Source organism: Dendropsophus ebraccatus, chromosome 1 (assembly GCF_027789765.1).
Source record: "Dendropsophus ebraccatus isolate aDenEbr1 chromosome 1, aDenEbr1.pat, whole genome shotgun sequence".
Lineage (NCBI taxonomy): Eukaryota > Metazoa > Chordata > Amphibia > Anura > Hylidae > Dendropsophus > Dendropsophus ebraccatus.
In genome coordinates this window covers 116,200,642-116,272,730 of record NC_091454.1, presented here as the reverse complement: position 1 = coordinate 116,272,730, position 72,089 = coordinate 116,200,642, and the positions used below count along the sequence as shown (strand labels likewise).

General features: G+C 42.9%; 2 protein-coding genes across 6 annotated transcripts; one reads left to right on the top strand and one right to left on the bottom strand.

The window, feature by feature from the left end:
• Nucleotides 1–36,511: 36,511 nt before the first annotated feature.
• ALG10 (ALG10 alpha-1,2-glucosyltransferase) lies at nucleotides 36,512–71,650 on the bottom strand. Of its 5 annotated transcripts, none has more exons than XM_069977125.1 (5): nucleotides 56,634–56,735; nucleotides 55,498–55,583; nucleotides 45,864–46,052; nucleotides 43,272–43,463; nucleotides 36,512–40,741 (listed from the first exon to the last, which is right to left on the bottom strand). In XM_069977125.1, the coding sequence occupies exons 3-5, from the start codon at nucleotides 46,026–46,028 to the stop codon at nucleotides 39,695–39,697; spliced, it is 1,404 nt and encodes a 467-aa protein (XP_069833226.1). In that variant the 5' UTR covers nucleotides 46,029–46,052; nucleotides 55,498–55,583; nucleotides 56,634–56,735; the 3' UTR covers nucleotides 36,512–39,694. The 5 variants fall into 5 exon arrangements, with proteins under 5 accessions (XP_069833226.1, XP_069833215.1, XP_069833244.1 ...); XM_069977114.1 differs by lacking the exons at nucleotides 55,498–55,583; nucleotides 56,634–56,735 and adding exons at nucleotides 46,248–46,333; nucleotides 51,947–51,980; XM_069977143.1 differs by lacking the exons at nucleotides 55,498–55,583; nucleotides 56,634–56,735 and adding an exon at nucleotides 71,632–71,650.
• TPRKB (TP53RK binding protein) lies at nucleotides 55,206–67,226 on the top strand. Its single transcript, XM_069977155.1, has 4 exons — nucleotides 55,206–55,360; nucleotides 60,035–60,157; nucleotides 63,544–63,720; nucleotides 66,797–67,226. Exons 1-4 carry the CDS (start codon nucleotides 55,220–55,222, stop codon nucleotides 66,881–66,883), a joined length of 528 nt encoding a protein of 175 aa, XP_069833256.1. The 5' UTR covers nucleotides 55,206–55,219; the 3' UTR covers nucleotides 66,884–67,226.
• Nucleotides 71,651–72,089: the final 439 nt, after the last annotated feature.

Here is a 72,089-nt window from a genome sequence, read left to right as displayed (position 1 = left end):
ATAGAGTTGGTGGAGGTCCTGTATACCTGTAGTGTATAGTTTTGGGTTCCTGTAAACCTGTAGTGTATAGTTTGGGGTCCTGTATACCTGTAGTATATAGTTGGTGGAGATCCTGTATACCTGTAGTGTATAGTTTTGGGGTCCTGTATAGCTGTAGTGTATAGTTTGGGGTCCTATATACCTGTAGTATATAGTTGGTGGAGTTTCTGTATACCTGTAGTGTATAGTTTTGGGGTCCTGTATACCTGTAGTGTATAGTTTGGGGTCCTGTATACCTGTAGTAAATAGTTGGTGGAGGTCATGTATACCTTTAATGTATAGTTTTGGGGTCCTGTATACCTGTAGTGTAAAGTTTGGGGTCCTGTATACCTGTAGTATATAGTTGGTGGAGGTCCCGTGCACCTGTAGTATATAGTTGGTGGAGGTCCCGTGCACCTGTAGTATATAGTTGGGGTCCTGTATACCTGTAGTGTCCTGTATACCTGCAGGGTTGTATTTACCATTAGGCACCCATGGTCTGGTGCCTAGGGTAGCACCTTGCAGAGGGGCAGTACCCTCCCGTTCAGACTTGCCAGAAAATCTGGTGTCTTTTTGAGGGGGGGTATGGCGGTATTGGTCAGGTTTGGTATAGCAGTGTTATTCAGTCACAGTGTGTCAGCATTGGTCAGGTCTGGTATGGCGGTGTTATCCAGTCACAGTGTGGCGGTATTGTTCAGGTCTGGTATAGTGGTGTTATCCAGTCACAGTATGGGCGGGAAGGGGTGATCCCAGCCCAATCAGGAGTTAAGTTAAAAGTTAAGTTTTAGTCCGCAGGGAATTTATAGGCATAAGGGTTTTTTTCCCAACACAATCCAGTCACAGTATGGCGGTATTGGTCAGGTCTGGTATGGCAGTGTTACCCAGTCACAGTATGGCGGTATTTGTCAGGTCTGGTATGGCAGTGTTATCCAGTCACAGTATGGCGGTATTGAACAGGTCTGGTATGGTAGTGTTATCCAGTCACAGTATGGCGGTATTGGTCAGGTCTAGTATGGCAGTGTTATCCAGTCACAGTATGGCGGTATTGGTCAGTTCTGGTATGACAGTGTTATCCAGTCACAGTATGGCGGTATTGGTCAGGTCTGGTGGTGTTATCCAGTCACAGTGTGGCCCTATTGGTCAGGTCTGGTGTGGCGGGTTATCCAGTCACAGTATGGCGGCATTGTTCAGGTCTGGTATGGCGGTGTTATCCAGTCACAGTATGGTGGTATTGGTCAGGTGTGGTATGGCAGTGTTATCCAGTCACAGTATGGTGATATTGGTCAGGTCTGGTATGGCGGTGTTATCCAATCAGAGTGTGGCCGTATTGGCCAGGTCTGGTGTGGCAGTGTTAAATGTGACGTCTGCAGCTATTATCTACCAATCTACCTATCCTGATGCTAATTTGTGAGTGAGGATGGGGCATCTTCAGGTTTAGTGCTTATGGCAGCAGCAGCTGGTAATATTGCCCTGTATTATAGATGTACCGTATAGATGGAGTAGGGGGTCCTGTATACATGTACTGTATAGATGGAGTAGGGGGTCCTGTATACATGTACTGTATAGATGGAGTAGGGGGTCCTGTATACATGTACTGTATAGATGGAGTAGGGGGCCCTGTATACATGTACTGTTTAGATGGGGTAGGGGGTCCTGTATAGATGGAGTAGGGGGTCTACCTGTTATTTCTGTGGATTTGTTGTGAGGCAGCTGCCCTAGCAACCATTCAGATTCCTGCTCCCTATGAAAATGAAAGTAGTAATCCTATTGGTTGCTAAGGCTTCCAACTGCCGTTTACTGCTGGCAAGCTGCAGCTAATTATATCACCTTTGTGTGCAGTGTGGAGATTTTCCCATTCATCTCTATGGGGCGTGGCTCTTCCCCCTCCCCCTCCCCTTTTGTACATCTGGCGGGGACGGGACCTTGGCTATAACCTTCCCGGGTACCCAATGCATCTGTGTGCCAAATTTGGGTTCAAACGGTTCAGGCGTTTGGAAGTCTATATGGGACAGACAGACAGACTTTCATTTTTATGATACATGTATGGGTTCTTGGACAGTACCACAGGCAGGAGGGACACCTCGTCATTAATAAAGGCAACCACTGGGGTCGACAGGGTCATCCAGACTCACACAAGGCTTTCTGATCTGATATGGATAAGTTACAGATTCATAAAATCAGTAAACTTACCGTTTTCAGTGGAGGTGATCAGGCTCCGAGTTTCAGACAGTCTAGGATTATCCCGGACACCAGGGCGTCGGCCACCAGAAGTTAGAGTCTCTCCCATCAAAGTACCAATACCGTGTTCGGGCGCCATTGTCAAGGTGATGAGTCTATTTTTAGTCACCTTGCATCAATTAACTGTCTCTGTCCTAATTAGCTAACAGGTGGTACAGCAGATAGCCCGCATCAGAAGCTTAGACGCAGAACAACCAGATACCACGGATGTGTGCACAAACCAACTTCCTCTTTTTTAAAAATGTTTCATTTTATAATCGCGGAATACAGGAGTGGTTACATAGTCACATGTATATATTTGGTATAGCATGATTGGATAACTTGATTTTCAGATATAAATAGTATATAAAAGTGCGCAACAGATGGTTATATTATTGCATTGATATGGTATATAGCAATTGGCAAGCTGTCAAGATTCTTTTTGTCATCCAGAAAGAGGAAGTTCTGGAGGTCTGGTCTTGCGGTTTTAGCATGAGCTGTCTCGAGCTGTCTGGAGTTGAAGCATATCTGAATTAACTATTAAGACAAAACAAATTAAAATGTTTCTCTATAATCATAATCTATAATCAATAATCAATATCAACCCTGACATAGATATAGCAGTAAGAAATATCAGAAATCCACACATGGAAGATGGCACCCCAGGTATAGCATATCAGGGTAACCTCATGATAAAATATGATATGATAATATATGCACATACACTGTAAAACACAAATAATTAAATCTAACAGTACTTTGATGGTATAGGTAACATATTATATGGCTATCTGCTAAATTACAACCTAATAGCCCATCATTAGTAAAGTGACTAGTGCAGCTGTAAACAAGGAAGCAAGGTGAATAACATACCCATGGACAGTACACTGTTTCCCCAGGATGCCGCCATCTCGGGAAAGCAATGTACTGTCCATGGGTATGGGTCCAAGGAGAGATGCACAAAAAAGGCAGGTGCAGAACAACTATCACTATCTTTACAGGTAGCTGCTTACAGTCTGGCACCCAAGGGGTTAAGTTATGCATCCCCACAATGCATTGCATGAATCAGTATGTGCAAACTAATTATTGGATATATAAGTCCCTTAGGGGGACTTATAAAGTATAATAAGAAAAATAAATATTAAAAAAAACATCCCGCAATAACATTTTAAATCACCCCCTCTTTTCTATCATACAAATAAAAATATGTAAGAAAATACACATATTGTCCATCATAGTGTGCGGAATTGTCTGATGTAATAAAATATAACAAAATTGTTCCCACATGGTGAACAGCGTAAATAAGAAAAAAAGGGGAAAAAAACACCAGGATTGCTGATTTTTTAAAATTATATATCAGAAAAAATTAATAATATGATATCATGAAAAACTAAAGATCGCGGCGCAAGAAATGATGCCTCAACCAGTCCTGTAAGTGGAAAAATAAAAGTGTTATGGCTCTTAGAAGGCGAGGAGGAACATTGCTTTAATGTTATCTTTTTTTTTTTTACTTTCACTCCACTAATATTTTTTTGTTTTTTAGTACATCTTGGTAAAATGAACAATATCATTACAAAATACAAGTGGTCATGCAATAAACAAGCCCTCATATGGCTCTGTAGCTGGAAACAGAAAAGTGAACAGAAAAGTACTCTACATAAAGGCCCCTTTCACACACCTGAATGCAGCCTGTGTGTCGGCTATATAGTGTATGATGGACTGAACACTTATGGGACGCTTATGGATATCACAATTTATTATAGCCAGAGCAGTACACTACTGATCTGACTTAGCTGTGTCAGTTCGGTAATATAGTGCTCTGGCTGAACAAAGCACACTGCATCAAATGAATTATATATTACTTGGTGCCCAAAGGCAAAATAACTATTCTTGCCCCAAGGTAAAACTTAACTTTTATTTATTTTCAACATGTAAAAAATCCTGTGATAGAGTGTATATACAGTGTTAGATAAAACAGGTGCACATCGAGTCCTGCGTTTTGGATGCGTTATTTTTGGCTGTGACTGAAAGACACCTAGCAGATCTCACAGGGTTACGGGAGGTCCTCAGGGGTTCTCAGGGGGTCAAATGAATTATATATCATGACTACACATAGATGGATGAATTGAGCCAAAAAGTTACATCAAAGTTTGAGCTTACATTTATAAAGTTTGTGACATGAGCAGAAGGCATATAACCATATTAGAAGGTCCAGCACTAAAAACGTCTATGACAAGTGTTTACATGAGCAGAATGTGATGATCTGGGACACAATTTTGTAGACTTTTTAAAAATATATAATTTTTGTCTGTGAATACCAACAAACGTCCACTTCTATTTTTAAGGACAAACAAAGAAAGATACGGATTAGCCATTCAAATAGCATAAAATCATTCATTTACAAGCAGTATAAATGGATAGCTTGCTGTGACATAAGGACTCAATTTCTTAGTCATATATTCTGCTATAATAAAAGTCTTTTGGCAAATAGATATTACAGGGTATTTTTGACAAGTTGTTAATGAAGAAAGCAAGATCAAGCTGGCAGTAATTAATTAGACTTTACAACAGATTGTTTTACATATTTCATACAACATAGCCTTAGGATGAATAGACACTTCATATTAACGAAAAAAAAGAACACACAAAATTTGTTCAACCACATCCTGGGTAGTCAGCCTTTTTTTGTTTCGATCTGCAAAGGACATCTATAAGGCTAGGAGCACAGTTGCATTTTTTATGTGTATTGAGGCAAAAGTGCTTCTAGGACAGAAGGGGTAAGAACCTGGAAAAAATGATATTTTACTATGCTGCCACTGTGCGGGGGACATGTCAGTCCCACACATCAGTGACTGTGGCGGGGCCATGCACTTATCGGCTGATTGGACCTACGAGGACGAGCCTCAGATGCAGTCGGAGCGCGGACTAGGTAAAGTATGCTCTGGGTGGCAGGGAGTTAAGGGACCCGGCATTTCCATACTCGCAGCGGGATGACAAATGAGTATTTCTTCTCACTGAAAATGACAGGGAAGGTATCCGCAGCGGATTTCGTTGCAAACTCGCTGCGTGAAATCCGCTGCAGGTATGGTACGTGTGAACGCACCCTAACACAACTTTTAAATGATTTTGTTTAAATTTGTCTCCAAGAAGCTACATTAATATATAGTAATCCATTGACTAAAGGGTCTACTCAAGTCTGGGATACCATGCACAAACCACAGTTTCAGAGGCACACAGATTCTAATCTGCTAGATCAGTGCTCGTTTACTGAGCCTTTTACACGGCTCGATAATCGTGCAGAAAGGCCTGCAGAGACATTATTAGCGATGTTACTGCAGTCCTTGCTGTATATAGTAAATAATAAAGTATATACGTTACCCCCTCTTGCTCCCCGGTGTTGTTCTCGGTTCTCCCTGCAGCAATTTCAGAGCTGGTCTTTGAAGTGAAATGCCTCACAGACAATCACTGGCTGAGACGGGGCAGCAATGCAGAGATGAGCGGCCTGTCACTTCAAAGATTGATGTAGAAGTTTCAGCGGCGGCAAACAGGCAGAAGCAAGAAGAACACCGGGGGGTGTGGAGAGGTATGTACAAATTTTATTATATTTTTTTACACAGTCATCAGCTGACGGACCCTTATCTGCTGAATCAGCCTGATTTAGCAGATTATCACTCCATGTAAGGCTCCATTCACAGAGAGCAAAACAGGCGGAATTTCATGTGAACCGAGCCTAATAGACACCTAAGTGTAGGGAAAAAAAGTTTATTAGTTCCTCAGTCTTTTGAAGCAAGACCTGCAATGGTATAATATCGGTGCAATCGCCCTAAAAAGCATGGCCTCTATATGACAGGAGACTAATCCCTTTCTATGTAGCCCTAGAGATATTGGTCAGTAAAGGCTGTCTCCAACATGAATTCATTTCACCATATGGTTTATTATGGAGACTGTTGCAATCATCAGCAGTACAAAATGGCAGGACCAAAGCTGGAGGAGACATCCCTCCAACATTACCATAAGGTGCTGGAGAAGGGACCAGGTATGATCAGCTGCTGTAAACCACGATGAAAGAAGAAAGTAGTGTCCCGATCAATCCACTGTTGTCTGAGTGAAGATGGACTTTTAAGGTGCGTTTACATGTAACGATTATCGTGCAAATTTGCGCGATAACGATTTCTAACGATAATCGAACGCAGCGAACGATCAAACGACGAACGAGAAATCGTTCTTTTAGATCTTTCAACATGTTATCAAATCGTCGTTCTCAAAAAATTCGCCGATCGTTCCGTGTCAACAGTCGTCGCGTGAAAGTCCGGCCACCCGCAGCCCCGCTCGCTTTTTCCTTACGATACATTGTACCGTCTAAATGCTGATCGTTATGGAAAAAAAATTGTTACTCCGACATCGTTAATCGTACGATCGGGCCAATTATCGTTTCGCGTAAACGCACCATTAGCAGGTACCTAAACAGCCAGGTGTCCACACAACTGGACAGAGCCTCTACTGTCATGCCCCAACCGGGACAGGAAATCAATGTATGGAGAGATTTTTAACCTCTCCGTTCTTTCTGCCACTTTTAGGGCATAGGCGTCAATCTTCAAGAAAAAATTTATACAGCTTTAAAAGGACCTTTTTGCCTTTGTGTGAGCTTTTCTATTTATCTTTTCACTATCCTATAAACCTTTACTGCTGTCAGCAGCTTTAGAGTACAACATTATAGAGGCAGACATTGGTTGACTACAGTACTATTATATTGTAAAGATTTGACCAATTTGTTGCACACATTCAGTGCTAATTCCACGTAAAAAAAAAAAAAAAACACAATAAATTACGGATTTTACATTACAGGTTTTAACCTCTTACGCACACACAGTGGAAAATATCTGGGGGAAAATTAACACGTTTCAGTAAATGTTCCAAAGATTTATTATGAATGTTAATCAGTTTTAAAAATCCATGCAGCTTGACCAGTACTATTAGACAGGGCCGGACAAAGGGTAGGCCAGGGTAGGCGATGGCCTAGGGTGCCATCTAGTGGTGAGTTACAAGGGGCGCAATTTCAAAGGAAAAAAAAAATTACTATAGGCTACTGTACTCCTGGTGGCCTCGGAGCACTGCCCCTCCCTGCTCACATACCACTAGCACCCTCATGTCCTCCCACTCTCTCCCCCTCCCTGCTCACATACCACCAGCACCCTCATGTCCTCCCACTCTCTCCCCCTCCCTGCTCACATACCACCAGCACCCTCATGTCCTCCCACTCTCTCCCCCTCCCTGCTCACATACCACCAGCACCCTCATGTCCTCCCACTTTCTTCCCCTCCCTGCTCACATACCACCAGTACCCTCATGTCCTCCCACTTTCTCACCCTCCCTGCTCACATACCACCAGTACCCTCATGTCCTCCCACTCTCTCCCCCTCCCTGCTCACATACCACCAGCACCCTCATGTTAACATGACCCAAATATAATATATTTAAGATGTCAAAAAATAAAGAAGTCAAATCCCTAGGCACCGCGTACAAAAAAACCAGTGTTGCCTAGAGAAACAGTGTTAAACAAAATAAAGCCTTAATCAAGTCAGAAAATATAATCAAAAACCATAATGATGGAAACATGAATCCAAATATCGGCAAAACAAAAGACCAAGGTACTGTACTACAAAGATATCAAAATGTATGTCTAAAGAGATATCACCCAGAGCAACACAGGATAGATGTCGGTGCCTAAATGGATCAAGGGTCATGGAGCTACTACCCCCGGAAAAGAACCCCACGCGTATCGTCACCCTCCGGTCTATCTATCCTGTGTTGCTCTGGGTGATATCTCTTTAGACATACATTTTGATATCTTTGTAGTACAGTACCTTGGTCTTTTGTTTTGCCGATATTTGGATTCATGTTTCCATCATTATGGTTTTTGATTATATTTTCTGACTTGATTAAGGCTTTATTTTGTTTAACACTGTTTCTCTAGGCAACACTGGTTTTTTTGTACGCGGTGCCTAGGGATTTGACTTCTTTATTTTTTGACATCTTAAATATATTATATTTGGGTCATGTTAACAATATTATTTGTTTGCTACCCCCCGTAGGTCTGATACCCAATACTGATTGTGTGGGTAGACCGTAGACTCGTATGTTCCTGACTGGAACTTTTTTAAGTGTTTTTAATTGTATTGTGTAGTGTTCTATGTGAGTATATTCAATAAAATTTATTTTTTCTATTTTTTCATAAATTATATGGTGGAGTGCACTCTTTGACTTATGTCTAGCTCTTTGTTTCTTTATAGCGGTATTATGTAATGGTATCATTGGTGATAACTTTCTGTTTTGTTCAGAGCAGTATTCATGTAATATGTAATCACTGCATGGTGATAGGAGGGTTATAAGAGAACTACTGTATGTATTGGGGATCTTAATACAGTATGGGGGCACATTCAGTACATTATACTGTGTGGGGAGCTCCGATTCTGATGGGGGGGGGGCGTCATTTGCTCTGCCTAGGGCACCAAAACTCCATGTCCCGGCCCTGCTATTAGACCTAGCCCTAAACCCTGTAAACCCATAAGTAAATCTCTGCTTCATACTGTCCTACTCTCATACTGAGGGCAGTTCTTCACATTTTATCATCCAATATTATATCTGCATAAAAAGAAATTGACTTCCATCCCACCTACTGGGAGAGCTATTCTATTGAGTTTTATGAATTGATTTGTATGTTAATATCTTTATGTACTCTTCTAATTACAATACGCTTCGTAATGATTATCATATTAGCTTTAAAGCCTTTCATTCAGAATTATAGGATTAAACTTCATATCCGTTGTTCTATGATTAGATTTGTACTAGCAATGTTTGCAGTACAAGCCATTAAAGGCTAGAATTATGGAAAAATGACAAGAATTAAAGTTTCTCTCTAATTCCAAAGCCACTTTTCTGTAACCTAAAGGTAAATTCACACACAGTAAATCTGTTGTGGTAAGGCTGTGTTCATACATTCAGGTTTTTAATTGAAATAAATACAAAGCCGGAAATAGGTCATAAATGGAGGATACATGTAAAGAAATGGCTAAGACTTCTCTTTTCAAATTCTTGGCTTTGTAATAACTGAAATTCAAAAACTGTGAACATAACCTACACATACACTACCGTTCAAAAGTTTGGGGTCACTCAAACAATTTTGTGTTTTCCATGAAAAGTCACACTTCTTCACCACCATACGTTGTGAAATGAATAGAAAATAGAGTCAAGACATTGACAAGGTTAGAAATAATGATTTGTATTTGAAATAACACTGTTTTTACATCAAACTTTGCTTTCGTCAAAGAATCCACCTTTTGCAGCAATTACAGCATTGCACACCTTTGGCATTCTAGCTATTAATCTGTTGAGGTAAGGTGGAGAAATTGCACCCCACGCTTCTAGAAGCAGCTCCCACAAGTTGGATTGGTTGGATGGGCACTTCCAGCATCTTTTCATTTGTTCTGCGTCTCCCAAACGTTCTTCTTTGTGATCCAAACACCTCAAACTTGGATTCATCCGTCCACAACACTTTTTTCCACTCTTCCTCTGTCCAATGTCTGTGCTCTTTTGCCCATCTTAATCTTTTTCTTTTATTGGGCAGTCTCAGATATGGCTTTTTCTTTGCCACTCTGCCCTGAAGCTCAAAATCCCGCAGCCGCCTCTTCACTGTAGATGTTGACACTGGTGTTTTGCGGGTACTATTTAATGAAGATGCCAGTTGGGGACCTGTGAGGCATCTGTTTCTCAAACTAGAGACTCTAATGTGCTTATCTTCTTGCTTAGTTGTGCAACGTGGCCTCCCACTTCTTTTTCTACTCTGGTTAGAGCCTGTTTGTGCTGTCCTCTGAAGGGAGTAGTACACACCGTTGTAGGAAATTTCTTAGCAATTTCTCGCATGGAATAGCCTTCATTTCGAAGAACAAGAATAGACTGTCGAGTTTCAGATGAAAGTTCTCTTTTTCTGGCCATTTTGAGCGTTTAATTGACCCCACAAATGTGATGCTCCAGAAACACAATCTGCACAAAGGAAGGTCAGTTTTGTAGCTTCTGTAACGAGCTAGACTGTTTTCAGATGTGTGAACATGATTGCACAAGGGTTTTCTAATCATCAATTAGCCTTCTGAGCCAATGTGCAAACACATTGTACCATTAGAACACTGGAGGGATAGTTGCTGGAAATGGGCTTCTATACACCTATGTAGATATTGAACCAAAAACCAGACATTTGCAGCTAGAATAGTCATTTACCACATTAGCAATGTATAGAGTGTATTTGTCTAAAGTTAGGACTAGTTTAACCACTTAACGACAAAGGGCGTATATTTACGCCCTATTGCCGGTAAGGGAGTTCAGAGCGGCGCCGCGTGGCGACCCCGCTCTGAACCGTGGCGGTCCCGGGTGCCGCTTGTAGCCCGGGACCGCAGGTATTAGCGGGCACGGTCCGATCGCCGTGCCCGCTAATACAGTAATCAGATGCAGCTGTCAAACATGACAGCTGCATCCGATTACCGGATTCAGCTTATCCCTGGTGTCTAGTGGAGGAGATCGCTCCTCCAGGATGTTATCCCGGAGGAACGATCTCCGTTTCAGAAGCCGGCCGGAGACCGCTCCAAGATGGCGCCGTCCGCGGCTCGGCACTCGTTTACTTCTGGCTGCAGCAGCGGGAAGTAAACGAGTGACTATCTCATGGATCTCTGCAGCATATCTATGCTGCAGAGATCTCTATGAGAGATCAGTGCACTTATACTAGAAGTCCCCCAGGGGGGCTTCTAGTATAAGTGTAAAAGTTAAAAAAAAAGTGTTATTATTAATAAAAATCCCCCTCCCTTAATAAAAGTCAGAATCACCCCCCTTTTCCCAGGTTATAAATAAAAGTAAATAAATAAATAAATAAACATGTTTGCTATCGCCACGTGCGTAAACGCTCAAACTATTAATTTATCACATTCCTGATCTCGCACGGTAAACTGCATCAGCGCAAAAAAATCCTAAAGTGCAAAATTACGCATTTTTGGTCGCATCAAATCCAGAAAAATTGTAATAAAAAGCGATCAAAAAGTCGTATATGCGCAATCAAGGTAACGATAGAAAGAACACATCATGGCGCAAAAAATGACACCTGACACAGCCCCATAGACCAAAGGATAAAAGCGCTATAAGCCTGGGAATGGAGCAATTTTAAGTGACATATATTTGTTGACAGTGGTTTGAATTTTTTACCAGCCATCAGATACAAGAAAAGTTATACATGTTACATATCGTTGTAATAGTAATGACTTGAGGAACATATATAACAAGTCAGTTTTACCCCAGGGCGAATGGCGTAAAAACACATTTCCCCCAAATAAACAAAATGCGTTTTTTTTTCAATTTCACCACACTTTGAATTTTTTTCTGGTTTCGCAGTGTACTTTATGCAAAAATTCAGCCTGTCATTGCAAAGTACAATTAGTGACGCAAAAAATAAGGGCTCATGTGGGTTTCTAGGTGGAAAAATGCAAGTGCTATGGCCTTTTAAGCACAAGGAGGAAAAAACGAAAACGCAAAAATCGAAATTGGCTCTGTCTTTAAGGGGTTAAAGTTATTTTCATTGAAAAGTACAGTGCTTTTGCTTCAAAAATAAGGACATTTCATTTTGACCCCAAACTTTTGAACGGTAGTGTACATATACACAGAATTGTTTTGTCACTGGTAGTTATTCTGTGTAGCAAAGAACACATGCAATAAAGATGGAAAATTGTTACATAATACATGGTAAACAACGTGCAGGAGATCAAGCCAAGATCCCTTGTGTTGTACTTCAAATGTCGCTTCCTCAGCCACATGAAAGCCACATTTGTGGCAGAATGCATGAGTTCAGCAATTGCCAGTAACAGAATCTAGTCTCCTCCCAATAAATGAACCCTGTGCATGCCACAACCAATAATGATCGTAGCATACACAGAGAGTCCTGACAGGTATTGGACCTGTTAGGGCTCTGATTGGCACCCCCCTGGCAAAGACCAAGAGTGCCAATCAGTTGCTAGGGTTGTCAAAGGGTTATACTAACCTTCTGTGGTAGTCCTGGCAGACTATGGTGCGTTTACACAGACAGATTTATCTGACAGATTTTGGAAGCCAAAGCCAGGAATGGATTTGAAAAAAGGAGAAATCTCAGTTTTTCCTTTATGACCCGTTCCCTGTTTATGGTCTGTTCCTGTCTTTGGCTTCAAAAATCTGTCAGATAAATCTGCCTGTGTAAACGCACCATACGGGTCCTTTTACATGGAAAGATTATCTGACAGATTATCTGCCAAAGATTTGAAGCCAAAGCCATTATCTTTCCATGTAAAAGGGCCCTTAATCATCAGAGCACCAATTTGACTAATCAATGCTATGCAGAGCATAGCATTGATTAGTATTTGCAATCTAATGATGGATATTATAGTTACCTTAAAAATTTGAAAAGTATTTTTAAAAAAAGTTTTTTAAAAACACAGAAAACTACCATATTAAAAGTTTAAATCACCCCTTTTTTCCCCATTTTTATCCCTTTGATGACAAAGCCAATTTTTGTTATGCTTTCGCTTTTTCCTCCTGTTTAAAAGACCATAGCGCTTGGATGAAAACCCACATGAGCCCTTATTTTTTTGCAACTACAGTTGTACTTTGTAATGAAAGACCTAATTTTTCCATAAAATATGCTGCAAAGCCAGAAAAAAATTATTTGTGCACTAAAACTGAAAAAAAAGCTATTTTTCCATTTCGGAGTGTTTCTTGTTTACACCGTTAACCCTACCATCAAACTGGAATGTTTTCTATGTTCATCAAGTCAGTACGATTACGAGAGGCAACTTACAACTTTTATTTTGTTTGACTTTTTAAAAAATTAAAACCTTAAAAAACCTTAAAATTGTGTTTAAAATTGCTCTATTGCCATCCTTATATCGCTTCTATTTTTTGGTCTATGGGGCTATTTTAGATGTAATTTTTTGTGCCTGTGTGCCTATGATCTGTATTTTCTGTTGGTAGCTTGCTTGCATATATGCAACCTTTTGTGACTAAAAATTAGCCATTATATTTATAAAATGGTTAAAGGGGGATGATTTAAACTTTTAATATAGGAAGAGGGCTTTTATTTTTATTATTTAAAAATTCCTTTTTTTTTTTTTTAAACCACATTAACTATTAGTCTTACTAGCGCATAGGGATCAATGTAGTTTGTATACGCTATATTGATCCATGAATCAGCTGCTTGATTAATAAGGACTGCTGAAGCCCATAGTAATTGAGCATTAACATAAAAACCATAAAAAAACATTGTCTTCTTTATTAAAACAAATCATTATTGTTCCCGATCAGTGTTTATGAAAAAAAAACATCAAACTCCAAAATTGCTGATTTTTGGTGATCATCTATTAGGCAAAATTAAATAAAAGCTAAAAAAAAAAAAAAAAAGTCTGATCCACCCAAGTCTGGTACCTATAAAAAGTACAGATTATAGCACAAAAATATGCCATCATATGTCTCCGTAGACAAAAGAAATTAGGAGGTTATAGAAGTCAGAATATAGCCATTCAAAACCATTTTTATTTTTTTAAAAAAGTTTTAATTTTTTTAAAGTTAGTAAAAAAGCACAAAAAGTATGTAAACTGCCCATTCATGTAATCGCACTGACCTACAGAATAAGGCTAACATACCTTAATATGTAAAGGACTGCAGTTTTGTTTAGTTTTTTAGAATGTTTGCTCACAAATATTTTTTTCTTGCTGTTTTGCAGTATATGATATGTCTATTTGTCCCAGAAAAATAAGCCCTCATATGGTTCATTATATGAAGAAATATGAGTTATGACTCTTTGAATGTGAGGAGTTACACATTTGCCAAAAATCTTGTACTGGGATGGGGTTAAGCAATATTATGTACTACAGTTTCTTCAAAAGTAAAAAAGAGATCACAATTGCACCAATGTCTCGGTAAAACAGCATTTCTCCTTTGTATGCCATGATAAGCTTGGGCTCCATTAGTGAGATTATTATTCAGTGCTCCTCTGCCTTAGCTGTTTACTCATTTGCTGTTGAAAAATGTACAATGTAGCTGAAATGGATCTCTAAAAGGGTTCATTGATGTTTGCTAGGGCTGTTTACATAGGCACTAAGGGCAACACTAGATGAGTGCCCAGCAAAGCTTGCAGTATTTGTTCACTCATCACAGTTGTCAATAATTCCTTTTTAGAGTACCCTATGATCTTTTTTATGCTCGGTACAAAGACACCTGAGTCACAGGACAATACACTGTGAGTGATGGTCTGAAGGCACCTTATTATTATAATTTTGCTGCAGACAATGCCTAGTGTGTCACTTCCCTAGTATTCTGATAATAAACAGATGTTTTGTATGAACTAGTGCTTCTTTCCTTTAATATTAGTTCCGACATTTTTCTCTCTCTTCCAGATGTTCACAAATCTTTGATGCTGTGTTCTGCTAACAAATCTTGAAAAAAAGAAACAAAAATATATTGCAACATTTACCCCACTATTTCTGTATACAGTAAGGCTGTGTTTTTGCAGTCCGTTCCCCTCCATCCATTTAATGGGGGAAAAAACTGATGAAAAACTGATGCATTAGTGTGCATATGTTTGATCCTTTTTCCCATTGGCTTCAATTATGAAAAAAAGGGATCAAAACTCATCTGTTTTTTTTAGCATACACAAAAACGTGGTCGACCATATTTTTGTGTACGCTAAAAAAAACTGCTGCAACTTTGATCTTTTTTTTTAAAAAATGGAAGTCAATGGAAAAAAAAAAGTTTTTTACACTCCATGGGTCAGATGCAGAGCACCTGGTCCACAGAGTGTAAAGAGTTAAGTGGTGATGCAATAACATTACCACTCGCCTCCTCTGGACTAGCAGTAAGTGGTGGTGCATTGTGCACCACTACTTACTGTAAAGGAGCGGCGATTCCCATCATACGTGTTGTTAGGGGAATTCTTTCTGTATTAACAGCTATATCTGGGCAGAAAAATGGAAGTGGGGGGATGGGGCTGACCATGTGCTATGTGCAGGAGAGAGTAAATCAAGGCTTGCTTCTTATCTCTGAAAACCCTTATAACTCTGGGCTTCTACAATTACAAATATATAGGTTTATTCATTCCTTAGAATTCATAACACAAAAGCTCCAGGTAATCAGGTAATTATAAAAAATATAATAAATATCTACTCTTCTTTTACCTCACATACAGTTAGAATTTGATATTGTAATAAAAGACATAGGGGGAGATTTATCAAACTGGTGTTAAGTAGAATTGTCTTAGTTGCCTCTAGCAACCAATCAGATTCCACTTTTCTTTCCTCATAGATTCATTGAAAAAATGAAAGGTGGAATCTGGTTGGTTGCTAGGGGCAACTAAGACAATTCTACTTCACACCAGTTTGATAAATGTCCCCCTATGTGTGTAACTGGGTTTTTACTATTTTATAGTAATGAAGGAGAATGTTTTTCAGACTGACCGCAAGTTCATGAATTCTGTTTATTTAGAAGCAAATTTATTCCTCAAGATATTTACTGCATATTGTGCTAATAGGCAAGTGCTTGTTCCCGCTGTGATCAGTGAGAACTTGCCGGCTGATCAAATATTTCCTATTAGCCCTCAATTTGTTCTAATGATTCATTGCTCACAAACAGACTCTAGCTGTTCCAGACGTATTATATTCAAGTGATTTTTGCTATTGTAGAAGTGATATTAAAAGTAATAACAGCCTAAATAACTTTTGATGTATAAAAACATGAATGCTTGTATATTTATTGTATGTCACTGGGATCACGCAGAGACTCTTATCAGATTTCTTATCATCCCAAACAACCTGCTGGTTTGAAAATGAATTCAGAAAGCTTCTGAGTCACAGCAGATTATCATTGGTGAGAACCGATACTACACATAGCACCTAACAGTGACTGACTTTCCAGGATCTGTATTGATTTGCTCTAAGGGTTATTGATCTGGAATTAACCTTTAGGATTTTTATCATGAACATTACAAAACAGCAGTAAAGTATCACTCTGAGCACTCTGAGTAAACTCTGCCCTACATCATATTTTTGTATTTTTTTTTTACGCAGACCGCCAACAATAATGTAGATATAATAAACATCTCACTCGTCGAAAGGAATTCAGAACAGGTAAGAATACACTCAATAACAACTCCACCCCTTCCGACTCCCCCAGTTGATTCCAACCCTAGCCCCCCAGCGCTCCCCAGGCTCCCAGATACGGGGCTCCTCTACAGGTTTCAGGACAAACAAACAATTGGCCCTCAGGTGCGGTCATCAGGAACACGTAACTGACCTAGCGTACCAGCTGCATCCTCTCTCAAGTACCAGGCCGTGTTCTTGAAAGGCCGGACTATCTCATAGATTTCTGTAGGCTCTAGAAAAGTATTAAGGAACCGTTTCCACTTTTTGAAGATTGAGTTGGCCGGCTTCTCCCTGGTAGGTTCTGCCTTAAGTCAAAGGTCTATATGTAGTTATCTCTCAACCCGTTGAAGGACCTGCTCCACCGTGGGCATTTCTGGGACTAGCCAACGATTCGCCAATGTGCATTAGGTGATTAAGTTGGACTTCATCAGGGGGTATATGCAATACCATTAAAGGGGAACTCCAAGTAGAGGTTAAAAAAAATGAAACTCCTGCAGAAGCATATAGCATTATTTACCTATCTATTCCATTTTTTTGAAACTACCAAAAATCCATGTGTTTGGGGGGTTTTGTTCTGTTTTGTGTTTCTGCACTTCCTGGTTTATCAGTTGTACACAGTACTACAGGTTCCAGAATGCAATGCTTTCCCTCAGCTGTTCATCACAGTCCTCCACCCCGCCCATTCCCCGCCCAAATCTGTTGCAGAACATCTAGGCTGTGTTCACACATTGCAGTTTCATTGTGTTACTGAATTATTTGCAGTAATTTATGATTTCATTGTGGTCCCACACAGCACGCTGTATTCTCTCTCTGTAACACCACACAGCACACTGTATTCTCTACCTGTAACACCACACAGCACGCTGTATTCTCTACCTGTAACACCACACAGCACGCTGTATTCTCTACCTGTAACACCACACAGCACACTGTATTTTCTACCTGTAACACCACACAGCACACTGTATTCTCTACCTGTAACACCACACAGCACACTGTTTTCTCTACCTGTAACACCACACAGCACTCTGTATTCTCTACCTGTAACACCACACAGCACGCTGTATTCTCTACCTGTAACACCACACAGCACACTGTATTCTCTACCTGTAACACCACACAGCACACGGTATTCTCTACCTGTAACTAGAGATGAGCGAAGTTTTCAAAAGTTCGGTCCGACCGGACTTCCGGATTTTTTCGGAAAATTCAGTCCGACCGAATTTCGTATTTCTTCGGATTTCATAGTTTAAAGCATCTATATGATACAGGGGTAGTGTATTTGGTTGAATTTAGGGCTCTACATGTCAGTAACATCATTATCTTTTCGATATCTCAAAGTCAATTTTTTTTTTTACTTCAATATTAACTATTACAGGGTCTATGCAGGAAACTCACCATTGCAGGGTTTATGCAGAAAATTCACCATTACAGGGTCTATGCAGGAAAAAGGTCACAAATGCAGTGAAGGAGCAGCAGTAGTCATTGGAGGCCAGTGGAGGTCCAGCAATAGTCATTTGAGGCCAGTACAGGAGCAGCAGTAGTCAACATTGAGGCCAGGCAGGAGCAGCAGTAGCCAACATGGAGGACAGGCAGGAGCAGCAGTAGCCAACATGGAGGCCAGGCAAGAGCAGCAGTAGCCAACATGGAGGCCAGGCAGGAGCAGCAGTAGCCAACATGGAGGGCAGGCAGGATCAGCAGTAGCCAACATGGAGGACGGGCAGGAGCAACAGTAGCCAACATAGAGGCCACGCAGGAGCAGCAGTAGCCAGCAAGGAGGCAAGGGCAGGCACACCAGTAGTCAACCTAGATGCCAGTTAAGGCCCAGCAGTAGCCAACATTGAGGCAAGGGCAGGCACAGCAGTAGTCAACATGGAGTCAAGGGCAGGAGCAACAGTAGCCAACATGGAGGCCAGGCAGGAGCAGCAGTAGCCACAAGGAGGCCAGTACAGGAGCAGCAGTAGCCAACATGGAGTCCAGGCAGGAGCAACAGTAGCCAACAGGGAGGCCAGGGCAGGAGCAGCAGTAGCCAACATGGAGGCCAGGCAGGAGCAACAGTAGCCAACAGGGAGGCCAGGGCAGGAGCGTCAGTAGCCAACATAGAGGCCAGGGCAGGAGCGGCAGTAGTCAACATTGAGGCCAGTGGAGGTCCAGCAGTAGCCTATATGGAGGCCAGGGCAGGAGCAGCAGTAGCCAACATGGAGGCCATTCAGGAGCAACAATAGCCAACATGGAGGGCAGGCAGGAGCAACAGTAGCCAACAGGGAGGCCAGGGCAGGAGCGGCAGTAGCCAACATGTAGGCCAGGGCAGGAGCAGAAGTAGTCAACATGGAGGCCAGTGAAGGCCCAGCAGTAGCCTATATGGAGGCCAGGGCAGGAGCGGCAGTAGCCAACATGGAGGCCAGGGCAGGAGTAGCAGTTGTAATGGGGTGACATGAGCAGTGGAAGCAGACTAATGAGGTCCATGGACAGGCGAGAGGCAGCAGGGCGGCAGCAGCAGCAATAGTGGAATGGCCAGTACGGTCTAGTTCACATATAGGCCATAATAGAAGCAGAAAAGGTCCTACATCTTGGTGACAACACGACCAAATCCTACTCTGTGGTATCAGGAGCAGGTGTCACATCTATCCATGTGGCGTTCATTTTGATGAAAGTCAGACGCTCCACACTATCACAGGACAATCTGGTTCTCCTGGGACTAACAATATGACCTGCTGCGCTGAAAACTCGCTCGGATGACACACTGCTGGCCGGACAGGAGAGTATGTCCAAAGCAAATTCAGCAAATTGTGGCCAGACATCTAATTTTCCCACCCAGAAGTCCAGGGGTTCGCAGACATTCGGTGGCAACATAGAGTCCAAAAACACCTGGACTTGCTGTTTGAGGTGTGCCGCCATGTCCTGCTGCTGTGCGGGTGCCCGTTACCCCGGCCTGTGGCTGCATGAAAGCGTGCATCATGGACATCAGGCTCAGACTGGTGCCACTGCTCATGCCACCCAAGCTGCTAGAGGAGGATGTGGAAGAGGCAGCGCTGCTTGTGTGGCTCTGGTGGGAATGGCGTGAATGAGAGCGTCGTGTTCCAAAGGCTGCCACTAACTGTGCACCCTCTCTATAATAACTCCTTTTTTTCTCCCGTTGGGAAGGGTGAATGAATTCACGCAGCTTCTTGCGATACCGTGGGTCCAGTAGTGTGGCCAGCCAGAACTCGTCCCGTTGACGAATCCTTTGCAAGCGTGGGTCGGCCCGAAAGCATATCAACATGCGCTTAGCCATTTCCACCAGGGAGTGGGAAGGAGTCCCCGCCTCGGTCTCCACAGCATACTGCCAATGGGTGCTGCCTCCATCCTCCTCATAGCCCAGCATATCCTCCTCTGGCCCCCCTGTTGTCTGGCAGGTCATCTCCTTCTCCTCCACCCTCCACCGAGTTCCTGTGCGTTCAGGTCCTCCTCCTCAACTTCCTCTCCCTCCTCTTCCGCCAAGCCTTCCTCCAGCGACCCAGGCTGTGACAGTGGCAAGACCTCTTCCCCCTCGTCACTGAGTCGCATCAGCATTAGCTCCAGTACATGAAGCATGGGTATGATAGTGCTCAGTCCTGTGTCTTGCCCACTGACCAGAAAGGTGGCCTCCTCAAAGGGTCGTAGCAAGTGGCAGGAGTCACACATGAGCTGCCACTAGCTGAGCTCCAGGTTACACACGGGAGTCACCGTGTCCGCCTGCATCAAGAGGAAATCAGTCAAGGCCTTCCTCTGCTCATAGAGCCGGTCCAGCATGTGGAGGGTGGAGTACCGCGTAGCTACATCGCAAATGAGACGATGGTTGGGAAGACCATTCCTCCACTGCTGGTCGAGGAGGATGTGGTTAAAGCGACTTGAATGGCTGAAATGGTTACACAGATTTCGAGCCAATGACAGCACAGCCTGTAAATGGGATGAAGACTTTAGAAAGTGTGTAACTATTAGGTTTAAAACATGTGCCATACACGGGGCGTGCCTTATACCTCACACCAGACGCAGCGCGGAGAGAATGTTGCTCCCATTGTCACTCACCACCGTCCCAACTTTAAGATGGCGTGGAGTCAGCCACGAGAGGATTTCCGTCTCGAGCAGGTGGTGCAGCTCTTCCCCTGTGTGTCTCCTTTCACCCAGGCAGGCTAGATGCAGCACAGCGTGACACCTCCGTGCTACACCCAAGTGGTACAAGGGAGGAACACTGGCAGTTCAGGAGGTTTTGGACCTACTGGAGGAGGTGGAGGAGAACTGCGACACAGGAACCCTGCTGTGACAACGGGGTGGTGTCATCGCCCTTTCCTGGCCAAGTTGCTGGGGGTCCGCCGGCCATATTACATTTACCCACTGAGCAGTAATGGACATATACTGCCCTTGCCCTTAATTACAGCTCAAGATGTCTGTGGTTAAATGTACATGTCTGCTCACTGAATAGCTCAGCGAGTCAGTCACCTTTTCGCGAACATAGCTATACATGGCCGGGACAGCTGTGTTGGAAAAGTAGTCTCGACTTAGCACCTTCTACCGTGGCTCCGCACATGACATCCGTTCACAGAAAGGTGCCGAGTCGACAACTTTAACTGGCAGAGCCTGGAGCATCAGCAACTTGGCCAGGTGGGCGTTCAGCTTGAATGCTGCAGGATTGCTGGGTGCATATGTCTGCCTCCGGTATAGGGACTCCATGATGACAGGCTGCCTACTGCTAGCAACACAGGGGCCACCAGCCGAAGAAGGGAGTGAAGACACACTCCCTTACACAGAGGAGGTCTGACTCTGTGAAAGGCCCCCCTGACTACTGCTGCTTCCTGCTGCTGTTGACCGCGGCTCTGCCTGGGCCTGCTGTGACCCACTATGACCCCGTTTCTCCCAGGCGGAAAGGTGGTGGCGCTTCATATGGGCAGCCATGGCGCTGGTGCCAGAATGGCAACTCTTGCCTCTTTTAATGCGCCTGTCGCACAGGCGACAGATGACACAGGCGAGGTGTAGAGTCTAGTACTGACAGGCTGCGAGGATGGGCGGCCCCTGCCGATACTAGGACCTGCAGTGGAGGAGGTTTTCCCAGTGGTCGTCTGTTTGTCCCGGCTACGCTTCCGACTTCTTAGTTGACTACTGCTGCCTGTCTGCTTTTCAGTTGTGGCGGGCCTGCTGGCGGACGGATTCCCGGTTGACGAATCCGTCGAATAAGCCAAATCCTGCCGTAGATCCCATGTAACATCCGATGTAGCATCATCCTGTTCCAGAATGATGCTATCATCCTCATCAGGCTCCTGCCCAGCCCTCTCTCGTCTACTGCCTACTGCTCTCCTGCCAGGCCTAACATGGGCCTGCTCTGATATCGCCTCCGACACAGCTATGCCCTGCACTTGATTGTCCCCTGTCTCTTCCCCCACATGCTCATCGTCATCAAAGAGCAGTTCGTTGGTCATAGACGCCAACAGTTCCCTTGCAGGCGGCGGGTCAAAAGTTATCGGGATGTTGCTGAGGATGTTAGATGGAGGACGTGGGGGAATTGCTGCATGCCCTTGCCAAGTCAGGGTTGTGTCCGAGGTACCCACAGATACCTGGCTGGCTGTCTCACTACTCATCCTTGTGGACGTCGAAGTGTGAGCCAGCCACTCCAGGACTGTGGAATTAGACGTGTGGACATGACCCTGGTGTGACAACGGAAGCTCAAGTCTGCCACTGGACCCTCTTCCTGCGCTACTTCCTCTTATGCCCCTTGAGCCAGACTCTCTGCCCTCTGCCTGAAACGCTTTGTAAGGGTTTCCTGCTGCCGCTGTGCCATGACTTTATATTCAAATTATGATTTCTACACTTGGTAGATGAGAACAGTATTTTCTGTAATATATAGGACTTGTGTATATATATATATATATATATATATATATATATAGCCCTTTTTTAAGATACAATGCTATACACCTGAACCAGGTATTTTAGTCTCTCAGGATAAGACAGATGTGATATACACACTATCAGAAGTATAGGACTTATATCTGTACTGCACGTTTTGGTTCTGTGCACCCTTTTCTGTCCAATGCCTAATCTATCTTTCGCCCTCTCTATATTTCTCTCTCAATCACTAGATGTTTCTCCTCTCCGCTTTCCTAATCTTTCCTTTCCTTTCCCACAATATCTTCTCAGTAGTTTGTATTACACAACAGCAGCTTGCTTCCTCTCTCTCTCTCTCTCCCTCTACACACTGCGTGATGCGGTCATGTGACCGCTCCTTTTAAAGCAATACCAACGTCACACAGGGGGTGGGCTAGTACAAGATCCCTGCTGATTGGATGTGTTCCAGGCATCATGGGAAAGCGCTTTTCCCGCCCGGAACACTTCCTGCTTTCTAGAATGGAAAGCAAAAAAAAAAAAATCGGAGCGGATTTTCAAAAATCCGAATCCAATCGGACTCGGATTTTTGGGAAAATCCAAACCGGATCCTATAACGGGCGAACCGGTTCGCTCATCTCTACCTGTAACACCACACAGCACTCTGTATTCTCTACCTGTAACGCTGATATTGGAATAAAGTAAAAGACTTTTTGAATTTTTCTTTTCATTTCCACGCATATATTATGATCAAGCATCTGTTATCTTTGAAGTTGAGCCCCACAATAAGGCTCTGATCCTCTCTGCTGTTTAGCATCATTTACTTGTGTTACTGCATCATCTTTGTGAATACACTGCAGTACTGCAATGACACTCCAAGATGTGTGAACACAGCCCTGATTTCCCTGCACACTTCTGCACAATTAGAGAAATCATTGCAGCAGCTGCTTCTGGCCGGTCAAACATGGTGAATTACTCAGGGGATTGGGGGATCCAGCAAAGCCTCCTGTGACATCACGCCCTGCCCCCTGTCTGCATCATAAGCCCACACTCAGCAAACACAATGTGAGACAGAGACATGGAAGATTTGTTTCCTAAGGGGGGATAGCAGTGGGAGCAGGAGACAATGTGGATTTGCACAGAGGCCATTTTTTTCACTTCCTGGATTTCTATCAGCTACCAGTGTGGGAGAACCGTACAGATACAGTAATACATTGTATAGACACATATATTTAACTTTTAATGTACTTTTAATAGAAAATAGAAAAGTTTTTCTTATCCGGAGTTCCCCTTTAAATGGGGATCTACCGGGATGGTTACATGCTAAATCCTTATCTTATCAGGTTAACATCCTCTTTTTACAAAGGCAAGAATATATTCTTAAAGATGGTGCCTTTACGGCTGCAATTAGGAGTCTATAAAGCATACACTTAAATGGCCTGTGTCGTGTAGAGAGGTGTTATAAGTATACAGATCGAGAAGGGAGATCTGTCAAGCTTTCTTTGCACATTTTTCCTGACATATATAGTTCTCAAATGCTGTTCCAAAATCTGAAACGATTTTACAACTTGAAGACAGAGCTTCATCACACTCAATTCTTCCTTGCCATGTCAATGCTTTACATTTTACACTTTACCAACAATGAGCTATTAGTCGTCCTGTCCCTTCTTGTAAGACATGTGCAGTCAGCATATCTTTTAAGTAACATGAAATAAATTCTAGACAGAATTGCCAAGAAAACGAGAAGTCGCTAGACATTATTCTTGATGGTGCTATATTTCTGTTTTCAACATGATCTGAAGGTAACCATGGCAATAAGAATGAAAACAATTATTGGCTGGTAGTTACCGCAGGTCCTTTATAGCTGAATGCTAGATAAATAACAGACACAAGCTTTTGAAACAATATGTGGATCCTACAAGAATAAAGGATATGTCCATGTAAATCAGCACACTGTCACTGATAGGCTCTTACTATACTGCTCTGTTTAGGAGAAGCATTGTAGACGGTAGACATGCTTTACTATTAGCCCAAATGGCTCAAATATATATTGTTTGCTGTATTCCTTAAAGGTTTATTGCAAAATCACGTGCAGAGAGTAGAGTGGAGTAGCAGGCACATACAAGTGGTACCTTGGTTTAAGAGTAACTTGGATTGAGAATGTTTTGCAAGAAGAGCTCAGTTTTTCAAAATTGTGACTTGGTTTAAGAGCATTGCTTTGGTTTAAGAGCTTCCTGTGCTGGGTGGGACGGGAGGGCGGCATGGTCTACATAGCAGGGTCTACAGCACTGTACTCTGACCCAGGAAGTCTCCCTCACCTTCCAGATCATAGCAAAGACACTTTCGGCTGGGGCTGCATCAGGGGACAGGACTGTGGGGGTAATTTCTCCATAGCTGTAACCCCTCTCTCCCTGGCAAGAGAGTGCTGCTATACTGTGCCCACATCTGCCCTGCTCATTCCTTCATGCTCCCTGCAGTCTCTGTCAGCCCTTGTGTTTCCTTCGCTCTCCAATCCTGCTATAATGTGCCTGCACTCACACTCACCTATACACACTGTTGCTATAATGTGCCTGCCATTCACACTGCTGTATAGAGAAGTTTCTGTTACTGTCTCCCTGCACAGCTCTGTGATTCTCACTTCCTGATTGGTCCATGCTGAACACAACCCCTTTTCCATTGCTGTCATGTAAAAAACAAAGGTTCCATCCTAGGCTTCTTAAAATATATAACTTTTATTGGGACATCACAAAAAAAAAGAAAAAAGAAAAGAAAGCTAAAAACACGCCAGGTGGGCTTATCGGGTTGCGGTCCGCGATATTATCCCTACGAGCTTCATATTCAAGAGGTCCATACACACCTTAAAGGAGATTACAGCTGATTTTGGGTGAGCTGACATTATCTGCCATTGCTGTCATGTGACCACACAGACCTCTGACAGCAGCATTGCTTCTCTATTCTAGCCTGTTGTACTACACTACTGCATTATGGGGATCTGCAGTTCCATCCTGTATCTACAAACTGCTGCTGTATTTTCAAGTTTTATGCACTTACTATACATCACACACTACATGCTGATTGCTATACTGTACAGTAACTTATAATATGACATATTCAGCTGTTTCTAAATGTTTGTTTTATCTGTTCTACATGTTATTCAGATTAAAAAATCATTATTTTGGGGGGTGGAACCATTTGTCTGCATTTCATTGATTTCTTATAGGAAAATTAGCTTTGGTTTAAGAGTGATTTGGATTACAAGCACAGTCCCGGAACAAATTATGCTCGTAATCCAAGGCACCATTGTACTTGTTTCGTGCACAAGGCACCAGTGATGTAGCATGGGTTGGCAGCACCCAGGGAAGGCAAAGTATTGCACTCACCAAAGCCACATGCAGTATTTTCTAAATGTTTCGTAGTTCAAAAAATAAAATAACACTTCTATACCAGAACAACATATTACTACTGCAGTGACTGGATAATACCACCATTACCATTACTAATACCACCACTACACACAGACCAATATCCCACACATAGTACCCATGTAGAGGCGTTGCCAGCTCTACACAGGTTCTGCAGACAGTATAAGGCTTCACACGTTCAGATGTATTTCAGAATCATACACCACGTCTGCAAAAAAAAAAAATGATCTGTAGTGCATCTGTAATCCGGAATCTGTAAAAAAGGAAGGTGATAGCTAAATTAAGGTGATCTGTATTTTTTGTAGACAATACAGACATTTCTTCTTCCTTTTTTTTAACTGTTTATTTAGAGAAACAACAGGGAAAAACAATGAGACTCCACTGCACCAGTACAGAATACACAACAAATTGCGCAACCAAAGAAAAACATAAATAATATAGTACATAATCCAGTCAAAAAGCACAATCCGTAGAAGAGAGCATGGATAATAAATTGTAGACAGGACACACTAGGTATCATCGGATTCCCCATGTCCCTCAGTATTTTTATCGTTAAAAGAAAAGAGACCAGTAGGGCCAGACCCCTCGAAGCTTGTGGAGCCCGGCAACCTACAGGTGGAGGGAGAGGAAAAAGAAAGAAAAAGAAGAGAGAAAAAGAGATGGGGAAAAAAAAGGGGGGGGGGGGAGTGGAGGGGGTGTGAAAAGGAGGGGGGATGGGGAGGAATCTCCATGCAGCAGGTAAAGCCCCTCCTGGGACCACTGCCCCACCAACGCCAGTCAGAGAGAGTCAGCGCCAAAAGAGAACCCACTACAGGCAGTCTCGACGTGGCTTTCTAGCCCGGGTTCCCTAGGAGGCCAGCATATTCAGACGTGCCCTGAAATTCCATCCATGCCGCCCATGTTTGGGTGAATTTCTTGTTGGAATCCAACAGAGAGGATGTGAGGTCCTTCATCAACATTAAATTGTTTACCTTAGATATCCAGAGTGAAAGCTAGTGGGGGTGTGATTTTCTTCCAGAAGTGGCGAATGCAAGTGGGGGACACCATCACTAGGAAGTGTACAGACATTTCTTTGGTAAAAATTATGGATCAACAAAGATTACGTATGGTACCATAGACTTCTAAGGGTGATTCTGAGCCACAATTATATATACATCCAAAGAGACCTGTAAGGTTTTATTTTGCTGATGCACTGATATGGGGTTTCCAAACTGCTATATTGTGGGATAAGCCCAATAAGTATGATGGTATATTGGGGGGAAAGGGTCTGAGAAACCAGTCAATGTATTTAGACACACTTTCAGTTACTAAGCCAACTGCCGAGATGTTGGCCATTCAGCTCAGTGACTTATGGACTTTTGGCAGGAATTACCACTCTCCTTTAGGCTATGTTCACACTACGTATATTTGAGGCTGTATGTTTGAGGCTGTATAGCAACCAAAACAAGGAGTGGATTGAAAACACAGAAAGGCTCTGTTCACATAATGTTGTAATTGAGTGGATGGCCGTCATTTAATGGCAAATATGTGCTGTTATTTTAAAACAACGGCTGTTATATTGAAATAATGGCTTTTATTTACTGTTATATGGCGACCATCCACTCAATTTCAACATTGTGTGGACAGAGCCTTTCTGTGTTTTCAATCCACTCCTGGTTTTGGTTGCTATGAGGACCTGACATGAGGACCAAATACAGCCACAAATATACATAGTGTGAACCCAGCCTTAGGGTGCGTACACACGTACAGGATCTGCTGCATACTGGGCCATGAAATCTGCTGCAGATCTGCTGCAGATTCAAATCTGCGCCATCAAATCTGCTGCAGATCCTGTACGTGTGAACGTACCCTTATTCGAGAGTAATTTTTACGCTTTTTTCAGATCCAGGACTGCTGTTTGTTTATGCATCCATAGTAACATTCTTTAATTTACTGGGTAGCATCCGACAAAGGAATAGTATAGATTTTGCAATCACCCAATTGATGGTGTGTTTCAGACAGGTAACAGCTGGAGGAGGCCAGACAGCTAAACTCATTTTAAACTGAAAAAACGTTGTGTGAACATAGACTAACTACCCCCCCACAGATTTTTTACAGAAAAAAACAAACAAACCACAAAATGTACATGAATCTAATATAAAAGTCCTTACTGTAGCTGTTTTTGCTGCACTGTGTTAAAAGGGACTCGTGGCAGCTATTGATATGACTAAAATACATATATTCAAAACTCACTGACATTACCTAAAAGAAATACATTATTATCCTTCTTGTACGGCGTACTGTAAATTACAAGGTGTAAATACAAATTGCAGCAACATACAGTAGAAAATGCAAAGGAAAGAAAGCCTTGTCTAAAACAAATTTACTAGAGCTATGGAAGCAAGTAGCACACAGCAGGTGTGGGTGTGTGTGGGTGTGGGGGGGGGAAGGGTAACAGAAGGGAGTAGATGTCGGCTACAGTTGTTGACATAAATGTCATATTTGTTCACCCACCGCTTTTAATGTTTACATAGTATAATCTGCAAATACTGCCAGTGGCAGAGTTCGTATTTAGTAACACTGCTGTAAAAAAAAGTCTTGTCTTGTCTATTACAGCTAAAAGATTAGTGCAGTCACCACTGCATACTCTTCATTCACACATTTAGTGGAGGCTGCAGTAGTCAGACTTCACTGACTAGTAAGTGATGTTATAGCCTAGCATTATGACATTACTTTATAAGATGGGAAAGCCACTGAAACACATAGAGTAGAGAAAATAAGTATTTGATACACTAAAGATTTTGCAAGTTTTCCCACATACAAAGAATGGAGAGGTCTGTATTTTTGTATTGTAACTACACTTAAGGTGTGAGACAGAATCTATTTTTTTTAAAACCACATATGATTTTAAAATAATTAATTAGCATTTTAATGCATGAAATAAGTATTTGACCACCTATCAGGCAGCAAGAATTCTGGCTTTCGCAGACCTGTTAGTTTAGTGTTACCGGTATAAAAAACACTTGTCCACACACACAATCAATCATACACCAACCTTTCCACCACAGCCAAGACCAAAGAGCTGTCTAGAGACACCAGGGACAAAACTGAATCATGGAGTATGGATGTACATGGGAAGACCTGGTCAATGACCTAAAAAGAGTTGGGACCAGTCTCAAACATTACCATTAGTAACCCACTAGGCCCTCATGGATTAAAATCCTGCAGGGCACGCAGGGTACCCCCTGCTCATGCACACATCAGCACATGTTCAGGCCCGTTTAAAGTGTGCCAATGACCATCTAGATTTTCTGCTAAGAGAAAACGACGACTGCTCTGTATTGAAAGGAGGATGGAGAAATGTATCGCAAGATTTTAGCCAAGAGGAACATAATATAAACACCAAATAATACCGCCATATAATGTCCGCATATCACCCCATAGTGACTAACTATTATCATTAATATTACCACTATTACTACCACACTGAAAATAATACCGCCACATCCTGACCATGACTGAAAATAGAGTCCAGACCCCCACTTACTGACAATATAGTGATTACAGTGCAGTTACTTCTAGAGACTCACAGAGGGCGTCTTCTCTCTTCAGAGTTGTTCACTTTCCCTTCTCTTCTCCATTCAATATGGGCCATCATGAGGAATTCTGTTAGCCTTGACTTGTCCCTGCAGTATCTATCAGAGAAACCTTTTTTGGCTCTGGCCGTTTCAGCACCCTAACCACCTCTATACAAAGTCCCCATCCATAGTGCCCCAAACATGAATAGTTCCTCCTATTAAAGCCCCACGCAATTATTACCCCTGAATATATTTTCCTTTTTGTCTTGACATTTAATAAGATCCCTTCTGTGCCTCTAAACGATTATAATGCCCTTCTTTGGCCCTAAGTAGCAATAACACTCTACCTTGTGTGTCCAGAAATAGCAATAATCCCCCCTCATGAGCCGAGAAATAGTAATAATCCCCCCTCCTGTGCCCCCCACTAGTGATGATCCCTCTATGCTGCCCAGTAGTGATGACCTCCTGTCCTGTGCCCCCAGGAGTGATGATCTGTCCCTCCAGTGCCCACCCAGTAGTGATGATCCCAACTCCTGTTTCCCCCAGTCGTAGTGATTTGCTCCTCCTGTGTCCCTCGGTAGTGACAATGAGCCCTTCATGTGTCCCCAGTAGCGGTGATCTGACTCTCCTGTGCCCCCCACAGTAGTAATGATCTGCCCCCTGTATTCCTTCCATAGCAATAATGATCTGTCCCTTGTATGCCCTCCACAGTAGTGATGATCTGCCCTTCCTGTTCCCCCAAGTAGTGATGATCCCAACTCCTGTGTCCGCCAGTAGTGACGTGCCCAGATCACTTCTAGATTGCAGACCTAATGCAGCCTTAGGTCTAGAAGTGAAAGACACAGAGCAAATCGATCACTGTTCTGTGCTTCCTGTCAGCTATGTCTGCGCCCTTAGAGGACACAGGCACAGATTACAGCAGGGGCGCATCTCATACAGTGCAGGAGCAGAGAGACCAGGATCAGACTAAAGTCCCTGTACGCACATTTTGTTGTGCTGTACACTATTGGCATAGCGCGCAATGGAATATATGTGTACAGAAGTTGAAACATCAGTCCATTACTGAACTTACTGCTTTTGTAGTCAGTAATGTATGCATGGCTGCTAGGCCGCAGGGTCCTCGGAGTGGGACAAAATCCCTGCTGCAGTGTGTGCAAACTTGGTCAAGAACAACAGGAAATGTCTGACCTCTGTAACTGCAAATATAGGTTTCTTTATCAAATATTAAGTTCTGTTTTATATTGCATCAAATACTTATTTTATGCAATAAAGTGAGAAATAATTATTTAAAAATCTTTTTTTTTTTAAATAGATTCTCTCTCTGATAGTTTCAGTGTACCTATGATAAAAATGACACACCTCTCCATTCTTTGTAAGTGAGAAAACTTGCAAAATCGGCAGCGTATCAAATACTTATTTTCGCCACTGTATGTAGTTTTTGATGCAGTTTTATGAGCCAAAGGCAGAGGCGAGGATTATAAATTTTTCTATTACATGTCTTATTCCTATTGAATCCAATCTGGATGTTAGCTCAAAGTACTGTCTCAAAACTGAATGTATCATTCCAGGCATAAGCCACATTCACGCAGCATGTATTTTGACCAGTATTTTGCAACAGTATTTGTAAGCCAAAGTTTATATACAAAACCTACATAGACAAAACTATTGTATAATGCACCTCTTCTTTGTTTGGACCCACTCCACTGACACAACGACCATCGTGTGAATGTGGCCTTTGGGAATGTTTTGTGTTTAGTGCCCTCATGGTGTACAGCTATTTATCATTAACTCAATTTCAGGGGGTAGAAGCAGAGCTTAGCGGTTTTCCCAGTAGCACGCAAAGTTACTTCCTTCCTTCATTGCCTATTCAATCATGAATGAAGTAACTAAAAAAAGTGTTAGGAATCACATAGACTGGACATTAAATGGAATGATGTTGCTTAAAACAACTGTGATTATTTAAACAAACAGTCCTGATATTTAATTTGCCACTGTTTACATCACAGTTCCGAGCATAACTTTTCAAATTTCCACAGTAAATTTAAAAAAAAACTTTGTTGTCCATGTGGCATATTTCACTATTAATATACTTGTATAAACACAGAACATCCCCCTAACACTGCAGTAGATATCAGTTTCCTATGACAGCAAAGCTTGTATTCTAGATAGATCTCTTCTTTCTGCTGCCATGGTATTTTATCAATTGAGAAGATAATAAATGACTTTCCTGCCTTAATGACATTGTTTATTAAAGTGCAACGGAAATATGAACCCAAGCAAATTATGCACAAATGTGCACAAAACAGAAAGGGATTTTATTCTTACCATATGCAGTAGTAGCAACACAGCTAGGCCTGAAACAGACTACTTTATTGCAGACTATGTAGACTATGCAACAGCATATTCCTTATGTTGTAGGAAGACATGAAGTGATGAGGTATTATTAGGCTATGCTATCGCTATATAAATAGTGGGGGTCAGACCTCTGGGGGCCCTAGTAATTGTGAGATTGAAGGGGACACAGTGTCTATGTAGTGCTGCATCTGCTCCACACTAGAGCTTCCCCAGCCACTCAATTGTGTTAGGAACTTCAGCTATAGTCCATTCAAATGGGTTGGCTGTAGCTCTCTGCACAGGTAGGTAGCCAGGAGTGGCTTTTTAGGCTAATTGCTGTGATGAAAAAAAGCTATTCTGGCACTTGGTATTTGTTTTGATTATGGCATCTGTGGTGAGCCCCTGCGGTGCTATGGAGGAGGGGCGGTCAGTCAATTGCTAGGTGGTAGAGTGTGACACCACTCCTGAGGTGGTTGGCCGAGATGTAACCAGACCCTACGGGGCTGCTACGGGGTCCCTTGGATTGTTATCACGGTGGTCCAGAGTGAAGTAGTGACCCACCCAGACTATTGGTACTGCCACCCACAGAAAGGGGGAATGTCCCAAGGAGTGTATGTATACTGTGTTGGTGTGGGGCAAAGAGTCTCTTTACCAAACATAAAACCTTGGTTAATCTGAAAGTACGTAGGTCCAGCAGAACATACAGCTTTGCCTTGACAGTATAACTCACCCTTGATAACACACTTGATAATACACTTGATAACACAGGATCCAGATCTGTGACAGGAGTAAAGCGAGGAGTACAGTCATGCTGACTGACTTGCGTGTAGATACAAAGAATCAGAGTAGAAGATAGGAGGATGTTGTGAAGGTCCCAACCCAATTAGTAATATGCTCTGCCAGGATGTTGGAGGATGAGGTACAAATAGAATACTTGAAAGAGAACACTTGTGCCCGTGTATCAACTCTTGTCAGAATTAAGCCCCTCTTGCCCTACCAGTGTCGGGGAACCTGTCCTAGAGGGTGACACAAGCCCCAGACCTTGTTACCTGGGATGAGCGGAATGCTGAGGATTTCCTGCTGACAACTGCTTGAGAGATAGAGTTCCTAGGCTCCTAGCAATTTTGCTCTATTCGGATCAGTTCCTAGCTTTCTTTGACTTTGTGAATACTGTCCTTTACTGTGACTCTCCTAGTCCACAGTGTAGGTTGAGAGGATCTCTGACTTGTCCTCTCCTGCAGGAGTTTAACACTGCATAGTGCTGTGTAGAGTTAGTTAAGAACAAACTGTTAGCTGTGTCTTGTCTTACTTCCTCACCATACAGGAACCTGACAAAGACTGCTCTTGACTTTTAGGCTGGGGACCTGGCAGAGGACCAGGGCCCAAAGGGACCCCTGTAGGGAGCGTTCTAGCTTGCGTCTTTCCCCTAGAAAGTCCAATATCAAAGGCTTCACACTTCCTGTCACCCACGTGATTTCCTATCTACAGCTACTGTAAGGTGCGCTGTGAATGGGTGGAGAGTGCATATAGAATAAGAGGGAGATGATAGCATAGAAGAAGAGACTCCCATAGGTTCACCGATCCATGTGACGCACAAATAAACAATAACCCTTTCCATACTTCAGTTGTGCAGCATCTGAGTACACATACCTATAACAGCGACATCTAGTGGACAAACTTTATCACTACTTACACATAAGTAGTACAGGCTTTTGCGAAGGGTGTAACCAATGGCAACACCCGTGTTGGGACACCACACATCTACCATGCAGGATCAATAACAGTATGTTAACATTTTGGATGTTTGCACATATGGAGATAAAATTTGTAACTTTTTTTTAGTTTTAGTTTTTTTAGTTTAGCGTTTTGATTTCAGCTGGGGAAACAAATCAGTGTTCACTGAAATTATTGGGTTGTCTGCTTAAAGGGGGTTATACAGCATTTAGAAATACATGGCCACTTTTTTCCACAGATAGCACCAATCTTGTCTCCAGCAGGGCTGATTCTAGGTCTTCTGCTGCCTGAAGTGAAACCTGAAATGCCCCCCCCCCCGCCCCCCGCCCCATTCTTCTTGGTTGCCTATGCATATTACAGCATGTCCCTGCAAGACCCAATCACATCTGACAAGCTTGGGCCGACTATTATTTGTATATTCTGTGCTCGAACATGCGTTTGAGTCGCATAAAAGAAAACTTAAAATAACTAAATGCTCACAAATGGGCCAAAAGTAGTCAGTTTCAGACAATGTTCAGCTCATAAAAAGCAATGGGTTTGGCAGGGACATAGTGTGGTATACAGTGGTACCTCAGTTTAAGAGTAACCTGGATTGACAATGCTTTGCAAGAAGAGCTCAAAAAAATGTCAAAATTGTAACTTGGTTTAACCCCTTAACGACATCGGGCGTAAATTTACGCCCTGATGCCGGTAAGGACGTTCAGAGCGGGGCTGCGCGGCGACCCCGCTCTGAACCGCGGCGGTCCCGGGTGCCGCTTGTAGCCCGGGACCGTAGGATGTTATCCCGGAGGAGCGATCTCCGTTTCTGAAGCCGGCCGGGGACCGCTCCAAGATGGCGCCGTCCCCGACTCGGCACTCGTTTACTTCCGGCTGCAGCAGCCGGAAGTAAACAAGTGCCTATCTCATGGATCTCTGCAGCATATCTATGCTGCAGAGATCTCTATGAGAGATCAAAGCACTTATACTAGAAGTCCCCTAGGGGGGCTTCTAGTATAAGTGTTAAAGTAAAAAAAAAAAAAGTGTTGTTAATAGTAAAAAGCCCCCTCCCCTAATAAAAGTCTGAATCACCCCCCTTTTCCCAGGTTATAAATAAAAGTAAATAAATAAACATGTTTGCTATCGCCGCGTGCGTAATCGCCCGAACTATTAATCACATTCCTGATCTCGCACGGTAAACGGCGTCAGCGCAAAAAATCCCAAAGTGCAAAATTGCGCATTTTTGGTCGCATCAAATCCAGAAAAATTGTAATAAAAAGTGATCAAAAAGTCATATATGCGCAATCAAGGTACCGATAGAAAGAACACTTCATGGCGCAAAAAATGACACCTCACATAGCCCCATAGACTAAACGATAAAAGCGCTATAAGCCTGGGAATGGAGCGATTTTAAGTGACGTATATTTGTTGACAATGGTTTAAATTTTTTACAGGCCATCAGATACAATATAAGTTATACATGTTACATATCGTTTTAATCGTAACGACTTGAGGAACATATATAACAAGTCAGTTTTACCCCAGGGCGAATGGCGTAAAAACACATTTCCCCTAAATAAACAAAATGTTTTGTTTTTTTTTTCAATTTCACCACACTTTGAATTTTTTTCTGGTTTCGCAGTGTACTTTATGCAAAAATCAGCCTGTCATTGCAAAGTACAATTAGTGACGCAAAAAATAAGGGCTCATGTGGGTTTCTAGGTGGAAAAATGCAAGTGCTATGGCCTTTTAAGCACAAGGAGGAAAAAACTAAAACGCAAAAATCGAAATTGGCTCTGTCCTTAAGGGGTTAAGAGCTCCCTGTATTGGGTGGCCAGGGCTGTGGAGGTAATCCCTTCATAGCTGTAACCCATCTCTCCCCAGACAGACAGTGCTGCATGTATGTGCCCACATATGTCCTGCTCAATCCTTAAAGAGTCACTGTCGTTAAAAATTTGTTTGCAGAAATCAATAATTCAGGCGATTTTAAGAAACTTTGTAATTGGGTTTATTAGGCAAATATGCCATTATCTGCATTTAAAAAGCCTTTTCCCAGGTCCCCCCTTCTCTCCTTTCTGTCATCCACTGCTCAGAATCAGGAAATCTCGACTGTTTTTTCATCAGTCGGATCCTGTCTGAGCTATGTAGAGGGGAGGAGCGAGATTAGCGGGCAGCTGAGAGCCGAGAACAAAGAATAACACAGTGGGGGAGCTATTTAGAGTGCTATTCAGAGGTCAGTGGTGACTGCAGAGGAGAGAGCCAGTGATGTGAACGTAAATTAAACTCTTTGTTCTGTTTTGGTGCCTCTACTTTCTCTCTCCATAAGAGAACAATGAAGACAGGGGGGAGAGCTTCAAACTGCTTTTTCATGATAAAAATTTATTTTTCGGCTAATAAACCCCATTACAAAGTTTCTTAAAGTCGCCTGGACTTTCGATTTCTGAAAAAAATAAAAATAAAAAATTAACAACAATGACACTTTAATGCCCTCTGCAGTCTCTGTCGGGCCTTGTGTTTCCTATCCTCTCCATTCCTGCAATAATCTGCACTTACACTCAGCTATACACACTGCTGCTATAATGTGCCTGCACTCACACTCAGCTATACACACTGCTATATAGAAAAGTTTGTCTCTGTCCTCCTGCACAGCTCTGTAATTCTTACTTCCTAACTGGTCCATGCTGAACACACCCCTTCCCAATTGCTGTAATGTAACCACACAGACCTCTTAAAGTAGCCCTGCTTCTCTATTCTAGCCTGTTGTACTATGCTCCTGCATTGTGGGCATCTACAAACTGCTGCAGTTTCTTCAGGTGTAAGCATTTACTATATATTTTACTCCACATGCTTACTACTGTACAGTAACTTACAATATGACATTCAGCTGTTTCTAAATGCTAGTTTTATTTGTTTTGCATATTATTTTTGGGGTGTGGAACCTATTGTTTGGATTACAATGATTTCTTATGGGAAAACTTGCTTTGGGTAAGGAGTGATTTGCATTATAAGCACAGTCCCGGAACGAATTATGCAATCCAAGGCACCACTGTATGTCAAATTATTCTGATTCAACCTAGCCTAAACTAGGATTTTTTTTTAGTGCAGGCAAACCACTCTGGTTCTAACTACACTGTGATTGTGTTAGAACAGGAACTGATTTCACGTTTATCATTGATTAACTTGAAACAAAAACAACAACAAAAAAAAAAACTTTAATGCACGATCATAGGTTCAATGTTTACTAAAGGAAACAAATGGTACTGTTGAGCTAGTGACAGTGGGTCTACATTATATGGACCCACTTTACATAAAGCACCACCATTTCATGACTACAGATAATGGGAATGACCTTTGAAGAGCACACTAAATACAACAGAAATATACCTGATTTCCTGATATAGCTGGCCATAAACATGAAGGTCAAGTAGAATATATTACTGTACATTAGGATAATTTGTAAATCTATGGTAACTAAAGTTTTCCAATAATAATTATTATTATTTAGAATGTTAATACAATAACCGCCCGTAATACAATAACCACCCGCAATGTTCCTCAATCTTTTTTCACAGCTGACATTCCACAATGTCATTTAAAATATGACAGACAGTATTTTCCAGCTCACCTACTCTGAATAGAAAACATAATAGACCCCATAAGTTCTATACTCTCAACTACTCTCCAACTAAGATATAACTGAATTCGGTTACCATGTGAATGGATTCATTTAGCCTCAGCCATCCCTCTTCACCCCAGCCATTTTCTTGACTTTATTCTCCTTTTATCAATATGAACCTGACCTCTATTTTTATCATACTAATCCCTGCTTGACTATACATCCAGATGGCTACTGTTTTCTGCAGGTCAGTTATGCTTAATAGCAATATGATTCGCAAGATGTGGAGCAAAGTCTTCTGTACACTCTGTTTTTATTCTCTGACAATGGCTCTTGCTACTATGGTGGGCTGAGAAGACTATGTGTCATGCATTCCTGCATTTCCTTGCAGTATAATAACCCACCAAGAATAGTACATTAGCCATAAACAAATAAGTTATATTGTAATAGCAGATTTTTCGGCGCTAAGCAAATAGTTTTTTTTTTATATATTTTCCAACATATAGAATGTTTAAATAGATTTACAGGAATACTTTCAGACACAAAAGTGTTTTAATGCAGTTATGTGAGGTCAATTAACAGTTTTCTACATGTTAGGGCTCCTCGCTTCCTAAATAAAGAAGAGTGTTAAGTGACACAACATATCTGACATTTCTCCCGGTACACTTGTCAGCTCATCTCCCAATCCTAGACAACATTTCACTCATTCTAGACTGTTTTACATCTCACTGCCCTTTAGAATAAGAGGATTCAATCTCTCAGTTTGACGAGTGCTCGCTCCAAACACAGCATCAGGGATGGCAGTGAAGGTTGTGCTCAGCCACGTCCAGGCGATTACAGATGCAATTACTTCCTTCCCCGTCCATGCTGTCTGATTTCTGTCACCAGGATGGCAACCTGACATCTACGGCTCCTTTGCCTATGTGTTTTGCTAAATTAAATACTTCCATCAAATGCTATTTATACATCATTGCAGATTGGAAAGCTGGCAAATAAGCAGAGTGATCTAAGTGCACACAGCTTGCGTAACATTCACCAGCCGTAGACAAAACAGCTGTATAAAAAGGTGCAGTAAATGTGAACTCAGATGTAAACCTTCACAAAAAAGGGAACATTTAAAAGAATACTTCCACTTGTTTTATTGATACAAAAATATATATTTACATATCAACTGTTCACAAAACAACAAGCCGACATTGTATTCCTTTACACCAGATGCGGAGGAATGTTTACAGCTCAAGAAAACTAAAGCCTATATATATCCACATGGAAAGCCTGCCACCTAGTGCTTCACCTAACATATAAACCAAACACTAAAAAAAATCTATATACACACACACACACAAAACAGTCAAAAGAAGCTTCTAATGCACACACATTCCCTGAATCCTAAATTATATAAAACCTAGGGGTTTAGTGACCTACCTTGTAAATTCTTTTAAGTGGTCAGTGGCACTAAAGGAGAATATAGACCATGTCATTATGGTGACTGGGAAGAATACTTAAGATAGATATGGTAGAAAAATAACACTGATCATTGACACATTTGAGACTTGTTCTATTTCCTAAAAACCCTCATACAGACAAATCAATCATATTGACCTGCCTCAGAAGGGTAACATGGAATGCATTCGGGAGAACTGATGGTTACAGTTGTAAAGGCTTACAGTATCATGCTGCAAATGGCTCTCATCAGAAACTAGTTAGGGTCCTGTATCAGTCTTAACAAGGATCCCTACAGACAAAAATGGAGCTGTGTTCATGGGCCATTTTCTTCTACTGATCAAAGGCAGCCAAGCACAGATGAAGAATAGGACCTTTACACCAGACTTATTTTTAGAAATCAGCATTGTGCAGTTCCTCTGAAACTCCTACTGGAAATGGAACAATAAGTTGACAACTGTGTGTTACAATTCCACTGTCAAAGTGGTATCTCCCTACAGCCTTTCACCGTCAGAACTGACTGAACAGTATCAGTGTAGGCATATAAAACCTATCTAGCAACAGCTTGCAGGAATGAAAGGAGAGTTCTGACTTGGATGCAATATCACAGATTTGGTTTGCAACAAAGAAGGAAGGGAAAACCTAGCTCACCTTAATATTACAAAATAAACAAAATCACATCATACACTTAAAGATGATAAAGAAAGAAAATGGCGTGCCAGCTGCAGGTCAGTAAACTTGAGACAAGGAAACAGCTAAGAAGCATATCTTTGTAAAATCAACACTTTGAATAAGCCACATCTCATCTGCTTTCCTTTAACTTCTGAACTGGCAAGTCAGAAAATCTCACAAGCTATAGTATACAAATACCTCAGAATTGGCAGCAAGGTAAAAAACCCAGAGATGCAACAAAACCCACTTCCGGTCTCAGCAGTATTGTGACCATTGCACCCCCCCAGTTACAGATGGGCACCACATAATGTTAGTACCCGACAAAATGTAGCGTTCATCTACTGCTCCCTTTGATGGGGCCCATGACATTGTATACCACGAGTCTGAGTTGATCTTTTGTTTCCTAATTTGCTTTAACACTGGAAAGACACTTGTAAGCTTGGGTGCAGATTTTTGAGCCAAAGACAATAATAGATCAAAAAGGGAAGAAGAAATAATAAGAAGTAATTAAGGTTCCTTTATATTTCACAGTTTCTTTGTGGCTCAACAAACTGTGCGATTGAGTCTATGAATGTTAGGTTCCTTGCTAGAAGAGAGGAGATGCAGAAGTTTTATCATCAGATCCACTGGTTTAGCCTTAACCAAAAGATACCCAATTGCCCAAATCCCTTCTCCTCACCACATAAACCTCTGTATTTCTTCGCTATCTGGCCAGTGAAAAGTTTTATTCAAGAACAAATAAAATGTTAATATGTTGACACTGACATACAATGCCAACTCTAGTAGAAGTTTATTTGTAGATGGAACTGATATATTTAATCTGAAGATGAGGTATGGCAGGATAAAGTATCGGAATTCCATTAGTTTCTGCGGAACCGTGGCAAACAATATGCAGACAAAAAACATCAAGAGCCACAATACAGACTTTGTCTTCAGGGCATCAAAAAAAGTCCACGCTGCAAAAAGGTACCCAGGGACAAGTGCATATTTTACCAATTCATGTCTCTGGATTATTTTCTTCCAGACATAGAAAGGGTAGTGGCGGTTATCAGCCAGCAGATACTGGTGAACATACGTGAACTTCCAAATAAGTAATAGAGATATGCAAGCTAAGCCGCCATACAGGAGTGGACGTCGCCATATTGCTTTAGTGAAGTCTGTTATTTTCTGAATAAGGTTAAAGATAGGAAAAGAAAAGACCAAAGTGAAAGCAAAAAAGTAGAATAACTGGGGAAAATGTAGACAGGCTTCGTGGTTACTTCTGTCTCCTACTACAATCCCACCATTAACTATAATAAACCCAAGGAAACATAACACTAAAATTATGTAAGGCCATGTTATTAGAGCCAAGGTCAGCATGTTAAGGGGGCGAAGTAAATAGCGGACAAGAAATTTTAAAGCATCCACAGTCTCTAAAGAGGTTTTCTTAGAAGACGGCTTTTCATCGTTCTTTTTCAACTGCGTCCTCCATGCTTCCATCACTTTTTCTGCAATAAGGTTTCCAGCACAAAAGGCTATCCATATGATGTTTGTCTGACGAAACCACAAAGCACAAAACCCAAGAAGAGCTGCACTTTTGTGATTTCCATACAAGCACATGAAGTAAGTAAAAAGGACAAAAAATGTTGAACCAGGGTCAGTGTAATACAGAAATGTAAAAAAGTAGAGAGTGGGGAACAAATATAAAGTGAGGGTGCACAAGATTCTTCGCAACGTTGAAACCTATAGAAAACAAAAACAGATTTTAGATTGCCTTGCGAGATAGCAATGCTATGCTATATTCCTTAAGGGTGCCTTCACACCTACCGACTCGCAGCGTTAATAACGCTTCAAGTCGGCTAGGTCCTGGTGTGTATGTAAATCTGCCGGCCACTTAACCCCTTCTAATGCGGGCCGGCCGCCTCCCGCTCAGCTCTGTATACATTACCTCCTCGCTCCACGGGGTCCCGGCGTCCTGCTCTAGCCCTGCCGCAGCCACTGATTGGCCGGGCGGGAGAGCAGGACGCCGGGACCCCGTGGAGCGAGGAGGTAATGTATACAGAGCTGAGCGGGAGGCGGCCGGCATCAGAAGGGGTTAAGTGGCCGGCAGATTTACATGCACGCAGCAGTCATTCAGACCGCTGCGTGTATGTACTGACAGTGATCTGCCAGGACCTAGCCGACTTGCAGCGTTATTAACGGTAGGTGTGAAGGCACCCTAAAGGGGTTTTCCTACTTTAATTGGCAATTCCCAGATCGGCCCACAGATGTTTTAAATAAAGCCATGGGTCGCCACGTGACTCACAGCTCCATGCATTCTCTATGAAGTCGCCAGAGAGAGAGAGACGAGTACTGTACTCCGTGGAGCCTCATTTAAGAATTTCAAAACATGGAGCTAGCCAGATATCATCTCAGGGAAGGACCCAGCCATGGGCTGCCTACTGGAAGGAGACCACCAAAATCACCATTTTAAGTGGCCCTTTCAGTCAATATCCAGTTCAATGTACAAGTATAAGGACCAAATCCAGCTATTCATCCACATGCAGCTGTTTAGGGGTGTTGCCCCTCATCAGTGTGTATTGAGATTCTGGCTAAGGGGAAGATAGCGTAGGGTCTGACCCCTGTACCCCCCGGTGATCTCTGTATCAAAGTATGCCCGCTCTGTTATGAATAGAGCCCGGGGTCAGCACACGACCTGCGGCTCTATTCATTCCTATGGAGCGTCGGAAAGAGCTAAGTACTCCAAAAGAGCGCTATACTCTTTCCATAGCTCCATAGGAGTGAATAGAGCCATGGGTAGCGTGCTGACCCGGGGCTCTATTGATAACAGAGCCGGCGTTGTCCGATACAGAGATACCTGGAGGTTCAGGGGTTGGACCCCCCTGATCTCCTACCTTCCCCCCCTAGTTTATTTTTCCCAGAAGACCCCTTTATTATGGTGGTTTTGGTGGTCTCCTTCCAGAAGCTACTCCATGGCTGGGTCCTTCCCTCGAGGGATATGTGGCTAGTTCCGTGCTTTGAGACTCTTAAATGAGGCTCCACAGACTGTGTTTCTCATGGGGCAATGCACCTAGGAATTCACTGTATTGAGTAGCCGACAGTATGTTATTTGGCTGGTCTCCCTGAGATTTGTGATCTGTTTATTGAGTGCAGTTCTCGACTCTCTCTGGCGGCTACATAGAGAATGAATGGAGCTGTGAGATCATGCTTATTAACCTGGAACCATAGCTGCATAGCGCTGGTGGTGGCACAGAAGTGAGGAAGGTAAGAATCTGTTGTTCTAAATATTTATCTAAGAAGCATCTTGCCCTGACAACCCCTTTAAGGAGAACCGTGACAAGCCTTCTGCATTTCTTGGTGGCTACAGTCACTCCTTGAAGGAAGCAGAAGACAAAACTGTAAGTTCCCTAATATTTGAGGCCCAAAACATTTTATTCCTGATTATGTTTGGGAATAAATACTGTGGAACAGAGGAATAAATAAAGAATCTCTAAAAGGCAACCTTAACATTAAAGTAACTCTGTACCCACAATCTGCCCCCCAAACTGATTGTACCATCGGATAGTTTTTGTTTTTTTTGTAAGATATGTCCTGTCCTGGAGTCTGTTCGGCAGGTGATGCAGTTATTGTCCTAAAAACAACTTTAAAGCTTGCAGCACTTTTGTCACATTGGCATGGCTTAGAGTGTCTATGCCCTAGGCTTGCACCGCTTCTCCTTCCCTTCTCCCCGCCCTATTCACTATTAGGAATGCCCCTGGGCAGGATTTCTCCTATTCATCACTTGTGTAAATGGTGCACATTTTGACTCATTAAGGCAGCTGTGCAGTGTTCAGACAAGTGATGAACATGAGATATCCTGCCCAGAGGCATTCCTAATGAAAAGAAGGGCGGGAAGGAGGGAAGGGGAAGCGGTGCAGGCCTAGCGCACAACCACTCTAGGCCATGCCAATTTGACAAAAGTGCTGCAAACTTAAAAGTTGTTTTTTTTGGACAATAACTGCATCCCCTGCTGAATGGACCCCAGGACAGATCTTGGATTAAAAGCACCTATCTGACGGTACATGCGGTTTGGGGGGCAGATTGTGAGTACAGAGTCGGGGCATTGATGACAAAGTACTGGAAGACTGGAAGACTAAAGCTCCTATCCGGTTGCTAGGTGTAACTGTATTTAAATCAATATGACACTGCAGTAGTTTGCATTTTCATGTCATAAAGCCAGGCTTGAAAAGTAAAATTAACATTTCGTCGATTGAAAATGTCTGGTCATAGATACCTTTGTGTGGATCCTGGAAAGAATTAAATAGAACATATACAGGTTGCCAAGACTAAAAAGAAGGTTAATAAATCTCAGCATTCCAGATGAGCAAACAACATTTTCACTCCATCCAAAGAGCCAGGCAGCAGGCTTCACAATGCCAACAGATGTCAGATACAGGCCAGGCGGAGTCGTGATCATTGGATCCCACTGGATGAAAGAAAAATTGACAACTTTAATACAGGAAGATAAATGTGTTTTTTTCCCCACAGGAAACAGAAAAAAAAAGATATAAGTCTCTAAAGGGCCATGGCCGATTCATCTAGCTGTCACTAGCCTCCCATAGACTTTTAGGGAACATCTTAAAGTTTTCAATTGTAACTAGGTACCAGTAAGGGACCCCCTTCACACGCTGTGATATGTGGCCTTGTACGGCTACAAACAAGCAGTTTTTACTTCAGATCTGCATGTATGACACAGCCCTGAAACAAAGAAAAAATATACAGTTAAAAAAATCTAGCTTGTGATAACTATCCTAAGCCAGATTTGAAGGAAGTCCCCCAACAGCCTGATGTTTCAGGCCAGTAGCAGGCCATGTTTAAGCAGGTAGAGTTTTCAGCATGGCAAAAAGTTTTTTCATTGATTTACTGCACTGATCCCCACCACTGCTGTTCAAACACTTCACAGGTCCCCACAGACCTCCCTTCTTGGTACGGACTTATCACATATGAAATGCCTGCTCGACCAGTCACTGACTGCTGTAAAGACCCACCTCAAACTACTTACATGCCTGTATATGAAGACTGTACCAAAAAATGGAAGTCAGCAGCGCCCAGGAGACCACTGAAATGCTATTGGTGGAACACTTTTATTTTCTTTGGATGGCGGCTCTTTGACTACAGTATATTTGACAACACATTAGAGAGTAATATAGCAAAAGGCTTTAAAACAAGACACCTACCAGCTAAGAGGTCCAAAAAATGTCTACACAAACCTGGCAATACCAATATGTAAGCAGTAACCCATTCTCATGTTTTTACATTCATAAATATTCATTTCACAAGGGAAAGCTTTATAGAAATCCACAAACAGAAATTGTCCGCACTAACGTGTCTGAAACTATTAAATCATAGTCATGCACTTAGCAGTCAGTGTATAAAACAGCAGCTGTGTGAGCGTCAGTGCTGCAGGCCTCAGGATTAGGCTAAATATATGGTTTTTGTCACAACAGTGTATTACAGCTTCACTCTACTATGCCCTCTATATCCTCGCCATTAAAGTAGTTGCTCCTATCACAATGGCTCATTTCATATATATATTGACAGCTATTTATTATTTATGAATATTTATGAACTGGACAGCTGCTTTGTTCTTAAAGTGAACTTGTGTCTTGTGCTTCTAAGAGCAGACTATATTAGGGACAAACAACAAAAAGAAGGTCCTGGCACTCACCAGCATGAAGAATCCATGCTCTTTATTCACATAGTAAATGACAAACATAGGGTGAGTTTTTGTGTTAGCGAATGCCAAAATGCTTCCTATGTCTGTGATTTTCCCACATGTGAATAAAGAGCACAGATGCTCCTTGTGTAAAGAATGATGAAAGTAAACGGCTGTGTAGCCATCATTTCGAAAGCTGCACTGGGGCGGGACACCCTGATGCAGTCACTGAATGGCTGAACAGGCAATCCATCAGCAGGGCCACAACATACCCAGATGCCTGCCAAAAACATCATCGAGCGCCTCCTGGAGAGCAGATGTTCTTAATTATGTTCCCCCTGCCTGAGATTTCTTTTTTCATGAAACTTCCTCTTTAACTTACTCTACCAAAAAGATAGATTGCGTCAAACCTGTTTGACTGCGCCTGGAATCACACAAAACCAGAGGATTGGGCAGAAATCACTGATTTTGCCATATGGAATGAAACAGTGGGAAAACGACAGCGCTGTACATTGGGTAGTGGCCGTTCTGGTCTACTGAAGTCACTCAAATAGGAACTGAGCTGCAATAACCCAGTTTGGCCACTAGTCAACGTACACAGCTGTCTGCTTTCTGCAATACCTCACCGTGTACGCTGGTGCCACATTTCTGGAAAACAGTTGATCGATGGATACATGTAGGACTCCCACAATACTAACACTAATGACGTAATTTTATGATTTTTTTTATAACACAATCTTTATCAGGCCCACTAATATAAGATTATGAGAATGCAGTTATATATCACATATGACACATAAAAAAAAAAAAATGTAGAGGATGTCTTCAAATATACCATTAGGACAGGCCGTATAACGAAGACATAAGTATGGACACACGGACGCGCCCACATCCCAAAGTATGGATCGCCGGCCGCCGCATGCTCCATTGTGTGCACTGACAAGTTCTCGGCGGCCGCTATTCAATGAATAGCAGCCACAAAAAATTGACATGTCAGTTTTTCGCTGCGCAGCTAGCGATCCCAGCAGGAGTGTATACTATGTGTATACACTCTGGCCAGGATTCCCTTAGCCTGCAGCACGATGTAGGTTCAGTAGTAATCACGGCCGTTGTTGAAAATCGGCAACAACGGCCGTAGTTATTTGGTAGGTAGTTATTTGTTGCAGTTACCCGATTGAAGTGTCCTTGACAATATTGCTGAGCCTGAGGGATGTGGAAGATTTCATCCATATAGGGATCCCGCTGCTCTCGGGTGACTTTGGAGAACAGCAAACTGGATAGCAAGAAACAGCCACTGAACAACGCAGAGACATAGTAACCTTCCATCTTGTCCATTTTTGTCCCTTAGTAACGAAAAGCCTGCAAAACAAAAAGTAGTAATTGAATTGAGAGTCAAGCAGGAACACCACCTGTAAATATAGTGTGAAGAGCACCATATTCCCCCAAGACAGCACATGTTCATTTTAGCAGGAATGCCTTTCTTTTCAATGCAATTACACTAGAAAACTAATGCAATAGTATTTATAAAAGGTGCCCATTGTATTAAACTTTTACCTCTTACTCTTGTTATAGTATACTCGCCATTAGAAATCTTCACCCGATCGGCGTGCTGTCACTCCTGCTACTGGATCAATGGATAACTATGGATACAACCACGCCGTGTGAGTTCCATGCACAAGCCATATCAAATCTGAAATCATTATCCAATCTTCACAAGGCATGAGCAATAGCACACTGTTTGGGTTTCGAATGCTAATGGCAAGTAAACTTTAAAGAAAAGTAGAGAAAATGAAGGAGGCAGGGATGCCCATGGTTTGTTTACCCAACTTAACAGGGAATTTAATAGTAAACTACTGTACATTATGAAGGATTCTTCCATTAAAGCTGACACCAATACTGGCTCCTGTGCAATGGAGTACCCTTGGATGTTTCTGTAACTTTCATATAGTTTGTAAGGAGCAGCAGCACAATTGAAAGCTGATCTATACCAACTCTTCTCCGCATGATGTAACTTCAGATAGACCACCATACTAGCAACTAGTGGCAGTCCCAGTGGTATGTGCCATATATGTCTATCTACTAAAGAAATTTATGGAAAACGTTGAGTAAACCAGCTAGTTTGATAACTTTCATACATGTTAATGTAAAGAGACGTACCCATGCATGGCCATCCCAAAATGTTCCAGTGGCATTCCTAATAATGAAGAGGGTGGGGAGGAGGGACGGAGGGATGGAAAACGTTGAGTAAACCAGCTAGTTTGATAACTTTCATACATGTTAATGTAAAGAGATGTACCCATGCATGGCCATCCCACTCCTGCTTCTAGTCTCTCTTCAAGCTGGGTGATGGCAACCTTCCAATCCTGAGGACAGGCCATCAATTTGCAGCTCTGTGCCCAACGGGCGTGGCCTAGATTGTGTATGCATTAGGCTGGCACACCCTCTTTGTCCCTCCTCCCTGCCCTCCTCATCATTAGGAATGCTCCAGGGAGATTGTCTCCTATTCATCAGCTGTGTCAGCCCGGATCGTTAAGGCAACTGTGCAATGTTCAGCATGGAGAAAATGTTCCAGTGGCATTCCTAATGATGAAGAGGGTGGGGAGGAGGGACGGAGTTTATGGAAAACGTTGAGTAAACCAGCTAGTTTGATAACTTTCATACATGTTAATGTATGAAATCCTGAGGACAGGCCATCAATTATTTTAGCCCAAAAAAAAACTCTTAAAGGGAACCAATCAGCACAATTGTGCTGATACAGCTCCCAGCTGAACCCTATAAATCTACTATGCAACTCCCCTACCATACCAGCACACTTGTGTCGGGTTATCTTTATATACGGGAAAACATGTTTTATTACTGCGCACAAGGACGGGAGAGAGGCGCAACTAGTCATCTGGGCGGGGAGCAGCCTGTGACTAGTCACAGCTCTCTGCCTGTCAGCATGCAGTGTGGGGATAATTGACAGGCAGAAAGGCCAATAACGGGTCTCTCTGCCCGTCGATTGTACCCGCAATTGTGTTGCTTTTAAGACAGCCTACTATACAAGCACATTGGACTACTACACCAAAAAAAAAAAAAAAATCCCATCAAATTAAAGAAGAATTTTTCGCAAATTCCCAGTACTCTTGGCCTATCTTCAATATAGGGGGATGACTTGTCGCATCCTAGCTCATTAGCTGTTTAAAGGGGCTGCCACTGTGGTCTCTACCATACACCTATAGACCATACATTTAAAGCAACTTTGTACCCACAATCTAACCCCCCCAAAACCACTTGTACCTTCGGATAGCTGCTTTTAATCCAAGATCTGTCCTGGGGTCCGTTCGGCAGGTGATGCAGTTATTGTCCTAAAAAACAACTTTTAAATTTGCAACTCTGTGCCCAACGGGCGTGGCCTAGATTGTGTATGCATTAGGCTGGCACACCCTCTTTGTCCCTCCTCCCTGCCCTCCTCATCATTAGGAATGCTCCAGGGAGATTGTCTCCTATTCATCAGCTGTGTCAGCCCGTCACATAGGCTGGATCGTTAAGGCAACTGTGCAATGTTCAGCATGGAGAAAATGTTCCAGTGGCATTCCTAATGATGAAGAGGGTGGGGAGGAGGGACGGAGGGATGGTGCAAAGTTATGGCACAGATATTCTAAGCCACGCCTGTTGGGCATGGGGCTTCAAGTTTAAAAGTTGTTTTTTAGGACAACTGCATCACCTGCCGAACGGACCGCAGGACAGATCTTGGATTAAAAGCAGCTATCCGAAGGTACAAGTGGTTTGGGGGGGGGTCAGATTGTGGGTACAGAGTCGCTTTAACAGCTGCCTTGTTCCATTTAAGTGGGTCTAAATATGAAGAAAAATATGAAAGATGGAGGTCTGTGCATAGTGTAATACAGCAACTTGCAGAGGAAATGTCCCTATGTCTCCCACCTTTGTGCCACTTGGGCTTTGTGCATATCACCCCAGTAAAGAGGTGGTGTGTCCTTGAGTGACTGCCAAGCTAACTTGGGTCAGCAACCAGAATACTCCCAGTGTAGGGGCCTGTCACAGGTTACTAGCTGTATATAGGGTGGCACAGGAGTGCTGGTTACCAGCTGTATATACCGGAGTGCTGGTTACCAGCTGTATATACCTGAGTGCTGGTTACCAGCTGCATATACCTGAGTGCTGGTTACCAGCTGCATATAGGGATCATACAGGAGTGCTGGTTACTAGCTGTATATAAGGGTGACACAGGAGTGCTGGTTACCAGCTGTATATACAGGAGTGCTAGTTACTAGCTGTATATACAGGAGTGCTGGTTACTAGCTGTATATACAGGAGTGCTGGTTACCAGCTGTATATAGAGATCATACCGGAGTGCTGGTTACTAGCTGCATATAGGGTGACACCGGAGTGCTGGTTACCAGCTGTATATACAGGAGTGCTGGTTACCAGCTGTATATACAGGAGTGCTGGTTACTAGCTGTATATACAGGAGTGCTGGTTATCAGCTGTATATAGGGATCATACCGAAGTGCTGGTTACTAGCTGTATATAGGGTGACACAGGAGTGCTGGTTACCAGCTGTATATACAGGAATGCTGGTTATTAGCTATATATAGGGATCATAAAGGAGTGCTGGTTACTAGCTGTATATAGGGATCATACAGGAGTGCTGGTTACTAGCTGTATATACAGGAGTGCTGGTTATTAGCTGTATATAGAGATCATACCGGAGTGCTGGTTACTAGCTGTATATAGGGTGACAGAGGAGTGCTGGTTACCAGCTGTATATACAGGAGTGCTGGTTACTAGCTGCATATAGGGATCATACAGGAGTGCTGGTTACTAGCTGTATATAGGGTGACACAGGAGTGCTGGTTACCAGCTGTATATACAGGAGTGCTGGTTACTAGCTGCATATACAGGAGTGCTGGTTACTAGCTGTATATAGGGATCATACCGGAGTGCTGGTTACCAGATGTTTTACAGGAGTGCTGGTCACTAGCTGTATATACAGGATATACGGTTATCAGATGTATATAGGGATCATACCGGAGTGCTGGTTACCAGCTGTATATACAGGAGTGCTGGTTACTAGCTGCATATACAGGAGTGCTGGTTACCAGCTGTATATAGAGGAGTGCTGGTTACCAGCTGTATACACAGGAGTGCTGGTTACTAGCTGCATATACAGGAGTGCTGGTTACTAGCTGTATATACAGGATATACGGTTATCAGATGTATATAGGGATCATACCGGAGTGCTGGTTACCAGCTGTATTTACAGGAGTGCTGGTTACTAGCTGCATATACAGGAGTGCTGGTTACTAGCTGTATATACAGGAGTGCTGGTTACTAGCTGTATATACAGGAGTACTGGTTACTAGCTGTATATAGGGATCATACCAAAGTGCTGGTTACTAGCTGTATATAGGGATCATACCGGAGTGCTGGTTACTAGCTGTATATACATGGGTGCTGGTTACTAGCTGTATATAGGGATCATAAAGAAGTGCTAGTTACTAGCTGTATATATAGGGATCATACAGGAGTGCTGGTTACTAGCTGCATATAGGGATCATACCGGAGTGCTGGTCACTAGCTGTACATACAGGAGTGCTGGTTACCAGCTGCATATACAGGAGTGCTGGTTACCAGCTGCATATACAGGAGTGCTGGTTACTAGCTGCATATAGGGATCATACCGGAGGGCTGGCTACTAGCTGTATATACAGGAGTGCTGGTTAATAGCTGTATATAGGGATCATACCGGAGTGCTGGTTACTAGATGTATATAGGGATCATACAGGAGTGCTGGTTACTAGCTGTATATAGGGATCATATCAGAGTGCTGGTTACTAGCTGTATATACAGGAGTGCTGGTTATTAGCTGTATATAGGGATCATACCGGAGTGCTGGTTACTAGCTGTATATACAGGAGTGCCGGTCACCAGCTGTATACACAGGAGTGCTGGTTACTAGCTGTATATAGGGATCATACTGCAGTGCTGGTAACTAGCTGTATATAGGGATCATACCGGAGTGCTGGTTACTAGCTGTATATAGGGTGACACAGGAATGCTGGTTACCAGCTGTATATAGAGGAGTGCTGGTTACTAGCTGCATATACAGGAGTGCTGGTTACTAGCTGTATATAGGGTAACACAGGAGTGCTGGTTACTAGCTGCATATAGGGATCATACCGGAGTGCTGGTTACTAGCTGTATATAGGGATCATACAGGAGTGCTGGTTACTAGCTGTATATAGGGATCATCCAGGAGTGCTGGTTACTAGCTGTATATAGGGTGACACAGGAGTGCTAGTTACTAGCTGTATATACAGGAGTGCTGGTTAATAGCTGTATATAGGGATCATACCGGAGTGCTGGTTACTAGCTGTATATAGGGATCATACCGGAGTGCTGGTTACTAGCTGTATATACAGGAGTGCTGGTTAATAGTTGTATATAGGGATCATACCGGAGTGCTGGTTATTAGCTGTATATAGAGGAGTGCTGGTTACTAGCTGTATATACAGGAGTGCTGGTTACTAGCTGTATATACAGGATATACGGTTACCAGATGTATATAGGGATCATACCGGAGTGCTGGTTATTAGCTGTATATAGAGGAGTGCTGGTTACTAGCTGTATATACAGGAGTGCTGGTTACTAGCTGTATATACAGGATATACGGTTACCAGATGTATATAGGGATCATACCGGAGTGCTGGTTATTAGCTGTATATACAGGAGTGCTGGTTACTAGCTGTATATACAGGAGTGCTGGTTCCTAGCTGTATATACAGGAGAACTGGTTCCTAGCTGTATATACAGGAGAACTGGTTCCTAGCTGTATATACAGGAGAACTGGTTCCTAGCAGTATATACAGGAGAACTGGTTCCTAGCAGTATATACAGGAGAACTGGTTACTAGCTGTATATAGGGTGACACCGGAGTGCCGATTACCAGCTGTATACACAGGAGTGCCGGTTACCAGCTGTATACACAGGAGTGCTGGTTACCAGCTGTATACAGGATATACGGTTACCAGCTGTATATAGGGGGACACACAAGGGATATATAGTAGTAGTGCAGACTTCCTAGAGCTATCACTGGAGAGCACTGCGGTCCGTCACGTGACCCGGCACAATGTGCGCAGACTTTCTATGCAATGTAATGGCCGGTGTAGTAATGTGTGGCCACGCACACTGCCCTCTGTGTGGGTACAGGGAACACTCCATTCTGCAGCGGAACTAATCAAGAGTCAACTCACCGCGCTACACCGTCACCTGACACGACCGGAAGTGTGCACCAGTCACTCAGCACCGGGTGGAAACGTGAGCGCGCGATAAAAGTGCCCTCGCTCTGAGGGCTGCAGGGCTGACAATTTATAATACGTGTGCTATCCCGGAGCACCGGACCCGCAGCACTGCCCGTGTGGATGAGAGGTGGGGACACCGCCGGTACGTTGTTGTGCTGTATAACACCGGGGTGACAGTGCCGCCCTCTAGTGTTAGTCTCAGTAGCTACATGGCTGCTGTCAGATCCCATGGTGCTCTGCTAATCATAGCTGAGCAGGACACGGCCGGTTAGTGAGGGGACGATTACAGGGTTTGTTCTCCAACTCTACTCCTCCTCATCCACTCCCCTATCATGTACAGAGGATATCCCATACAGAGAACCTCTGTGGCAATGTAGGCCCTGCCTGTAATTATATCTCATGAGATATACTAAGGGAATCCTCAAAACCTGACCTGTTTGTGGGTCTTGAGGACTGGAGTTGGTGAACAGTGCTATAGAGAGCTGTGGATTGTGAGGTATTCGAGATGACCAAATTTACAATAATAAGCAAAGCGCTCCATTATCTCTGAGATCCGCTCATCAGCCGGCTGCCTTATAACTCACTGCCAATCACTGCCGCTCCTCCCCGGGTGCCTGGGAAAGCTGGACCCAGAACTGGGAAATTCAGAATTTCCCAGGACTGGATCCAGCTTTTTCCAGCACCCCGGGAGGAGCGGCAGTGAGTTATAAGGCAGCCGGCTGATGAGCGGGTTGCAGAGATAATGAATCGACTTGTAAATTTGCTCATCTCTATAAAAAAGCTCAATCTTCTATACTACATCTTGTGCATGAACCAATGAGGGTAAGCACATGTACACAGGCTAAAGAGCCCACCCAGGTCTGCTGATCAGTAGAGAAATAAATCAGAGGAGTCCAGCCTTATGAGGGATCCCACAGGTGGCAGAGGAGAGGATAACAAGCATGGCTTATGGTGCGTTTACACAGACAGATTTATCTGACAGATTCTTGAAGCCAAAGCCAGGAATGGATCTGAAAAGAGGAGAAATCAGTCTTTCCTTTATGATCTGATCTCTGGTTTTGGCTTCAGAAATCTGTTAGATAAATCTGTCTGTGTAAACGCACCATTACTTACTCTCTCTGTGTCCGCTTGTTTTTCCCCACTGCCCCTGAATTTAGGAAAAAACACTCTGTGGCCAGACTTCTTTAAAGCAAATCTGTTACCCCTCCACAAAGCTGCTGGTACTAGCGTGTAGGTTTTATTAAACGCTGTGCAGACACACCTTGCAAAAATGTGTTGGTGACTTGATCTTTATAAAATAATATGCAGTGTCAAAGAGGCGGGGTCTACGATTCGGTGCCCTGGCCTAGACCTGCTGTGCCTTACTGCACAAGAAGCTATCTTCTCAATTGTAGTAATACACCCAACCAGGCTGGGGGCGTTACTACAATGGAGAAGGGCAAGAGAGAAGAGCAGTGAGACATAGCAGGCATATAGTGGAGCCTCACCTCTTTGACACTATCAGGCTCCAGAATGAAAGTTTTTTGTTTTTTTATTTAATGAAGGTAAAGCCACCAACACACTTTGGCAAGGTATGTCTGCACAACATTTACTAAAAGCTACTTAACAGTATTGGCAACTCCTGGTGTCTTTTGTGTCTGGGCTTAGCAGTGGGGGTCCATATCCTAAATTCTGGTGCCTTACACAGATATGGAGTCCTTGCCCTAGAGCACCTTCATAACCAGAAAGGGGAGACATGGCGTAAAGGCCCTATTCCACCAACAGATCTGACGACAGATTATCTGCCAAAGATTTGAAGCCAAACCCAGGAGTGGATTTGAAAAGAGGAGAAATCTCAGGCTTTCCTTTATGACCTGATCTCTGTCTATAGTCTGTTCCTGGGTTTGGCTTCAAATCTTTGGCAGATAATCTGTTGTCACATCTGTTGGTGGATTAGGGCCTTAAGAGACTGTAAAGGAAGAGTGAAACAACGTGCCAGGCATAAAGTGTCAGGTGATGGTTGTTTGGTGATAAAGGGGTCAGAAGGTTGAAATCGGCAAGGTTTCAGACACAGCCTGACAAAGGCCAAACGGAGGAGCAGGATGGCAGGAAACTGTAGGAGAGGAAAGGGCTGAGGGAATGGAAGTAGGATGGATGGATGGGGAGCACAGAGAGGTACAACTTTGCATGGGCTCTGGGGAGGGAGAGACTATATATGTGAAAAGGAAAACTGGAGGCAAAAAGAAAACAGAAGGTGGGATGATTCCTATGGGGGTGGCAGGGGCATTGAGTGAGCTTCATCTTCATACTTGTGGCCAGACCCAGCAGTACCAGCCGTATTGCACTGATGGCCCCTATCAGGCCACCCCCTTGTGTGCACCACTGCTCACCATTAATGATTTCCACAAGCCAGGAGCTGTATAGAGACTTCTCTAATGGTTTTCCATTTCTAAGGAAACCACATTGTAAAGATCCATAATGTATTAAGAATGTTGTGTCAGGGTGAGCAATAGTAGCTGAAGGCAACAGTCATATTTTAGCTTTATTTTTTCGGGATAGGTTAGAAGATGTAAGAATACATTGGAGTATTTGAGAGCAGGAAATATACATATATGGGACTTATTCCATATCTGTCTTAGACAATCATCAATGATTTCTGATATTCAGCCTGCCATACTGGCATGGAGATCCTTGATACTTATGGGTTGTTGGGGCCCCAGTGGTTAGAAAGTTAATGGAAAGTGTAAGTTACAAGGAGATTTTTCTTACTAAGAACAGTAGATGCCCAGGTTATTTGTATCTGCCTCTCATAATACATACCCTAAGGCTGGGTTCACACACAGTATATTTGAGGCTGTATTTGTGAGGCTGTATAGCAACCAAAACCAGGAGTGGATTGAAAACACAGAAAGGATCTGTTCACATAATGTTGAAATTGAGTGGATGGCCGTCATTTAATGGCAAATTTTTGCTGTTATTTTAAAACAACGGCTGTTATATTGAAATAATGGCAGTTATTTACCGTTATATGACGGCCATCCACTCAATTTCAACATTGTGTGAACAGAGCCTTTCTGTGTTTTCAATCCACTCCTGGTTTTGGTTGCAATGAGAACCTGACATGAGGACCAAATACAGCCTGAAATATACGTAGTGTGAACCCAGCCTTAAAGTGTAATATAATATAATATATATAAAATTTATAATTTTAGTTTTACTTTTGTATAGGTGTACTCTTGAGGCATAATGGATGTAACATATCAAATTGAGCTATTCCCTCAATGTAAAGTGACTATGCTTCTGTTTCATAATGTGAAGAATGCATCTCAGTTAAGAAAAAAGGCCATGGATGGATCTATTGATGGTGCTTTACTGAGCCCCGAAATGGTAAGCAACTACTCTAGTAAGTGTTTGATTTTTTATTTTTTTTTTAATTGTTTTTATTAACATGACTTTTTCATTCCAACACATTTCTTCAACTAGTTTGAGCCGTAGATCCCTATATGACTTGTCCAAACACATACCATTTCAGGGTTTTCTTATTGTTCTCATTCTTTCACAGCAAGGGAAAGGATTTTTCCCACAAGAAATGTGGAATTGTGATTACCACCTGTACAAAAGAAGATAAAGTTAAAATTTCCTTACAGAATTTATTTATTTTATTACTATAAAGTGTGAATAGTAAGAGCTCTGTATCATACAAAGCTCTGATTTCTGTCTTCCATCTGTCTTCTCTACGTGGCATCTAGTGTTTACTTGCCAGCTTTGTAGTATAGACTGGGATAGCATGAACAAAGGGTCCATTTACACAGAAAGATTTGAAGCCAAAGCCAGGAATGGATTTGAAAAGAGGAGAAATCTCAGGCTTTCCTTTATGACCTGATCTCTGTTTATAGTCTGTTTCTGGCTTTGGCTTCAAATCTTTGGCAGATAATCTGTCATATAATCTTTCTGTGTATATGGACCCAGAATCTTCACATTATCATTAGAAGACAGAGGATTTATTAACAGATTACAGCTGTGTTGTTCCGCTGGAGAACCAGATAAGGCAAAATAGTAATACTGAAAAGGGTATACAACTAGTTATGTCACAATACCAATTTTTTTTTTTTTTATTTCAGTACTCGAAACCAATTCAGTACTTAATAAAGTATACAAAAACCTACAAAGACTGAAGATATAATGCCCCCTCCAGACTGAGGTTATTATGCCCCCCCCCAGACTGTTTTTTACACTGTTAACCATGTAGTAAATCTGACATGTTACTGTATCTTTATTCTTTTTTTTTTTTTTTTTTTTTTTTTTTTTTTACATTTTTTTCTGGGGGGGGGGGGGAAATTAGCAAATTCGTAGTTTGTTGCTTTTTGCACTTACACTGTGTGAGATCGTGAACGTTATAATTTTAAAGTTTGGGCAATTACGCGTGTGAGGATGCCAAATATGTTTATTTATTTTTTTACTTTTCTTTTGAAAAATTTTAAAAGGGTTAGAACTTTTATCATGTTTTTATTTATTCTTAAAAAACTATATTATTCTTAGTGTCCCTGTCGTTATAACTTTCAAAATCTAAATCAAAAGTAGATGTGATATAAAGCAAGTTTGCAATATAAATTCATTATTTTTTTGTTGTTATCATGCTGTGAATCAAAGCTGAACTTACCAGAAATCCAGGTCCAGTCTCCTGAAGGCAGATTTTCTGACTTGTGCTGGTTGTTAAAAAAAACAGACTAAACACAGGAATTCTGTCCAGTACAGAGAGTTATGGCTCAGTGTGTCCATCAATCACATGACTGCCTTCTCTTTGTGAGCGCTCAGATGTCCTGAGATGCACAGGAGAAAAAAGTCAGACAGGAAGTGCTGTGTTTTCCATGATAACTAAAAAAAATAATGAATGTAAACTGCAAACTTGGTTTATATCACCTCTACTGCTGATTTAGATTTTGAAAGTCATAACCACAGTGACACTTTAAGACTCTAGTAGAGAGGTGAAAGTAGAAGGACGGCACTCCAGAGGTCAGTGGTTTAGGAGGTGGATAGATCTAGCATCATGTAGAAAGAGAAAGCCAGCCATCCCAGCTTATGAAGGCCATGTCTGGCTGGAATTTGTACTTGCTGTAAATCTGTTTTTGAGCTTAAGTAAGCCCTCCAATCACCCATCGACAATATAAGAAATTGGCTATTTGAAGTCAGTGCTACTGTGAGCAGGGGTGGACAGGTCAGGCAGCTGATGTTAGGGGGCAGGTGAGAGGGAGGAAACACAGCAGAGGTGCTCAGCTGGCCGTCCGCCATATTTTCTGCAATATACTGTATGTTAGGCCATGCTATTGCCCAGCTTAACATAAAGTTAAGAAACCTGGTATCGAACCAATATTTTTCCCCAAGAATCAATTAGTAGAATCGATTTTTTTTTTTTTTTTTTTTTTTTTTTTTTCTGTGCATAGCGCATCACTATCTGTGACTGATGCCTTAAAGCAGAAATGGAAAACTTTGCAAAACTACAATTCCCATCCTGTGAAAGCTTTAGCATTTGCACTCCAGGCATGATAGCCCCTTCCTGCCCATTCAGTGACATGCCGTTGATTGAGTACCTCCTCTGTCCCGCCAATTCTGTGATGTGCCCTGCTTAATTTCTGCTTAATTTCTAATTTCGGAGCGATGCCCTCCCACTTCATTGTGTCGTCCACCAAAGTGATGAGCCAGGACATCTCAAAAAATGGCCGACTGGGATAAACAGCGGGATATGAAGAACATACTTTCGGGCACCTATGAAAAACGAGTATGTGCTGCTAATCCATGGTAAAACTATATTGCAATAGGTTGTAAATTCTGATGATGGTTATAAATCTAAATAAAAAGTTTTGCCTGGATTTCTCCTTTAGGCTGGGTTCACACACAGTATATTTCAGGCAGTATTTGGTCCTCATGTCAGGTCCTCATAGCATAGTGGATTGAAAACACAGAAAGGCTATGTTCACACAATGTTGAAATTGAGTGGATGGCCGTCATATAACGGTAAATAAATGCCATTATTTCAATACAACGGCCGTTGTTTCAAAATAACAGCAAATATTTCCCATTAAATGACGGCCATCCACTCAATTACAACATTATGTGAACAGAGCCTTTCTGTGTTTTCAATCCACTCCTGGTTTTGGTTGCTATACAGCCTCAAAAATACAGCGTCAAATATACGTAGTGTGAACGCAGCCTTAGGCTGGGTTCACACTACGTATATTTCAGGCAGTATTCGGTCCTCTTGTCAGGTCCTCATAGCAACCAAAACCAGGAGTGGATTGAAAACACAGAAAGGATCTGTTCACACAATGTTGAAACTGAGTGGATGGCCGCCATATAATGGTAAATAACTGCCATTATTTCAATATAACAGCCGTTGTTTTAAAATAACAGCACATATTTGCCATTAAATGACGTCCATCCACTCAATTACACCATTATGTAAACAGATCCTTTCTGTGTTTTCAATCCACTCCTGGTTTTGGTTGCTATACAGCCTCAAATATACAGCCTCAAATATACGTAGTGTGAACCCAGCCTCAAGGCATACAGCAGCATAAATCTCAGATAGACTTCTATCTTAAGAGATTTATTCAGTGCACTATATGTTTTTACTGGATGTCTCTATATGGAATATTGAAAGTGTCACTGTTGTGAATTTGTTTTGCAGAAATCAATAGTCCAGGCGATTTTAAGGAACTTTGTCATTGTGTTTATTAGCCAAAAAATGCATTTTTATCATGAAAAAGCAGTTTGAAGCTCTCCCTCCTGTCTTCATTGTTCTCCTATGGAGAGAGCTAAATAAAAGACCAAAACAGGACAACAAAGAGTTAATCTACAAATACATCACCCTCTATCTCCTCTGACAGTCACCACTGACCTCTCTGAGCTCTGATTACAGCTGTCACCCAGCTCTGTGCCTGTAATCCTTTGTTTTCAGCTTTCTGCTGTCGGCTAACTCCCTCCTTCCTCCTCCCCCCTCCCCTCTCCCTAGAACAGACAGGGTTGTGTCTGATGCAACAAGTCACAATTTCCCGTTTTTTTTTTTTTTTTTGCAGTGGATGGAAAAGAGGAGGGAGGGGGGAACTGGTAAAAGTCTTTTTAAATGCAGATAATTGCATATTTGGCTAATAAACCCAATTACAAAGTTTCTCAAAATTGATTTCTGCAAAAAAAATAAATACGACAGTGACTCTTGAAGGAGACTACACTATTAAGTATAGTTGAAAATAAATTTATACTATAGCAGCCCCTTTTGTGTTAAGATCCTATAGAAAGTTAACTTTCTCAACACATATGCCGACATTGCTACAACATCATGGGGCCATTGTTCACTCAATGTGGGTTGGGGTTTGCCTGCAGAAGTAGAGCACCAGAAGTGAAGAAAAGTATTAATTTTCCTCCTCCTAAATAACCCCTTCAAATTGGTACTGTTACTTTAATACCAGACACATGTGAAAAGTTTTTATCTGTCCATGTACTCCCACTGATTGTTAGATAGAGCTGGGAGAAGTGCTTGGCTAAGCGCTTTACTACACAGTTTACTCCACTTTCCATCTCATTGCGAGTGTATATGCATATATATATATATATATATATATATATATATATATATCGCAGTAACAAGCGGCCTAACTATGCATATATCAATATGCATAGTAGGCGGGCCGGAATGGCAGGCTAGGCGGGCCGAGCGGGTGCTCTAGGCAGACGGGGAACGTCCCGTGGGAGAAGGAACAGCAGCACTGTGGTCCTACAGTAATTAGCGGCTGGCGCATATCAGCAGGTTCACTGGCCCGAACCTGCCGCTTTAAGCGACACAGGGATCACATTGAGAAAGAAGCTCTTAGCTGAATGCTTCTCCAGACGGACACTTTCAAATGTATTAGTAAAACTATAAATTAAGGTCACAAGACATTCCCTGTGTATGTCAGAGGAGACAGGCATATTTCAATTATCCAGTAGAAAATTTCTTTGATTAACTGGTTTAGCATGTTTTAGGATGTATAGGTCTAACTTTTCTTTGTGTTTTTTTAACTGTTCTAGATTATAGATCCTCTTCAGGTTCTTACAGCAGTGAATAAAGCAATCCATCTACAGTTATTGGGAAAAATGAAAACCAGAACTCTCAACTCAGAGATTATTTTCAATTTGTCCCCAACTAACAATGTAAGTATATATAGCTAAAGCAGAATACAATCGTAACCTGCTACTAATTGGAAGCATTCGCTAATAAAATATATTTACAAAGGCAATGTAAGGATTTACTAATATTCCAGGGAGTTTGCTTAGGCTTAGGGCCCTCACTTGCCCAGAGAACAGGGGCACATTTTATTTTTTTCAAACCAAAATTTCCCCTTTTAAAGGAGAAGTCCGGTGAAAATTTTATTAAAGTATGGTATTGCCACCCAAAAGTTATACAAATCACCAATATATACTTATTACGGGAAATGCTTATAAAGTGCTTTTTACCCTGCACTTACTATTGCATCAAGGCTTCACTTCCTGGATAAAATGGTGATGTCACGACCCGACTCCCAGAACTGTGCGGGCTGTGGCTGCTGGAGAGGATGATGGCAGGGGGACACTGAGGGACACAGAGCACTGGGGGGACACTGAGCATCCCTCTGCCATCATCCTCTCCAGCAGCCACAGCCCGCACAGCTCTGGGAGTCGGGACATCACCATTTTATCCAGGAAGTGAAGCCTTGATGCAGTAGTAAGTGCAGGGAAGAAAGCACTTTATAAGCATTTCCCGTAATAAGTGTATATTGGTGATTTGTATAACTTTTGGGTGGCAATACAATACTTTAATAAAAAATTTTCACCTGACTTCTTTAACTTAAAGGAGAGGTGGCAACGCTTGTGTACAGGACTCAACCTTTAAAGTACTGCCTGCTTACCTCTCCATTGAATTTAGCTAGAAAGTGGCTGCAAGTAACGGGTGGAAACTATTTTTACCATAGGTGAGGGTCCAAGAGGTGGGACCTACATCTATCAGACAGTAACCTTTAAATATATCATAAATGTGTGGGGTGAAGATAGCCCTTCAATCACTGCATGTTGAGTTCTGCTATGTAATAATACACTTGCATCAGAATGCACATGCTGTGTTCCATATTTATTGTGTTTTTATAGCATTCAAGAAAGGGGCATGGCTGAACACTAGACAGTCTAAATACACAACAAATTTATCAAGCTCTAAAGCACCTTGATAAATGTTAGGCTGGGTTCACACTACGTATATATCAGTCAGTATTGTGGTCCTCATATTGCAACCAAAACCAGGAGTGAAGTTAATACACAGGCTCTGTTCACACAATGTTGAAATTGAGTGGATGGCCGCCATTTAATGGCAAATATTTGCTGGTATTTTAAAACAACGGCGTTATATTGAAATAATGGCCGTTATTTACTGTTATATGGCGGCCATCCACTCAATTTCAACATTTTATGAACAGATCCTTTCTGTGTTTTTAATCCACTCCTGGTTTTGGTTGCAATATGAGGACCACAATACTGACTGAAATATACGTAGTGTGAACCCAGCCCCAATGTTCATAGGCTATCCAATTTTTTTTGTAAATCTGCCCATTTTAAAGGGGTAGTTCAACAAAAAAATGTTTTCTTTGAAAGCAACTGGTGCCAGAAAGTGGAAGAGATTTGTAATTTACTTCTATAAAAAAACTCATGTCTTTTAGTACTTATCAGCTGCTGTATGTCTTGCAGGAAGTGGTGTATGCTTTTCAGTCTGACATTGTGCACTCTGATGCCACCTCTGTCCATTTCGGGAACTGTTCAGAGCAGTAGCAAATCCCCGTAGAAAATCTCTCCTGTTTCCAGACTGAAAAGAATACACCACTTCCTGCAGAAAATACAACGGCTGATAAGTACTGGAAGACTTGATATTCTTTTAGGGTATATTCACACGGACGGGCTCGCAGCGAGATTCTCGCTGCGAGCCCGGCAGGTCCTGGCAGTTCCCATACACTACATACTTGCTGCGGTCTAAACGACCGCAGCGAGTATGTAATTATACCGCCCTTAACCCCTTCTGCTCCTGCCTGGCTCCCCCGCTGTAAACATACATTACCTGTCCTCGCTGCACGGGTCCGGCGTCCTGCTCTCCTGTCCGGCCAATCAGTGTGTTGCCCAGCCGCAGCCACTGATTGGCCCGGCGGGAGAGCAGGACGCCGGACCCGTGCAGCGAGGACAGGTAAAGTATGCTTACAGCGGGGGAGCAGAAGGGGTTAAGGGCGGTATAATTACATACTCGCTGCGGTCGTTTAGACCGCAGCAAGTATGTAGTGTATGGGAACTGCCAGGACCTGCCGGGCTCGCAGCAAGAATCTCGCTGCGAGCCCGTCCGTGTGAATATACCCTTATAGAAGTAAATTATCTCTAGCTCTTTCTGGCACCAGTTGCTTTGAAAGATTTTTTTTATTTTTTTTGCTGAATTACCCCTTTAAAATCTAGCTGTTACAATATTGCTGCATTATTATTTGCATCCATAGACTAGAAAACAATCATGCTCATGAAGACATGACACGCTTTAAGGGGGTTTTCTGGACTACAGTATTGATGGCCTATCCTTAGAACATATCAAAGCTTTCCTGTCTAGTGAGCCATGATCCTGTGTCAGTTGGATAAAATCCATTTTCTGACATGAGGTGAGAATTCTTTTCTGCAAAAAAATAATATATTATATTTTGAGGGCACTGTATTACATGCAAGTCATGGGCTTTTTATTCTGCTTGACCACATGAAAGGTACTGGTTCTCCATGGGTCTGGTGTAGGGATGAATCCTGGTAAGTATGCCACCTAGATTGCCTACAGAAGAAAGAAAACAGCAGATTACAGTACCAGCAAAGTAAATGAAAAGTTAAATCTACAAATTTTCCTGACTGAAATTAACCTGCAGTGTGGATCTACAGAACGTCAGTTTTTATTGCACATCTGTTTTGGCTTTCCCCATGGAAATCAATGAGAAAGGAAGAATCATCCCCGAGTCCACAGCAAATCTTCAGTACCTCCACAGACAATTAGCAGTAAAATCTGCACAAAAGTGTGCATGGATTTTCTGCAGCTTTTTTTTCTGTGAGTAATTTGTCTCGTGTGCTTTTAGGGTACAAACCCACACACCGTATACACAGCAGATACGCAACAAAAACGCAGCAGATTTGAAGCAGATTTGGTGGTGCAGATTTGATGCTGTGTCCAGTTATTTAGATCTAATCTGCTGCGTATTTGTTGCGTGTTTGTTGCGTGTTTGTTGCGTATTTGCTGCGTATCGCAGCAGTAAATAAGCTGCGTATACGGTGTGTGGGTTTGTACCCTTACTCTTAAAGAGCTTTAAAACATGGGTAAAGATGTTGCTGGTTTTGCTGACATCTTGCGATGTACAGAGTAGTTACCTATAGGGGACACTAGAGAGACCGTTTTCTCCCTTCTGGAGGAGAGCTCATTTCTACAGTCTACTTGAGGAAATGAATCTTTGTAAACAAGATATGTCTAAAAAAAGAAGCCTAACTAAACTAATGTCTTTTCCGTTCAGATTTCGGAAGCTTTTAAAAAGTTTGGCCTGTCAGACAGTGATTCTGCAGTTCTTGTTGTTTTGACGGACGATGGGACTAAAGCTTTGAATCTGCAAGAAACATTCTCTCATGTTGAAGGCCAGCAGGTTCCTCTGACACATCTGTCACAGCTGACAGACTTCACAAAAGTGAAAAAGGTACCTGAAGTCATCCGATCAATACTAATAGGCTTCCTTAATACATTGCTTGGTTCTCGTTGGAATCCTGGAGCTAATAGCCTAGTATTTTCTTTGAGTGTATTACATCCTTTTTCATAGATTAAAGTAAGTTCCATACCAGGAAACTTCATGTGGCACAAAAGAAATCAAACACAACTATAAGGGTCCTATTACACGGAGCTATTTTTAACGATAAACGATCGCAAACAAGAGTGTTCATCGTTAACCTGAAATCAATCACCATATTACACAGAACGATGGTCGTTAGCTACGATCGTTATTGCGATCGTTTATTCCTTCTGATCTCAGGAAAACAATAGTTAGTGCAATTACACTGAACGATTAGTTAAAAAATGCGGAACTTGAGCTAACGAACGTGGAATTACACGATTAACGATAATTTTAGGTTCAGATCTAAATCAACGACATACGAACTATTTTTCGATTGTTGCCTGCAATTACACAGAGCGATATCGTTTAAATTCGAACGATATAACAATTTTTCGCACAATAATTGTCCCGTGTAATAGGGCCCTAATGCTGGGTTTACACGGAGCAATTATCGGGTGAATTTTCGCAATAACGGAAAAAATTGCCTATCTGTCCGTGTAAACAGTCGTCGCGCGATAGTCCGGCCGCGCGCAGCCCCGCCGCGCGCAGCCCCGCCCGCCGCCTGGCGCCACACCCCCCCCCCCCCCCCCCCGCTCGCAGTCCGGCCCCCCGCTCATCCGCAGCCCCCTGCGCCGGCTTGTTCGCCGCCGCCACTCCGATCGCCACCCCCGCCGCCACTCTGATCGCCCCCACCCCCGCTCCGAGCTCCGCCGCGGCCCGCGAGCATGCGTTACCTGCTCCGCACAGCAGGTCTACCGACATCCATGGCTCCCCTCTTCAGCGCATTGATTGGCCGAAGAGATGAGCCGGGAATTTCAAACGGCTCCTCTTCAGCCAATCAGTGCTCCTCTTCAGCACTGATTGGCTTAAGGGGAGCCGTTTGAAATTCCCGGCTCCCCTCTTCAGCCAATCAATGCAAGGCAGCACGGATTGGCTGAAGGGGAGCCGTTTGAAATTCCCGGCTCCCCTCTTCAGCCAATCAATGCACGGCAGCACTGATTGGCTGAAGAGGGGAGCCGTTTGAAATTCCCGGCTCCCCTCTTCAGCCAATCAATGCAAGGCAGCACGGATTGGCTGAAGGGGAGACGTTTGAAATTCCCGGCTCCCCTCTTCAGCCAATCAATGCACGGCAGCACTGATTGGCTGAAGAGGGGAGCCGTTTGAAATTCCCGGCTCCCCTCTTCAGCCAATCAATGCAAGGCAGCACGGATTGGCTGAAGGGGAGACGTTTGAAATTCCCGGCTCCCCTCTTCAGCCAATCAATGCACGGCAGCACTGATTGGCTGAAGAGGGGAGCGGGGAATTTCAAACGGCTCCCCTTAAGCCAGTCAGTGCTGAAGAGGAGCACTGATTGGCTGAAGAGGAGCCGTTTGAAATTCCCGGCTCATCTCTTCGGCCAATCAATGCGCTGAAGATGGGAGTCGGGGATGTCGGAAGACCTGCTGCGCGGAGCAGGTAACGTATGCTCGCGGGCCGCGGCGGTGGGGCCAATCGGAGCGGCGGCGGGGGGTGATCGGAGCGGCGGCCGGGGGCGATCGGAGCGCCAGGGGGTGGCGATCGGAGCGGCGGGGGTGGCGATCGGGGCGGGGGGGGGGGGGGGCGGTCTGCGGGCCAGATTGTCTCCAGTTCAGGTGCAGTTTGCAATTAAGTTCCGTTAACTTCAATGGAACTAAGTTGCAAAACCCCACCCAAACTGGAGACAAGAGTGACACTGTCTCTGGAAGAAAGTGGCCATGTTTTTGTAGTGTTGGATAACCCCTTCAATATCAGATTGTTGGCAGTAGACATCCCCACCAATCAGCTATTTGCCAGAGCCATGGTGCCAGCATACAAAATGAAGCAGACCAGGAAGCAGACCGCTCTGAACATTGTGCAGTTTGTGGCCAAGCCGTGTTACTGCATTTCAGCTCCAGTGCTTCTCAAACTTTTTCTACTGGAGCCTCACCTTAAAGACCAAGGCAATGCCTGGTCCTCATTAGACTGACCAAGAGGGTGCCTGGGCCTCACTATCTGTGGTGAAAGTCTATTTAAAAGCTGAAAATAATGCTTTCACCCGCCTCCTAAGCTCTATATACTAATAAATCAGTACAAAATATATTAATAATGTTGCTAAAAAAGCAAAATGAATGTGCAGATCATAGTTAATTTGTGAAAACTGGCTCCCCAGCTGGGCCTCAAACAACTAGGGGGCACCCCACTGGTGAGGCCCGCCTCACAGTTTGAGAAGCACTGTATTAAAGTAATCGAGAGCTGAGCTGCAGTAACCCAGAATGGGAATCCCATTTCATTTACTGCCAGTGTTAAGTGTTTCATTTTGGGAGTGGCCATGATCTGCTACCAGGGCCAGCCTTAGGGTAGATGGTGCCCTGTGCAGAATTTGAGTTTGGCTCTCCTCTCCCCCCGGTTGCAGTGCTATCAGAATGTCAGAATCAGCAGGATGTGAGACCAGAATTTATATGGGGATGCGCTAATTTACTGTGTAGGGACACAATCTAAGTCTCCCAACACAGTATAATGCCCTTAAAGTGCCCCCACACATTATTAAGTGCCCCAATACATGCATAGTTATCTTATAACATTGTTGCCGATAATTCAGAACCACCATGTGTGGTATCACTAGCACTATCATTACCACTACAGACCCAATAAGATGTGCAGATGTGCAGTTTCTTTTAGTGACTCACAGGCGCAGTCTTATCTAGTCATTGTTGTTCACTTTTGCCCTTTTCTCCCTATCCAGCCAGGACTATCTTTTTCTGGCCATGAATTCTCTCTCTAGTGTCTACCAGAGAAAATTTTAGACTCCTTGCTCCAGCACATATAGTAGTTAGTCCCTTGTGCCCCTATATAGTAGTTAGCTCACTAGCTAACTTTTTTTTTTTTTTTTTTTTTTTTTGAGGCGTTCATAGTTTAAATGTTTTATGTCTTTTTGTTTTATTTTCAGGTATATAAAATAACAACAGAAGAAGAAAAGATTGGTTCTATATTAGATGCCATTATTTGTAGAATGTCTGTCAAAGATGTCTTATGAAGATAACAGCAAACACTATTTTTCCAGTTGGCTTTATGGCTTTTAGAGTCTCTTCACACATTAGCGCAGATTTACTAAACATAAGGCACCAGAGTTGGTGCACATCTCCTGCCACAGTAATAACCACAGCTTTCTTCGGGTCCGAATTTTGTTCTGACAAAATAGACTGCTGTGCTGTTCTATCCGATAAAACTTAGTAGACCCAACAGAAGTGAATGCGATCCCACAGGATCCATTAGAATCCATTATTCTCGCCACTGATTGTGTAAACGTATAACCAATGATGCTAGTGTGAAAAGATGTACTGTCATTTTTTATTTTCAAAATAAAACATTGAACTTTTGACCATCTGTCTGTTTAGAGAAGAGGTTTTCATGAACACCGTCATCTAGATTTGGTTGTACACTTTGGGGGAGATTTATCAAACATAGTGTAAAGTGAAACTGGCTCAGTTGCCCCTAGCAACCAATCAGATTCCACCTTTCATTTTCCAAAGAGTCTGTGAGGAATAAAAAGTGGAATCTGATTAAATCTCACCCATTATACATACATCCAAATAAGAGAATCATGAACTATTAGTGTTGTATCTATATTGCGTAAACCATATTTGTTTTGCTCAGTAATAACAACTGTAAGATTTAGGTATTGTTCAGACTGCAAATTTAAGAGGACTTAAATGGAAAACAAGCAGAGGAATGACTTGGTCCTTATTTTCCCATTTAACCCCTTATGGATGCAGTCAGTTTAGATCGTAAAGGGTTTTTCCTGGTGGTCACTTCTGGCGATTTTGCAGCAAAATTGTGCAGCTATTGCTTACAAACATGGTTTCGTCCACATGCAATGATTGGGAAATGCATCCGCACCCTCCATACTTTTCTGTATGCAGTCACGTGTCAGCGAACATGGCTACCCGTGTCAGTGCTGACACGCCTGTCATAGGTTCGCTATTACGGCTTTAGGTGGTTCAGTGACATCCCTGTTCCTGTAGTTAACCCCCAATGGTGTCCTGGTCCTGGTGCTCTGGTGGTACCCTGGTCCTGTAGTTAACCCTTAATGATACCCCTGGTCCTGTAGTTAACCAATAACAATATTTTAGCCCTGTAGTTAAAATGGTGCCCTGGTCCTTGAATTAATCCCCAATGGTCCGTATCAAAAAAAAAAAAAAAAAAAATCTTACTCCTCTTTCCTTTGCTCCAGTGCTGACAGGGTCGTCTTCCTTCTCCTGTCAAAGCAGGTCTTCTTCTACAAGCGGCGCATGATGATATGAGGGTGCAGGGCCCGCAGGAGAAAGAAGACCTGTGCTACCCTAATGCTGGGTTTACACGGAACGATTATCGTGCGAATTTGCACGATAACGATCGAATTCGAATGATCGTACGTGTAAACGCAGCGAACGATCGCACGACAAGCGAGAAATCGTTCATCTTGATCTTTTAACTTGTTCTTAAATCGTCGTTTGCAAAAAATTCGCTGATCGTTCCGTGTAAACAGTCGTCGCGCGATAGTCCGCCCGGCCGCCCGCTTGCAGCCCGGCCCCCCCGCTCATCCGCAGCCCCCTGCGCCGGCTCGATCGCCGCCGCTCCAATCGCCACCCCCGCCGCCGCTCCGATCGCCAACCCCCCCGCCCAGCCGCGAGCATATGTTACCTGCTCCGCGTAGCAGGTCTTCGATATCCCCGGCTCCGCTCTTCAGTGCACTGATTGGCTGAAGAGGGGAGCCGGGAATTTCAAACGGCTCCTCTTCAGCCAATCAGTGCTCCTCTTCAGCACTGATTGGCTGAAGAGGAGCCGTTTGAAATTCCCGGCTCCCCTCTTCAGCCAATCAATGCACGGCATCACTGATTGGCTGAAGAGGAGCTGTTTAAAAATTCCCGGCTCCCCTCTTCAGCCATTCAGTGCTCCTCTTCAGCACTGATTGGCTGAAGAGGAGCCGTTTGAAATTCCCGGCTCCCCTCTTCAGCCAATCAGTGCTGCCTTGCATTGATTGGCTGAAGAGGGGAGCCGGGAATTTCAAACTGCTCCTCTTCAGCCAATCAGTGCTGAAGAGGAGCACTGATTGGCTGAAGAGGAGCCGTTTGAAATTCCCGGCTCCTCTCTTCAGCCAATCAGTGCACTGAAGAGCGGAGTCGGGGATGTCGAAGACCTGCTACGCGGAGCAGGTAATGTATGCTCGTGGGGGCAAGCGGCGGCGTGGCGATCGGAGCAGCGGCGGTGGGGGGGTGGCGGCGATCGGAGCGGCGGGGTTGACGGATCGGGGCGGCACAGGGGGCTGTGGTTGACCGTGGGGCCGGGCTGCGGATGAGCAGGGGGCTGGGCTGCCAGCGCGTGATCGCAAAATGATTTTTATGTACGATATATCGTACCGTCTAAACGCTGATCGTTATAAAAAAAATTGTTACTTCAAAATCGTTAATCGTGCGATCGGGCGAATTATCGCTCCGTGTAAATTTAGCATAAGGGTCCATTTACATGGAAAGATTATCTGACAGATTATCTGCCAATGATTTTAAGCCAAAGCCAGAAACAGACTATAAACAGAAATCAGGTCATAAAGGAAAGCCTGAGATTTTTCCTCTTTTCAAATCCATTCCTGGCTTTGGCTTCAAATTTTTGTCAGATAATCTTTCTGTGTAAATGGGCCCTAACCTACAGGCGCCGGCAAGCATGGCACACACTGTGTACAGCGCCCACCAGTTACAGGAGAGCAATCTGCCTGGACAGGCTCCCGAATCTTAAGAGGCCGGATGCAGCTGGCGGGCTGGAAGTTCCCCACCCCTGCTCTAATACAAATTAATATGACCTGTCAAACAACTTAATGATAGCTACGGGAACCATAAAGTCTGAAGAATATCGAAAAGAAAAATTATATAAAATCTAAATTTTATTGGTAAATTTTAAAAACTAAGACCAATGCACCACAAATGAACATATACAATGAAGTATCTGCAAAAGGAAAGGGTCACGTGAGAGGGCTTATATGTAGATGTTTGGGTAATTGTACCCTATACTGACCCTTCACACTTGGTGACCCTGCCTCACATGACAGGACATCCACCCTGATAAGGGCGATTCTGTGGTCGCACCTTCTACTATTCCTCTGAAAAACCCTGATTGGGAAGATAAACCAGTATAAAACAAGTAGAGATAGAGGGGTGGTGCAAGGGTATTGAGGTTAATTGTAACTGCAGATATGTTACAATTATGCGAGATATAGAATAAAAGGATATCCCCTGTTGGCAATTCAACTGCATGATTTATTAATATCAGGCCGGGAACGGGGAAACTGTTTAATTGTTCACACGGCTGTGTCATTACAGTGGCGTGATCATTCAAACAGTTTCCGCGCTCTCATCATGATATTAATACATTGTGCCGTGCAGGGAAACACTCCAGTACAGGGATGTCGTCCCCGCTTACGGAGCGAACACAGGACGTGTGAATGCAGCCTAAGGGTCCTATTACACTGAGCGATTTTTAACGATTATCGACTAACAATAAACGAACACAAACGTGGAATTACAGCGAACGATTAACAATAATTTTAGGTTCAGATCGATATCAACGGCATACGAACGATTTTTCGATCATTGCCTGCAATTACACAGAACGATTATCGTTTAAATTCGAACAATTTAATGATTTTTCGCACAATGATCTTCCCGTGTAATAGGGCCCTAAGGCTTTGTTCCCACTACGTAAGAGACCACCCGTTCCGTGACCCGGCCAGTCTCTGCAAAGATGATCTTTCAGGCTGCGATGTTCTGATGCGGGCGCATAAGCGCGCGCCCGCATCAGAACTTCCCATAGCACACAATGAAGCAAGCGACCGGAGCCGCTCGCTTCATTGTGTGAACTGACAGGTCTTTCTGCGGCCGCAATTCACTGGATTGCCGGGCCGGGATCCCATACAAGAATAGGCAGTATTCCACCCCGTACAAAGTACAACCGTTGTTGCCAATACGTAGTGTGAACATAGCCTAACTGTGAAAATGAGAACACGGGTAATGTAGTGTTATAACACCTGAGAGAAAACACTGAGCTAAGATAATACATTAGGAGGTTCATCTGGACGTAGAAACTGTAGACTTTTACTGTGATTTATTTGTTGATGGTCTTGGCAATACAAAGAGAATATCATCTATTTCTGATCCTGGCACATTCCCATGTGTCCCTTCAGCAAACACAATGTACCATCTTTGTAAACAAGCATGGTCTTTTCTGTGTCTGGCTGTGACAGCTTGCGTTATGCATTCATAATTAATATGTTGCTGAAGCTAAACAGGTGTCACAATGATTCACATCTGGGCACTCAAAAAAGAGCCAGCCTGAGTGCAATACTTCAGTGCTGGAATACAGCCAAAGCTTTCTGTTTCATGGATACATGACTTTCTCCATCATATTCCTCTCTAGATATCTGATTAAACATTTGCAGAGGCACAGTGGTTTTAAGTAGTATTTTAAAACCTTAAAAAAGCTCCAGCAATTTTGTTAGCTTATATAGGGCAGCATAGGTTATTACAAAAGAAAAATGTGGAAGCTCTTGGGCTTATTTAAAGTGAACCAATCACGTCCAAAATCGCTGTAAAGCTGTTAACACTGTAAAAACATGATTGCACACACTGCTCGAACATATAACTATACCCTCTGCCCTACCTGCTGTGCCCCAAAAACATAGTTTGATCATCTGTGGCATTGTATGTAAATAGGAGCAAACTAGTCGTTTAGGTGGTCCCTATCCAAACTACTTACTGTTCTTGGGCAATAATGATGCAGCTTCAGTCTTCTTGGGTTAGATTCTCCGTCAGCTCTTACAAGCAAGAGAAAGGGGAGATCAGTGTGACTATACACATAGAAGATATAGCTGCTTTTAATCCAAGATCTGTGCTGTGGTCTGTTCGGCAGGTGATGCAGTTAATGTCATAAAAAGCAACTTTTAAACTTGCAGGCCTGGGTCAAATTGGCGTAGCCTAGAGTGTGTATGCCCTAGGATTGCAACGCCCAGAACTTTGATTAAAAGCAGCTACCAGATGGTACAAACAATTGGTACATTGGTACATTGGGAGGGTCAGATTGTGGGAACAGAGTCGCTTTAAGGGTAGCTTCACACGTACCGACTCACAGCGTTAATAACGCCCTGAGTCGGCTAGGTCCTGGCAGTGTGTTGCCCTGCCGCAGCCACTGATTGGCTGGGCGGGAGAGCAGTATGC

Bases quoted from the DNA above. Each gene is read 5' to 3' on its own strand.
- TPRKB (XM_069977155.1), top strand. From the start codon at position 55,220: ATGGATGTAACATATCAAATTGAGCTATTCCCTCAATGTAAAGTGACT. The intron at 55,361-60,034 runs GTAAGCAACTAC...TAACTGTTCTAG, and splicing joins CTTTACTGAGCCCCGAAATG to ATTATAGATCCTCTTCAGGT. The intron at 63,721-66,796 runs GTACCTGAAGTC...TTTTATTTTCAG, and splicing joins ACTTCACAAAAGTGAAAAAG to GTATATAAAATAACAACAGA.
- ALG10 (XM_069977143.1), bottom strand. From the start codon at position 46,028: ATGGACAAGATGGAAGGTTACTATGTCTCTGCGTTGTTCAGTGGCTGT. The intron at 43,464-45,863 runs GTAACTGCAACA...TCTTTCATCCAG, and splicing joins GTCAAGGACACTTCAATCGG to TGGGATCCAATGATCACGAC. The intron at 40,742-43,271 runs GTATCTATGACC...TGTTTTCTATAG, and splicing joins TTTCCAGGATCCACACAAAG to GTTTCAACGTTGCGAAGAAT.